General features: G+C 43.1%; 1 protein-coding gene and 1 long non-coding RNA gene across 3 annotated transcripts; one reads left to right on the top strand and one right to left on the bottom strand.

Annotated features, from left to right (window-relative positions):
* Nucleotides 1-24,798: 24,798 nt before the first annotated feature.
* On the bottom strand, nt 24,799-29,773 carry Ppp1r3c (protein phosphatase 1 regulatory subunit 3C). The gene is made up of 2 exons (XM_006976650.4): nt 29,615-29,773; nt 24,799-27,426 (listed from the first exon to the last, which is right to left on the bottom strand). The coding sequence occupies exons 1-2, from the start codon at nt 29,626-29,628 to the stop codon at nt 26,487-26,489; spliced, it is 954 nt and encodes a 317-aa protein (XP_006976712.1). The 5' UTR covers nt 29,629-29,773; the 3' UTR covers nt 24,799-26,486.
* A 112-nt stretch (nt 29,774-29,885) lies between these two features.
* Nucleotides 29,886-53,219, top strand: LOC143271023 (uncharacterized). 2 transcript variants are annotated; one of them, XR_013048284.1, is made up of 5 exons: nt 29,886-30,484; nt 31,025-31,110; nt 32,156-32,280; nt 44,802-44,907; nt 52,901-53,219. It is a non-coding gene; the product is annotated as an uncharacterized LOC143271023 (long non-coding RNA). The 2 variants fall into 2 exon arrangements; XR_013048287.1 differs by lacking the exons at nt 44,802-44,907; nt 52,901-53,219 and adding an exon at nt 33,821-34,036.
* Nucleotides 53,220-72,089: the final 18,870 nt, after the last annotated feature.

Genomic DNA, 72,089 nt, shown 5'->3' on the forward strand with positions numbered 1-72,089 from the left:
TTTTAACTAGAGGCTGTCCCTTCACCCAAATTCATAATAGCTCCCCTAAGTACTTCAATTCAGACAAACATTTCTATTACAACAGCACTTTTGGTTTGCTCTACCAAAAAACTTCACTTCACACTGAGGGTGAAATTATCATATTTAGCTGCTGTAAAGCTCTTTACCAAAAACTGCACAGCTATTAGGTGGTATTTTAAGGATTTTAAAGTGGCTTGTTTGCTCTTAAAGGTAGCTTTTTGTCATTCAACTGCCGTAGAACTTGTACAGCTATTAGGGTAAATAAGGCATTCTACCAATGGAGCCCCAAACTGCAAAGCACCTAGTTCTGTATCCTTTCAATTTTTCTTCGGAACTGACACTTAAACTCTTAGACGATTTTCCTCCTTATTCTTTTAAAAGCTGTATTTTAAGTTTACCATGAACGTATTTTTGAGCTGACAAAAGTGTTTCAGGGCAATGTCGCCATCTTTAGCAGAAAAACTACCTTTCCCAGAATGCATTTCCCTTATATCAGTCCATAATAATATCAGTCCCATATCAGTCCCTTATATCATTTCCCATATTTCTTATCGGGTTTGAGAGTCAACTGGTTCTTTTACCAGACTTGCTTACAAATTCTTGCCCGGGAGGTTTGAACAAAGTTTTTTGCTTTTGCAACGGGAGATTTGAACAAGCATTTTACATTTTCAGCTATGGCACATTGGGAGGTTTCTATTCTCCTCACCTGGCTTTAACAGGTGTTTCAACTTCATCAGACACTGGCCCCGGATCAGAACCACACCTGCCTCGTTAGCCGGCATTGAGGCTGGCATTTCTGATAGCAACTTTCCTCGGGGCTTGTGCTTGCCTTAGCCAGTCAGTGAAAATCAAGATCGTAACATTTACAACAGCTTTTCCATAGCTCCTTCAGAGAGATTTTCTCCCACTGATCTTATTCTCATTTTGCTTGTTCCTCCCCCCCCCCCCCCAGATGCAGAGCTTCAGCTATCTGTCTGCGGCTCTGTACCTCTGCTAGCTGCCTTTGGAGGTAGGGGCTTCTTTTTCTCCCCCCAAATCTGCCTCAAATTCTAGCAGCTTTTTCAGGTCACATATTTTCTGGGGAGGATTATGTCCCTTCTCTGTTTCTTCAGAGTCTTTCTCCAAGACAGTTCCCAGTTTGGTCTCAGTTTATCCCCTCTACCCCAGAAACAGTTTCCGACACTACAGTGGCGGCTTTCCCTGCTACTGAAGGTAGGGGCTTTAGTTTGTTTGTTTTCGGGGTCTGTGTTGTTTGCGTACAGACTGAAAATCTAACAAGGGAGGTTTTGCCATTTCGAAACTCCCATTGGACAGGTGTTTTGCCTCTTCAGGCCTTCACCTGTCCCAGTCCCCCAATGGGTTGTGTTTGCTTGTCTGGGTGCTCAGGACAGAGCTTATGTCAGAGGCAATCACCCCTCAGGGCTACACTCCCTCATCTCACAGGGAGTCAGTTGAAACAAAGCTTTTCTCAAAGAGGTGCTTTCTCTGACAGAAAAGAAAGCTTTACTCCTGGATAGTTCTGTTCTGCCCTGGCTGGGCTCTTTCCCCAGACAGCGTTCTGACTCGGCAGCACGACTGCTTCAGACACAGTTCAACTCCACCGTTTTCCCAGAAAGGTCCTTTCTCTGACAGGAAAGCTTTTTCCTCAGATTTCTTTTTGCAGCTGTGGACCTATCAACCCGGGACTTGTAGGAAAGTGGACAACTGTGCCGTTCCCACTGGCTTTAGCTTTGTTTGTTCATTAGCAATCTTCCCCTGGGTCCTGCACCTTCCTGCCTCAGCTCTGTGCTCCAGGAAGTTTACAACTGCAGGAACCCTAGTATCCCCGAAATGCACTCCAACTCAGAGACGCTGGCCAGTCGCCTCTGGGTTTTTGGTCAGAAGCGAGGATACAGTTTGCATTGCTTCAGGGGATCTTTGCATTAGGAGGATTAGGAGCACCTTTTCATTCTGAAATGCTCACTCAAAACCTTTGCTGCCTCAGCTCAGCTGTAACGGTGAAGCTTGACTATTTTGCTTTTCTCAGGTCAAGTTTCCTGCCCTTTTTGGGCTCTCTGTAGCTCGTCACCCACACTCTCCCCAAGCGTTTCCCTCAGGGTACTCTGACCCACTGTCTTTTACTAGCTTGAAGAGACAGAGCTTAGAAGGGGTTTTTAGAAACTTGTTCCAGCCTCCTGCATTGCAGGGAGGATTGTGAAAGCTTGAAAGAACTTAGGTTTTGCTGTCTTAAAGTTGTTGTTTTCACTTAGAGCTAATCACAGGTGGTCCCCATACTAATATCTTCAGGTGATTCTAATTTTTGTCCTCTCTCAGAAAGAAATTTAGTTTTTAAGTTTTAGAGAGCTTTTGAGAAAGATTAAGGCTTTTTAGAGAGATTTTCCCCCCAAATTTTCCAAGAAAAGCTTTATAGTTTAAGAGAAAGATTTTTCCCCCCAGGAGAAAGACCAACTTTTCCCAAAACTTCCCAACTTTAAACTTTGACTTCTTACACCCCCATTTTTGCCTCAGGGAGAAATTACTTTCTCCTGCCGCTTGGATTTGGCATTTCAGCTGTCCCCAGGTCAAAAGCTTCCATAGGAAACTTTTTCTTCCCCATAAGCTCAAAGAAGAGCTTTTTTACTACCCGAAAAGCCCAAAGAAAGATTTTTTCCCCAGTTTGCTTTCAAAGCCCCCAAAGTGAGAAAATTGAAGAGTTTTTCTGTCTAGTTGCCTTACTTATTTTTTCCTACACAATCTTACACTTCTAAGTATTTCCTAAGCTATATTACTACCCTATACCTTATACTTATCACAGATAGAAATTGAGAAAGGGATAGAAGATAGAAAATTTTGACAGAAGAGAATTTCGCTGCAGCATCGGACATCCTTCCAGTCCGCTTTCCTTTTCTCTCGAGGATAAAACGCCTGCCTTCCCAAAAAATATATATAAAAATATATATTCCATGACACCGGCATGCCTTTCCACTGGCAGGGCTGACTCAGCACTTTCACCAAAAACTCTGTATTAAAACTATTATTTTCCTTTATCTTTAGTCCCTATTACTTTGTCTTAAGTCCCTGTTCATTTGTCTTTAGTCCCCCCTTTTTTTGTCCCTTTTTTCTTTAGTCCCTTTTTTCCCCTTTCTTTAGTCCCTTTTTTTCTTTAGTCCCTTTTTTTTCTTTAGTCCCTGTTCACGGCGCCATTCTGTGGGGCGTTTACCCACCACCCCCACAGCTTCCCAGAGTTTTCTTGAGTGCGAGCAGCAGGAAATATTAGATAGAAGGATTTATAGCGGAGACTCTTGCGTAGATAAACAGATAGAAAATAAAGGATAGCCTCGAGAGGGCCTGGAACCTATTCCAACGGGCCCCGACTGTCTCTGGTCCAGGGTTTTTATAGAGACGCCAAGGGGGTGGAGCAAAAGACCTCCTCCCCCAGCACAGCCAAGTGCAGGCCATCTCAGACACCTGCACTCAGGCCCGTGGTCCTGATCATCCTCTATTCGGACCTGCTGGGTAAAGCCACGAGGAACCCCAGAACGGGCTCCCACAACAAACAAACAAAAAAATGGAATGGTAAGAATGATTCCTACAGTTACTCTGCTATACTCATTATCAGTGCCTTGTTCAATCATCATCAGAGAAGCTTCCTCCTGCAACAGATGGGATCAAATACAGAGACCCACAGCCAGGCATTACACAGAGAGTGAGAAATCTTGGAACACTCGACTCTAAAGGAGACATCTCCATCAAATCCGTCCCCTCAAGGCTCAGGGAACCCCGTGGAAGAGAAAGTGGAAAGAGTGTAAAAGCCAGAGAGGATGAGGACACCAAGAAAACAAGCCTCTAAACCAACATGATCAAAGCTCATATGAGCTCACAGAGACTGAGGTAGCATGCACAAGGTCCACATGGGTCTGCACCTGGTCCTCTGCATATGTATCACAGCTTCCAGTTTAGTGTTTTTATGGAACTCCTGAATATGTGAACAAGTGGATCTCTGATTCTCGTGCCTTCTCTTGGGCTTTTTTCCTCCTGCTAATTTGTCCTGTCCAACTTCAACGTGATCGTTTTTGTCTCATCTTACTAGATTTTATTTTGTCATATTTTGTTATCTCTTAGAAGTCTGTTTTTTCCTAATGAGAGACAGAAAGGGAGTGGATCTGGATGTCAGGGGAGGAGGAGGAGGAACAAATGCACACACATTGACCCCTTCCTCTCTCCACTGCGTTGTGACCTAGGACACCAGATGGTGATTTGAGGAAAATCGTGGCTAAAGTTATCACTTAAGCAGTAAGTAGGACCTGAACTGGAAAGTCCATAAGGAAGAGGTCTGTCTGTAATAGAGGAACTAAATGCAACTCCTTCATTCATCATTTTGACTCTTCAGAAATTCTCATTATTCGGTTACAAAGCTTTAAAAGGGGCAAGTAAACACCTGAGTCCTGTCCAGTGAAAGAGTTAGCAACTGGAATTCTGGTAAAAGGGCTTCCTGTGAAGATTCAAAACCCACTCGGTGAGCTAAATCACAAGCATGCCCACTGACCTTCAATTCTTGGCCAGTACTGCCAGCTGCAAAGCAAACAGCTGAAAAGCAAACAGCCATAGACAGACGCCTTGCTCTAGCTGGCCAGGAGGCACCGGGAGCGTTTGCACCCAGCTCTGTCCTACCGGTCATTTACACATGCTGCAAGCCATTTTTCATTAACTTAGACAACTACAGCCAAGCCAATCCCATCGGAGGCCCCCCAATCAGCTCAGTCGGGGGCTGGGGCTGCCTTGTTCCCCACACAGCCAATCTAATCCTCTGCCCTCATTACAGGGCTTACAGGAAAATACAAACTTAGTCTCCCTGTTGTCTAGAGAACAAGAACTGTTTTCTCCAGCCTCTGCCTTCCTGTCCAGCCATAGCTCAGTCTGAGGCCCCCAGTCTTCATGGCCCAAAGCATCAGTCTCTACTACAATCTCCGCTTTCCCAGTCACAGCTACTTCCTGTGTTCCCACCCTCTTGCGAACATGGTCCGTATGTGTCCTCTCTTTTCTTTTCCATTGGTCCCACCTCCACCATCCTTTATGTCCCCACCCAAGGAGCCATCCCCAACCAGCCCACTTCTTAAAGGTTGCTCCTTTGCAGCAACCTCGACGCTTCCTTATCTGTTTTTATTTGCAGAACAGAGGTCTTGCTTGAGACTTCTTTAGCGGCCTCAGCCCATCCTTGTAAGCTACAAATGAGTTCATAAAGACCCTGAGAGTGGTTCGTACTCCTAGTGCCAGGTTGACGCATTGCCCTTCAAGGTTCATAGAGAAAGTCCATAGGGGCCAAATTCCAAAGCACGCAGCAGAAAGGGTAGGTCACCTTCTCTCCCCAACACCCAGCCACGCTTGCCAAAGGCATTTAAAACGCACTGCAGCATGCTCTTCTTTTCATTGGCAAGGAAGCAAGTCCCAACACTCTGTTTCCCGTTTTAAGGATGGAGGTCATCCAGGGAAGGTCCAAAGAGACCTTTTGATGGAGTGGAACTGGGCTGGGGCTGGGGGGCGTGGTGTGACACACCCCCACCCTTTCTCCTTAGCCTGCTTCGCCCTCTGAAGAGAACAAGCTTTCACTGTGGATTATTTCAGGGAGGCCTCTGCCAAGACTTGGCTCTGCTTGGATGAGACTATACCCAGAAGAACCAGAGTGATAACTCAAGGTCAGAGAAACTATCCAGACAGAACCGGCAGGAGGAAGTGGCGCGGACAGCTAGGAGATAAGGGGATGAGGAAAGAGACAAGGAAGATGGAAGGAAGTGTATGTTAAATGGAAGCCAGAAAAAAAAAAAAAAAAGCTGAACCTGTATCCTCCCCCTGGGCCACACACACCTTCACAGAAGCCTGTTCTTTGTGTTTCCTCCCCTTCTCTATTCCTCAAGGCATTTCTATAAATAAACAATGAGGCGGGGAGCCTGCCAGCAGCCCGCTATATTCACTCTTCAGTGTCGCAGCTGCGGGTCTATGAATACTCACACTCCTCTTTGCTTCATGGCTTTCACAGTCTTTTCCCATATGTGCTCTCCACCTGATCCCTGCCTCCCACACTGTCGCAGTCCTGTGAGCCCCACCCATGAGTCTCATACTCAGAGTGGGGCACCGGGAACTCTCTATCCACACTCCAAAAGTTCCTAGCTTTACAAATAGAAGATCCAAGTACTACTAAAAAAATAAAAATAAAAAACTATGACCCACCATGATAATAGCTCTGTGAGTTCCAGGCCAGCCAGGGCTATATAGTTTGAACAATAGCAACAACCAAAAAAATAACCTTTGTTTCAAGTCAGACATTCTTCTCTTTTAAATTTTAACGTGTAATCAACACACAATAAGAGTATATATTTACAGAATGCAGTTTACAGGGTAGATGGATATGCTGTGGGATGGTCATATAAGACTGTTTAATATACTCATCGATTCACCCTGCCCTGACTGTAACTGAAGTGAGGTCACACATGAGGAGAGGCTGACACTCTCAGTATAATCAGGGCATAGGCCAGGAAATGAAGATCTGATGCTACAGTATTTGCCAGAGATCTGAACTGCCAGGGCCACAGCCAAGGGACTACACTGTATTTCAGACCTTCCCAGAGGTTTTGATAAGAGCCTCTTGGCATCCAGCATCCCAAAGCATCTCCTGGGGTGTGGGAGAGTTCTAGTCAGACACCTGGAATGCCAGAACCCATAACCAGCCAAACCTCCACTTGCCTAAAGTCTTTTACTTTGCTTTTTAAGAAATATTCTTTTTCCATACCTTGTGCTGAGTCTTGAAGACAGAGCAGTCAATAGAGAGGCAGGTCCTTCCCTCACAGTTTATGGTTTAGTGGGAACATGTAGCTGGACTTTTCTGTCCCACCAGCCAATTCCCAAATAACCACACAGAGCCTTAATATTAATTATAAATGCTCAGCAGATAACTTATGCTTGTTACTAACTGGCTCTTAAAACTTAAATTTACCCATATTTCTTATCTACCATCTGCCATGTGGCAGTACCTTTTTTCAGCATGGCATGTATATCTTCTGCTTTCTCAGCATCTCTCATGAGACTCCTCAGACTCCACCCGTCTTCTTCCCAGCATCCTCCTAGTCTGGCTCTCCTGCCCAATTTCTTCCTGCCCATCTATAGGCTAGTCAGCTCTTTCTTAACCAATGAGAGTCCTACATATTTATAGTGTACAAAGATGGTTCCATAGCATTTCCCCCTTTTTTCTCTAATTAAAAAGGAAGATTTTTAACTTTAACATAGTAAAATTATATACAACAAAAACAGTTATCAAGTAAGAATTACAGTTAAAATATCCAGTCAATTTATATTTGGTAAAATTAGAGAAAATACTCTATTATTTATCTTATCTTTGTGAGTCTAAAGTTTTATACCTAGTTTACCTTTTATCATAACTAAGGAAAACTTTTAGTCTAATTATTTAGTCTTTATCTCCATCAAAGACCCCAGAAGGATGTAATATTACCTAAAGACAGTGACATCTGGACAGTCACCCAAAGTTCTTCTATAAAGTTGAGGAGTAGTATAAATCTTAAAAGGATCTTATTAATAAAATCAAACCTGGAACCAGGTATTGGGGTGAATGCTGAAAGATCAGAGAAGCAGAATAAGCCACAGCCACCTCACCTTGCTAATTCCTCAGCTGATCCTGTTTCCTCAGACTGGAAGCTTCTGAGTCCTCATGCAAATGGATCTCAGTTGAACTGTGCTGTTCAAAGCCTAAAAGCTTAACCAGCTAAAAGCTTCTAGTTCCTGGTCTTCACGCCTTATATCTTTCTGCTTTCTACCATCACTCCCTGGGATTAAAGGTTCACTTTCTGGGATTAAAGGCGTGAGTCACCATGCTTGGCTGTATCCTTGAACACACAGAGATCTAGGTAGATCTCTGCCTCTGGAATGCTAGGATTAAAGGTGTGAGTGCCACCATTTTCTAGCCTCTGTATCTAGTGACTGTTCTGTTCTCTGACCCCAGATAAGTTTATTAGGGTGCACAATATTTTGGGGAATATAATACCACCACATTGGGGCATCCAACTTTGGCCTACAGGCCTAATATATCTGATAGGGATTTTTGAGAAGCAGGGAATTTTGAAGGACTGTCCTACTTTGTCTTGGCAAAGTTTGACAGTCTCTTTCTTTTGTGTCCTGCTTGCTGGTCCAGTTTGGACAGTACACTGTCAGCAGTAGAGATAAAGGCAGTTTCTTGCCAAGTGGCTAACTTTTGCCACAAAGAAAGCAAACTCCAAATGGAGGTTCTTTGATGCCCATCATCTTCTTTTGAAGTAAACTGATGCTGTCAGGAGCAAACATGTCTCACTGTCATGAAAAGCCTTAGGTTATTAAACATATTAAATGTACATTCTGTAAGTCTTTGAAGTGTTTGAAGATCTTCTATATAAATATATCTGTGTATGACCTTGAAAACATCCTAATTTGACTATAAGTTTGATTATTATAGATGACTATTAGCCTGTATTTCTTATATACTACATTTTTTAATGAGCTGCATAAACACAATACTCTAAACAAGAGTAGAAACATACATAAAGCATAACAAAATTAAATTTAAATTTGTATCAATAAACCAAAATCCATACCAATGTAAAATATTATGAGATTAACAGTACCTTTTTTGATGAAGTAGATTCACTGATATATTCTTTTTGCCTATCATTCCTATATCACATCCTCCTTTTTTCCTTTAGAAAGAGATCTTTGATTTTAATTCTTTTGTTTAGCTTTTTTCTGGCTATGACCAATAGCAACTTGAAACCAACCCCTTAAACAATGACAAACATTTATTATCCATTGAATAACCCAAACCCACCCATACCCCATCTCTTGAGAATGTGGGAATCATTATCTAGACTATTTCTTGTTGCCTGTGGAATCTGGTATCTCTGGGGGAACCTTGAGAAAGTCAGGATAATTGTTAGGTCTTGGCTGGAATAGTTTGTGAGGCAAGACCATCTTAGCCAGCAGCTTCAAAGTTGTTCTGGATGCAGAACTCTGAGGAAACTGCAACAGAGGTGTTCTGAGATCTTGGATCACCTGGGCCATCTGCTTTGATTGGTATCTGGTCCCCTTGCTCTGAAAATACATAAACTTTCAAAGATAACATACATAACTGCATTAATACAAGTATCGACTTTGTGTTGTACATAAGTTTGCCAAAGAGGATTTTTGTTGTTGTTGTTTTATATTTGAACAGATAAAATATATGTTACATGATTTATAGTTTTTCTAGGCTTATTTATTTATGTCTGTAGTAAAGATTTTCAGGGAATCTTCTCCGATCACACCTGATCCATATCAATCTGGAATGAATCCACAGCCTCTCATTTCCTGTGAAAATAAAAGCATAACCTCTCCCCCAAAGCAAAACACTTTTTGACTTCCATTTTGAAGTCAAGATATTTTTAAACTATATAGGTTGGTTTAATCCAGCAGCTTTCATAGTCCAATGTGTCTTAGCAGCTGTCACTCCATCAGCAATCAGAAAATTTAAAGACAACACAGTAACATGCAGGATCCAGACTCCCCATGTATTTTCCATTTTTATGTGACTTTTTAAACTTTATTCCCTTTTTAAAAACTTTACTATTTTTAAACTATTTTTTTCTATGACTGTCTATATCCCTTCTCTTTTCTCTCTCAAGCCTATGCATATTTTTAAACACACTGCAACATGTTAAGAGGTTTTTGTTTTTCCATCTGGGTCTATCTTTACTACTCATCTGTAATCTTTTCTTTCTGCATGAGCAAAACTTAAACCCTCCATGCAACTAGTTCATGGCATGCTGACGGGGCTTGCTCTGACAGCTCAAGCCCATAGGCAACAACTGGGAGATACTTCTCTGCATCACTGCCCTCTTGAGAGACTGCTGGACTAGGAAACTGTGTCTGGCTATGTTTTTGTGTGTTTGAAAACTTGTCTTAATCTTTTTTAGGTTTTATGTGGATATACGCTGCCTTGCCCCACATTGGAATACCATTTGTAGGTGAACTTTTCTGTCCTGCCAGCCAGTTCCCAAATAACCACACAGAAACTTATTATTAATTATAAATGCTTAGGTGATAGCTCAGACTTGTCTCCAGCCAGCTCTTACAACTTAAATTAACCCATTTCTATTCATCTATGTCTTTCCCTGAGGCTCATTTAGCTCATCTATAAGCTTTCCATGTTGCTTCTTCCAAATCTAGCTCACAATTCCTCAGACACCGCCCTTCTTCTTCCCAGCATCCTCCTAGTCTGGCTCTCCCATCCAATCTCTTCCTGCCCAGCGATAGGCCAGTCAGCTCTTTATTAACCAATGAGAGTAATACATACTTACAGTGTACAAAGACTGTTCCACAGCAGGAGAGGGACTCCATAAGTCAGCACATGTGAAAATACATGGACCAGTTCACAGAGAAGTTCAAACACAGATGTAATGTAGTTTCCCTTTTTTACACTGTCCTCAACTATGCTATGTCAAATCATTTCCCTCCTCTCTCCATGCCTTTAAAGTATTTCACACAAAGTCTACTTTCAGTTACTCAAGTTTAATTCAGACCAGTTTAGACTCTACCTCGGACATCTTATTTTATCTAAAGCCATCAGACTGCCACAGTAAATGAGTCTTGCTGTGAGAGGGGATGAATTGGATGGGTTGGAGCAGCATCTACTCTCTCCTCTCCTCTCTGTGGCTTTTCTGGTCAGTAAGAAGGGGCAAAGAGGATGTGGGGATTAAGCAGCTCCCCCTCAACCCCAGCTCTTGCCTCCTGTTGTTGTTCACCTCACAGGTCCTGTTGTGGGATAGCCTTGGCCAGAGTGATACCTTGAATGGCAGCCTGCAAGTCAACCCAGTCCTGGTACTTTCCTCCATGTCCTTTGGCCAATGGAATATTCAGCCACCCTGCCTGCAAAGCCATAGAAGGTACTTCATCTATCACCAGCCTTCCCTCTTCACAGCTGCTTTTCTCCTAGAACAGGGCCAACGGCAGGGCCCAGCAGGTGTTCCAGGCAGATGTTCCACCAGGAAATATGACAATAGTATTTCCTGTAAGGTACTACTCATTCTGCCTTGGCCTAAAGGATGGAAAAGGAGCCCTTACCTTTCCCCTCAAACCTTGAGTATACCCTTCCTCAGCTCAGACTTCTGTTTATAGACCTAAAATACAAGCTGGTCAATTGTATTCATGCAAGCTCAGTTCATGCCATATCAATCGCTGAAGACCATCTGGGAGTTCTCAGAAACACAGCATGCTTAGTGCCTTTCATGGTACCTGTGGGTCTATGAAATACCCACACTGAGGAATCACAATTCTTGGGTCAAATCTGGCCCTTACAAACTGTCTGCATAACCTTGGCCAGGTGATTTAACTGCTCTGTGCCTGAGCATTCTTACTTGTAAAATGGTGAGGGTACTGGTACATACTTGACAGAGTTAAAAATAAGAAAAGGTAAGTAAAACATAACATAGACTGGTATATTAACAAATAGTCATTGCTAATTCCATGAGGACATTGTGCAAGATATAAATGCAGTACTCATATATCTCAGAGCAGTTTTAATTTGCAATTCCCTGATGGTTAGGAATGTTGAAACCTTTTCAAGTATCTGTTGGCCATTTGTATAACTTCCTCTGAGAATCATCTATTCAATTCACTAGTATATTTATTGATTGGATTAAATTTGGGGGGAATATATTCTGGATATTGATCTCCTGTCAGATGTATAGTTGGCAAGAATTTTTTCCCATTATGTAGGCTTTATTTTCAATCTAATTGTTTCCTTTGCTATCTAGGCAAATTATTTTCATCCCACACAATTCCATTTGTTATTCTTGGGATTATTTCCAGTGCTACTGGAATTCCTTCCAGGAAGTCCATGCCTATTCCTCTATCTTGCAGTATTTTGCCCATGCTTTGCTCTGGCAATTCCAGTTGCAGGTCTGTTCTGGTTAGGTCACCTTGACAAGTACTTTTGTCATTTTGTAAGAGAACCTCAATTGAGAAAACATCCCTACCACATTGCCCTGTGGAGCATTTTCTTGATTAACAAATGACGTGGGAAGGTCCAGCCCTTTGTGGAATGTGCCTCCCCTGGGCAGGTGGTCCTGGGTTATGTAAGAAAGCAGTTGTATTAGAAAGCTAATAGGAGCAAACCAGTAAGCAGTGTTCCTCTATCAGTCCAGCCCCAGTTCCTGCTTCTTGGAGCCTGCCTTGAGCTCCTGCCCTGGCTTCTCCCAGCAATGGAGTATGACCTAAGAGTTGTAAATATAAATAAACCCTTTCCTCCCCAAATTGCCTTTGGTCATTTTTTTTAATCACAGCAATAGAAACCCTAAGACAAGGTCTTACATCCTAAAATGATTGTTTTATGCATGATGACAGATATGTATCTAGTTTCATAGCTCTAGCTTTATTTCAGTATGATGTGTTGAGATACAAAAAAATTAATTTTATTCTTTTGTATTTGTTAAACCTTGCTCGGACAGACTGGAGACAGCCACTCATTACTCTAGTTCCAAGGGATCCAATGCCCTCTTTGGATCCATGGGCACTAGGCATGCATGTGGCACACATATATACATGTAAGCAAAACATTCAACACGTAAAAAATAAAATAAATCAATTTTTAAAGACTTGCTTAGTCATCTAAAATGTGATCTATCTTAGAAAGGGTTCTACAGTCTTCTAAGAAGAACACAAGAACAACAGATGTTCTGTATGTGTTGGATGGAATATTATATATACGTCTGTTGAGTACATCTGGTCTGTGATATAGTTTAATTCTGCCATTTCTTTGTTGATTTTTAGTTTGGGTGAACCTACCTAAAGATGAGAATGGAGTACTGAAGCTCCCCAATACTACTGCATCAGGACCTATCTGGATATAAACACAGTGTTTGTCTTATGAAGTTGGGAGAAAATAGATAGCTTCTTGGTGAATTGTTCCCTTTATTGCTATGTGGCAGCTTTCTTTATCTCTTCTAATTTTTGGTTCCAGATGTTGGAATAGCTGCAGCAGCTTCTTGGGGCTTCTGTTTGCTTGATAAATTGGCTCCTATCCTTTGCCTCTCAGTCTGTGGGTGTCTTGACTGGCGGGGTTGTTTCTTGGAGACGATAGATAGCTGGATCTTGTATTTAAATCCTCACATTGTACATTCACTGTACGTGGTACTGTCACATCAGGATGTTTTCATACACTGAGTGGACTCCCCTCATGCATGCTGCCCCCCTGCCTCTCACTCCTTCCCCTCCTGTCACTCTCCTCTGTCCCCCTAGACAGCTCTGCTTTTGCTTCTATGTAATATATGCAGACATTATTCCACATATCCCTATGAAATCCAGGAACCACATATCAGAGGAAGCACGGCATGTGTCATTCTGAGACTGGCTTAACTCAATTAGTGCAATTAGCCCCACTTGCATCCATTTTCCTGTAAGTAATATAACGTGTTCTTCTCTGTGGCTGGAAAGAATTCCATTGTGTATATTACCGCATTTCCTTTATCCATGACTCTGTTTTTGACACCCAGGCTGGTTCCACAGCTCGCCTGTCATGAACAGTGCTGTGGTGAACATGAATCATCTGTGTGATATGTTGACCTGACATCCTTTGGGTAACTACCCAGAGGTGATGCACCTGTGTTGTATGGAGGATCAATTTTTAGTGGTTTTCTGGGGGGGGGGGCAAACCACCACACTGGTTTTCACAGTGGCTACACAGGTGCATTAGTGGGTAAGAGTTCCCTTTGTGTACACCCTCACCAGCCTTTGTTGCTCTTTTGCATTCTCGAAAACTACCATTCTGACTAGGGGGAGATGGACACTCAGTGTGGTTTAATTTGCATTTCTCTGATGGCTAGTGAGGTGGAACACACTTTCATGCTTCTTAGTCATCTGTGTCCCATCTCTTGAGAACTGTTTATTCACTTCATTATCCCATTTTTTGATTGGGTTGTTTGGTTTGCTCAGTTTTTTGAGTGCTTTGTGTATTGTTGTTGCACGAATTCCTAAAGGTCTGATAATAAAAAACCCAGGGCCAGATATTGGAGTAAATACTGAAAGATCAGAGGGACAAAGGAACAAGCCACTAGAGAAACTTTTCACCACTACTGAATCCTCAGGCCGAATGGAAGGTGAGATCCTATCCACAAATCCTCTAAGTGAAAGCCTCTGAGTCCTCAGCCTTCTTGTCTCCTCACGTCTTATATACCTTTCTTAGCCCAGCCATTTCACTTCCTTCCTAGTGCTGGGATTAATGGCGTGTGTGCTTCCCAAATACTGATAGCAAAGGCATGAGATCTCAAGTGCTGGGATTAAAGGCGTGTGACTCTCAAATGCTAGGATTAAATTTGTGTGCCACCACTGCCTGGCCTCTATGTTTAATCTAGTGGCTGGCTCTCTCCTCTGATCCTCAGGCAAGCTTTATTTGATAAACACTATATCACCACATGTTGTAGATTAATCCTCTATCAGATGTACAGATAGATTCCCTCCCGTTCTGTAGTCTGTCTCTTCACTCCATTGTTTCCTTTGCTATGTGGAAGGTTTTCTATTTCGTGTTTGCTGATGGCTGGCATCACTTCCTGAATAACTGGAGTTCTCTTCAGAAAGTCTGCCTAAACCTGTTTCTCTACTTTTCCCTCTAATGGTTCTAGAACCTCAGCTCTTACATTATTTATCCTGTCCTTTAGTTCAATCAGCTGTTCTGAACATTTACATTTATGTACTTATTTGATGTGTGTGTGTCCACGTGTGTGTGCGCACATGTATTGTTCCTTTCAGCTGACCAGACTTTTTAAAAACAGCGAACTTTATGGCAGCTAGATGGCTCCACAAGTTGCGCTATCGCCTGACCTCAGGCTCAGAGCTATCACACTCCACATTGAGGCCTGTTCCCAGGAGTCCAGGGCAAGCTGTCTTTCCCTATACACTTCAACACCTGCGTCAATCCTTGTCAGTGTCTGGCCCTTGCACTGTCTACAGCTGTCTCCCATCATCCCATCTAGAGACTCCCTCTCATCCTGGGGCTTGGGCAGTTGAATCCAAGCTCCCTGACACGTGGTTATCCCCTGCTATCATATCCCAGGGGTAGTTAGTTCAGTGTTAGACAACAGGTTTCCTTTCAAGATGGCCCCCCGCCATAGCCCTCTGAACTGGGAATTCTTTGCTGTTGAGCCCAGTCCCCAGAGAAGTCACTTTCTCAACAAGACCCACAAACAGATTTGTGGTTTAATTTGAGCTATGGGCTCAATAATAAGAGCTATGGGCTTGTAAGGTAGGACTGTGAGTATATTTTCACCAGGACCACTGGCTTACCTTTTGGATGAGGCTTCTGTTCCCCTTCCTGACTCCAGGAAGCCAAGTGATAGGTGATGAGGGAATGTCTTTCTGTATGCTGCGAATTGTGTCGCTCTAATTGGTTGATAAATAAAGCCGTTTGGCCTATGGCAAGGCAGCTAAGAGGCAAGTGAGACAGGAAGAAGGCAGGGGGAGATGCCAGTGAGCTGCCTAAGGAACAACATGTTTCCAATAGAAACTTTGTTTCTTCCTGAGATGATTTTGATGCAGCACACTTTCTTAGAAATTTGTCTTCTTCAAGTTTTCATGTACATTATAATAATTTTTTTCATAATCTACTTTTCTCTGTATTAACTATAATTATTAAATGTTCATTGCATTTATATTTTTGTTCTCTCATTTGAATCTTTATGCATCCTGACAAAGGATTTGCCCTCTGGTTGCTTTGTGTGTGAACTCATATTTAATGGAAATTTCTTGAGGCACAGGTTAAATGTTCATGTACAGTAAGAGCTTGTGTGTGAGCCTGTATGGAGCACCTGTAGTCAGTACAACCAGGAAGTATTTCTTAATAAGCTCTTGGCTTGATGTGGATGAAAATACCATCATGAAACCCATTACTTTGCATCCTAATTTAGAAAGTAAGGGAGGGAAGGAAACAGAGGAGGAGGAAAGAGGAAGAGAGGAAAAGAGAGAGGAGGGAGGGGAGACAGAGAGAAAGGGAAGGAGAGAGTGACAGGGGCTGCAAGGCAGCCTGGAGTGTGGATGGAGTTTTTCTGTGTCTCGGCAGCTGCTCCCAAATAACCACACAGAGGCTTAGTATTAATTATAAATGCTCAGCCAATAGCTCAGGCTTGTCATGAGCTAACTCTTACATTTTAAATTAACCCATATTTCTTATCTACCCTCTGCCATGTGGCTGTACCTTCTTTCAACACAGCACATTCATCTTGTTTCTCTCTGCATCTCTTGTGACTCCCAAGACGCTGCGCTTCTTCTTTCCAGCATTCTCTGTGTCTGGCTGTCCCACCTATATGCCCTGCCTAGCTACCAGCTAGTCAGCTCTTATATATAACAATCAGAAGGTGCCTTGGCAAAGACACATCTTCACAGTGTACAAAAAAGATTATTTCATAACACTGGAGTTCTAGGTTTTGAATATCACATCCATCAAGTTCTAACTTCAAATCCTTAACCATCCAAGTTGTAGAAATGATTCTAGTTCTTGTCAGGAGGAACATTAAATTAGCATTTATCATAGAGAAATTTGAAGAATTTATTATTTTTTATTTCCTGTAATCTAGCATATTATATTCATGTGTGTCCTGGACTAAATTAATCACACTACCCAGAATTTCAGGAAATGAAGTGTTCTGTATCAAAAACATTTTCCAGGCCTCTACATACAAATAGAAATTTTTCCATTTCCCCTAGTTTGCTGTGAAGAATGCATTCATTGTAACTTCAGCTTTATATATGACTATCTTTGCCATTCTTTGCTGTGATTTATTATTTCCTCTAATACAGCAAAACTTAAAAGCATTACTGATAGGTATACTGGGATGGCTCAATTATCCTGAATAAAGTGATCAAATTGATTTTTCTTTTCATTCTTGGCTTGAGGGTTTCAGAAGGTAAAGAATATGTATCCAGGCATCATGGTGCACACCCTAGCACTTGATAGGTGGAGAGAAAACAATCCAGAGTGAAGAGTAACCATTGGTTACATAGCAAGTCAGAGCCAGCAGTGGCCACAGAAGCCCCTGTCTCAAACAAATTAAGACAAATGTGAATGGAGATCACAAATTCATGGGACAGCCCAGTTATGGTAATTTTTTGTGGGGGTTTTGTGTTTTACTTTTTTCCATATTTGTAGAGCTAATGTTGAGACAGGCATCTTTCCTAGTTTGGATTTCATGTTAAAGGGGTGATGTTCTTTTTCTTAGCACAATAACGGCCTCCAATCCTTTGTCTTCTGACTCTAGGGTAAACACAGCTGTCTGAAAGTATGTCGGTGGCCAGTGAGATGGCTCGGTGGGTAAGGTCACTTGCCTTCAAGCCGAAGAACCCGAGCTCCATCCATTACTTAGGGATGGGCACGCGAGTTCAAGACAAGCGGCAGCTCCAGTGCACAGCTGCCTCCCTAGAAACCTGTGTCGTCTTTGCTCAGCAGGGCAGAGAAGGCCTACCTTCAAGCCATTCTTTCAGCTCAGCTCAGCATTTCCTTTAAAATGCAGATATATAATTTAAAAGTATTTTATCAATCATTTCGAGTGTTTTCTCCTGGGCAGATTTTGCAGAGGATAACAGAATTTCTACTTGATTTTGTGTTTTCAAACCCTAAGCCATCACGTGGTCATCACCATGACATTACTTTGGCCATGCCATCAGACACACTCTAGATACTAGAATAATCTGCAAAGTGTTTCCTGAGGGAAAAAAAGGTGAGATAACTGTCCTGGCTAGGATCCTAGTCATCCTTCAACTTTTACCACAGTCAGTCATGCTTATGACCCTTTCCTTAGGTTTCTAGAAGAAACTCCCATGGGAGGAGCATCTTGGTTTTCTGTTGCTATGATTAAACACCACCACCAAAAGTAACTTGAGGAGGAAAGGGTTTGGCTTGCATATCCCAGGTCATAGTCCATTGAGGAAAGCCGAGAAGTGAGCTGAAGCAGAGACCAGGCTTACTGGCTTGCTCAGTCTGCTGTCATTGTACACCCCAGGACCACTTACCCAGGCATGGCTCCCACTGTGAGCTGAGCCCTCCCACACCAATCATTCATCAAGAAAACGCCCCACAGGCTTGCCTGCAGGCCAGTCTGATAGAGGCGTTTCTCAGCTGAGGTTCCTTCTTCCAAGACGACTTGTGTCATGTTGACCAAAAAGACTAAGCAGTGCAAATGAGACATGAACTAAATAAACAAGTTATTTCAGTGAAGCTGTGATGAGTAAGACTGTTACAGTTAGTCATCGTGAACTAATGTCCCCAGTGAGACTACCTAGAACAGCCTAGAAAATGCTGTCCTAGTTAGCTCTTTTGTTACTTTGACAAATACTAGGGGGGGAAAAAAACTTGAGGAACAGTTTATTTTGGTTCCATTTCAACTGTCTCAACCTGAAGTCTGCAGATTCTTCTGGTGTGTGCCTGAGGGAAGTCAGAAGCGTCATGAGGACGGGAGCATGCGCAGAGGCTCATGCACTGAGACTCCTCATGACTCAATCAGACCACCCTGAGGAAGGAGCTGGAGATAAGCGCCCAGTGACCACCTTCCTCCAGCTAGGCCTCATCTAAAGTTTCTACTACCTCCCAGACAATACACCCGCCAGAGACCAAGCCTCCAACACAGGGGCCTTTGCAGGGATGTTTCCCATTTAAGCCACGACAAACACCCATGCAACTCATTTCAAAACATTGCGGTTTCTGAAGCTATTCAGTGTTGGGGAATCTCCTCTGGAGCTTCCCTCTCTAAACTCCATCCTCAGAAAGCCTGCCAAAGGCCAGCTCCTCCCCTAGGGGCTGCTCAAGACCATGCTTACAGGGTATTTAAGACTTGGTCGCTAGACCTGTCATGTGATTTTTCTCTCCTGCCTTTCCAAGAGTCACCTGGGAGTTGCTTTGCTCTGTTTATTAAACCTGGTCTTATTAATTTGGCTTCATGGGCTTATTACATCAGTGGCAGCAGAGGATACCCTGTTGCTGGAGGGCTTCTCTCCAGATTCCACCAAGCCCCGAAGTCCCACAATCCACGTATAAAATAATCACTCAGACATTTATATTACTTATAAACTGTATGGCCGTGGCAGGCTAAAAAACTGTTCTTTTATCTTAAATTAACCCATTTCTATTAATCTATAAGTTGCGACATGGCTTGTGGCTTACCAGTATCTTTACATGTTGCTTGTCATGGCGGCGCTGGCTGGCAGCGTCTCTCTGCCTCTGCCTTCTAGTTCCCAGAATTCTCCTCTCTCTTTGTCCCACCTATACTTCCTGCCTGGCTACTGGCCAATCAGTGTTTTATTTATTAACCAATCAGAGCAACACATTTAACATACAGAACATCCCACAGCAGATGGGACTTTTTAACAGGAAGACAAGACTGTAAACCATGTCAGATGAAGCAGCCCACCTTGGGCAGGTAGAATTTTAGCACGGGGCGGAAGGACACAGAGCGAACACAGACAGAGTGAACAGAAGAACGAGACATTTAAGCAGTTCAGGTTGGGAGAGCAGTCAGGAACAGAGAGAATGGATCTGATGCAGGCCTAAGAGGCAGGCAGCGGTGAGCGGGGACCTGGGGAGGGGGGTGCGGAGACACAGAGTCAGAGAGAAAGGGGGCAAGAGTGGAAGGCTGGCTTGTAAATCTGGATGGGGCGTATGGTGCGAAACAACCCCAGTTTGGATAAATTTCATGGAAGGCACCCCAAGGGTGTCTAAGGATCGAGCTTGAACCTGGAAGTATCAATTCACAAGCTGTTAACCAGAGACAGGAGATGATGGCGGAGCATCCCCAAGATAGTCTGGGGCCAAAACGGTAAGGGGTGGGAGGGCGTTAATATTCTGATCTGCACCTTGAAATCCTACCCCTTGGTGCCACCCTGCGTCCTGACGTAAAAGCCTCATTCTAAGGAAAAGCTTCTCCCCTTCCTCTCTCTCTCTTCCACTTTTCCTCCTATGAGGTATGCACCCTCAACCTCTCTCTTTCTCTCCCTCTTTCTCAATGGCTCAGTGGAGACAGCCTGTGCCCACTCAATTCCATGGCTCATAGCCTTTGTTATGACGGCCCACTGACTATCCTGTGCCATTCATTAGTCCTCGCTGTCTCTCTGGGACACTGGAGGTCAGATTCATCTCATTTCGCTTGCTGGTACCAAGTGTCTTTCAGGCTCATAGCCCTTTGCCCCCCTGCCCCAGACCCGCCATGTAACAGCATATGGAGGCAGCCTGTGTCCTCTCAGTTCCACGGCCCATAGTCTTTTTACAGTCCATTGGCTATTTTGTGCTGTAATTGTTGGCCCTTGATGACCCTCTGGGATGCCAGAGGTCAGTCCACTGGGCCTTATACCTCATTGTGGAAAAATGCACCTATGTCCCCCCACCCCCACCACTGCTGCTGACCCATGGCTTGGGTTTGTTCCCCTGCGGCTGCTTGCACCAACAGTCTGCTGTAAGGAGTCTGTATATTCTCGTACGTCATCAGGGGGCGACTGCGTCCCAGCCTAAAGGCCGGACATGCACCCCCACTCTCTCTCTCTCTCTCTCTCTCTCTCTCTCTCTCTCTCTCTCTCTCTCTTTCCTATCCCCTCTTCTCTCGAAGAAAGCCCATTCTAACTCTGGTAACCATGGCTCCTGACTCTTCCACTGCCAACCAAACCAGTGCCGCCATGGTATCCAGCGCCAGCCACCAGCGCCCTATACCCTTTCATCTGCCCCTTTGTTGGAGGCTCCCTTGTAGCATGAATCTTAAAAGGTCTTATTAATTAAATCAAACCTGGAGCCAGGTATTGGGGTCAATGCTGGAAGATCAGAGAAGCAGAACAAGCCACAGCTACCTCACCTCACCAGTTCCTCAGCTGCTCCTGTTTCCTCAGACTGGAAGCCTCTGAGTCCTCATCCAGAATGAATCTCAGCTGAACTGCTGCTAGAAGCCTGAAAGCTTAACCAGCTAGATGCTTCTAGTTTCTGGTCTTCACTCCTTATTTATCTTTCTGCCTTCAACCATCACTCCCTGGGATTAAGGACTCACTTCCTGGGATTAAAGGCATGTGTCACCATGCCTGGCTGTTTCCAATGTGTCCTTGAACTCACAGAGATCCAGAGGGATTTCTGCCTCTGGAATGCTAGGATTAAAGGTGTGGGCTACCACTGTCTATTCTCTATGTTTAATATTGTGGCTGTCCTGTTCTCTGACCCCAGATAAGTTTATTAGGGTGCACAATATTTTGGGGAACACAATACCACCACACCCCTTCTTGCTCTTCCTCCCCTTCTCAGCTCAGTCTGGCCGTGTTCCATCTGGATTCTCCCAGATGTCTCCATCTCTGACTACGCTCTCCCTCATATCTACAATTAAATTTTCTCCACCATACCTAAAGCAGACATGTTCTTTTTATTTCTTTTTTTTTTATTCAACTCCCACTTCTACATCTGAGAGGGCAGCTTAAGACAGATCAATACTAGTACAAAGCACAGTAACATAAATGTATCTGAAGGCATTGAAGTTCGACCTACCATGATTTCGTGGTTAGGCTATACTGACTCACAGCTGTTTTCACCTGGGTGTGTTTGCTGCTATGGGGTAAGGGCAAGAAACTGAAACCCTGGGTTCTGCCTGGGAGAAGGCAATGGTACAGACAGGATTTGCTATGGTTTGCTTCACAGAGCTGAAAAGAGAAGAATTTAAAGATGTCAATATCTTGATGAAGGGCACGCAAATGACTAAACCTAACACTTGCCCTGTTTTCCACTGGAGGTACTTAACAAACCAAAGGCTTCTGTTTTGTCTTTTATTGATTTTTTTTCCTAAAAAGAGAGAGAAGGCAGGCTTGGAGTCGGATGGGTGGGGAAGTAGGGAGGAACTGGGAGGAGATGAGGAAGGGGAAATTGTGATCAGAATATACTGAACGAAAATAACTATTTTCAATGTAAAAGAAGACTCATAAATTTAGAAAGCAATGGAATCCTTCCTTTAGCAAATTAAACTTTTTTTTAGAACAAAATGGTGTGAAGATTTTTTATTTCAAGCAAGTTTTAATTTCTGGGCCTTCATTTTATCACCTATGTGGAAAAAAAAAAGAAAAGAAAAGAAAAAGAAAACAACCATGAAGGAGCCAGGCGTGGTAGCCCATACCTGCAATCCCAGCTTTTGGAGGGAGGAAGATCGGGTGTTCAATGTTATTTCTGGCTACATAGTGAGTCTGAAGACAGCCTGGGCTACATGAGATCCTGTCTCAAAAATAAAAGCAAACAAAAATGCTAGAGTTTCTCTTCACCAACCTTAAAAGAAGCCATTCCTCCATGTTAAATCTCGTGTGTGTGTGTGTGTGTGTGTGTGTGTGTGTGTGTGTGTGTGTGTGTGTGTGTGTGAATGCATGTCACAGGGTCCAGAAGAGAGTGTCAGAGCCCCTGGAACAAAAGCTACAGGCAGTTGTGAGTCAACCAACATGGGTGCTTGGGAATTGAACTCGGGTCTTCCGCAAGAATAGCTCTTAACTACGGAGTCATCTAACCACCCCCTTGTGTTAATCCTGAAGACAGCATTGTTTCTCCTAACAGAATGTGAAATGGGAACAACTGTATTCCTCAGGAGCACCCTCCTCTTTGACTGGATCCTTCCTCAGGCAGCCCTCCAAGGTGCCAACACCAAGTGGAGCTGACACAGCCAGCTCAGAAGAGCTGCCAGAATAACGCCTGCCTGGAAACAGCTCCTTTCGGCTCCCCAGCTCTAAAGAAGTAGGGTCTCATGGGAGGCTCCAAGAAATGTCAAGAGCAGGAAGGAACATGAGGTCAAAAGCCACTGACCAGCCTGGCACAGGTTGGGCTGGTCATTCCCCCTCTCTCCATCTTATTTTCTTCTTTTGTAAAGTTTACATTTGAGTCTCACGGTTTTCAAACCTCAATTTGAGTTTTGTCCATCTCTTGGAAGAGAGTGTTCCTCACACAATCGTTACCATGAATAGATCCAGAAGGGACAAAACACTGACCACAGCCTTCAGAGACCGGCCAACAGTATACCGGAATACAGCCATGGGGAGAGGCTTTTGGCAAACTCTCCATGCTGGCCCTATTAAGGACAGCTTGCCCTATCTAAAGGGGGTGGCTGCTATTCAGCTCCACACAGTTGTTGCCAGGAGGACAGAGCTGGTGTTTTTAAAGAAAAAAAAATGGCATTTGTGTGTTCTATGTATGTCTGTTCTTTATTGTGCCTTGACAATAAATTTTTATTAAAATATTCTGTGTCACATGTGCTGGCAAGCACTTGTAATCCCAGCACTCAGGAGACAGAAGCAAGCAGAGTGCTTCAAGTTTGTGTCTATCTTGGTCTACATGGAGAATTTCAGACCACCCAAGACTATAAAGTCAGTCCCTGTCAAAAATAACAAAACAAACAAAAAAAAAACCTGTGTACCAAATAAAACACGTCTGTGGTCAGACTTATGATTTATAGCCCCCGATACAGACAGAGGGTACTACGTTATAAAAGTTTATTCCTTATAATGCAGCATCTCAAGTAGGCTAGTCATTGATGGCCCCTTCCACTGAAGATACTGTCTAAACGGAGACCCACAACTTGACAATGTGCAGAGAGTGGGAGACTTTGGAGCACTCCATCCTAAATAAGAGGTCTTCATCAAAGCCCTTCCCTCAGGGCTCAGCGAGCTCTGCAGAAGTAGAGGCAGAAAGACTGTAAGAGCCGGACGGGATGGGGGACACCACGGAAGCAGGTCTTCCAGACACCACAGGGCTGGTGCACACGTGAACTCACCATGGTGGCACACACAAGGCCAGCACCGGTTCAAGCCAGATGGGTCCCAGCACTGAGAGAGAGGAGTAGACATGGGCTCCCGCTCCCCCTGGCAAAGGAAAACTCAGATTTCTCTGCTGAAGTGTCAGTGGGTACATAAACTTCAGGGTCGGCTCCACTCCTAGGTCAACACAAAACAAACTCAACGGGATTTTTGTAGATTTTTTGTCTCATTTTGCTTTGCTTGGCCATTTTTTTTTTTTTGTCTCATTGGTCTTTTGCTTGTTTATTTTGATTTCTATTTTGTGTGGGAGGGGTGTTTCTCTTATTTGTTTTAAAGAGAGAGAGAAAAAACAAAGTTGAATAGGTAGGAAAGTGGGGAGGATCTGGGAGGAATTCAGGGAGAGGAAAAATCATGATCAAAATATATGAAATTTTTTTTCAATAAGAAAGGTTTTTTTAAAAAAAAAATACTGTTGAAGACTTCCATAAAAATTTTCGGCAAACCTGGAAAAGCAGCTTAGGTTCATGGACCTGTTGGCTCACCCTGGAGAGCTGTGCTTCCCCTTCTGCCCAAGACTATAACACCCATGGCCCTTCCTGGGGTTCCCTCTGCAGTTCCAAGTTCTACCCCTCAGAAAGGTACTGAGCTCAAAAAGTCAGAGCTATTCCAACACTTCCAGCATCATCCCCTCCCCACCGTAAAAGTGACAGGCAGCATCCAAGGCGAGCCTGACCCAGCAGAGAGCATGTGAGAGAAGTAACCACAGGTAGGATCAGTTATAGCTGCTCAGCTACTGCCTCTGGACCCAAGCCCAGCTGTCAGGCGGCAGGACCTGGAGTCACTAATGAGACTGAAGCATGTGACCTTCTGCAGGTGGATCCATTTCCCAGTCCAAGCCAGCTAGCTCTGCTTGGTCATTGCTAGGCAAAACATGAGGACGTCAGTTGCTAAGCTTCTGGTTTGACTGGTTATGGTTTGGGGAAAGAAAACAGTCTCGGGTCTTCTACCAAGCACATTTATTCTTAAAGTGAGAGGCTCATGAGGGACCATATAGATATTTACAGCAGAGAACTTATGGATGCTAGCCAAACCTCAAATACGGTCAGAGTGGAGTTATTCCAATAGTGTTTTTCCAGCATGGCAAATCACATATGTTAAAATTCACTGCACTCTCTTAACACCCCTCAAAGGACATGCACAATAATAACAGCAAACATCCCAGGACACCCGCCCTCGGGATCTCACAAAGTGGATTTATGTACACACAAAACAGTTCACATTCAAAATAATTCATATCTACTTCTTAAAAAGCATTTTGACTTGAAATTAAAACAGCAAGACAAAAATAGGCATGAGACAGACCGCTGCTTTGATGTGCGAGGTACTGGATTCTTGCATTGAGACTCTAGTATCAGGTCCCCACTTCAAAGTTCACATCAAAAAAGTGTGGCAGAAAGATGAGTCACCTTCAATATGAAGGATGTGAGTTGTGTCCTCTGACTGACAGCACTCCCGGAAATACACCAGTATTTTAGGAGAACACCAGCGAAATTCACGAGTTCTTAGATGGCCATTCGGGTAACCGGTTTAAACAGCTACAGTGTTCTGGTTTAATCAAGGCACTGAAAGAGCTGTCTTTGACATGATGTGGAGTCTCTACATACTGCTAGCCATTGGTGACAGCATGACTGATGTCAGGCAGCATTCTGTACCAAGAGCCCAAGAATGATGCCTTGATCACAAAGTCACTTATCAGGTTAAGACTGCAAAGCTGGATTTGCTTCACCACTCCCCCAAACATGGCTTCTGATAGACTATGTTTAAACGGAAAGGATTTACGTAAAAATCTTGGTGTCTTCATCATTTCCTTTGAGACAGAGTCTTGTATAGCCCAGGCTGACCTCCAACTTTCTAGGTGCCAAGGATGAACTTGAATTTCTGATCCTCCTGCCTCACACCCTATCATACGGGATTAGAGGCATGTGTTGTCATCCCCAGTTTTATGGTGCTGGGCCTGGAACCCAAGGGTTTCATGCATGCTAGGCAAGCACCCTACCAACTAAGCTACATCTCTAGCCCTCAAGGTCTTGATTCTTCAGAACTACAGTTCATCTTCCCCCAGGACCATCCAACACCCTTTATTTTTCTATGCAAGAATACATAGAAAGGAATTCTTTCCCCTCTTTGAGCTATTTCCTCAAGAGAAACCTGTAAAACCCACTTTGAAACACAAGATAACTTCATGTTTCCCACCAACGGTTAAATATCAGGCCCCCTGCTCCCCCTCTGACGTGAGCCTCAGAGCCCTCAGCGTGTGTACTTCACATTCCTCACACCCTTACCACAGCATTCCATCACCATCAACTGCGCTTAAACCTTTCCTTGTCCAAAGTGAAAGCTAGTGAACTGAAAGGGAAGTGGGAAATGCACCCCCCAAAAGATGTTACTTTTATAAAACTAGTTCCCAGGCTGTTACTTGAGCCTCCAAAACAAGACTGGGTGGCACCACCCTCATAGACCCCCAACACTAAATTCTCAAGTGGCTATGTTATCTATAGCCAGGCCCCGAGAGCTCATACCTAAACCTACTGAAGGAAAGTAACTAAGACTTCCTAATTTTGAGCAATACAGACCTAGAATCGCATGAGGATTGTGATCAGACAAAGCCAGTCCGCAGGCTGTCTAACTCATCGATAGGAGGCCAAGTTATCCATTCTCCCCCAGCTCTGCCACTCTGGGAAGAGGCCGCTAGCAAGCCTAGGACTGCCAAAGACTGTGGGTTCTAACTCAGTCTTAGGCGGCGCCTGTTGGAATGCACAGTCTTGGGGTGCCATCTGTGTCTGCACCCCATCGGGTTTCCACTGTACATGGACAATTCTATAATTCTGCCCCTCGTTGTTGTCCCAGAAGACCCTCCCATTAGTGTGGTAAGAAATGCAAAACTCAATTTTCTCCTCAGTGGGAATGACGCGGGGCAAGTCGATGGCAAAGGAGAAGGTGTCGCTGTCTGAGCTGCTGTAGACATTCTTCATGTACACACAGTCCACATCTGTATAGGTCTTCCAGGTGTCAAAGGTGATCCGGACCTGAACCTTCTTCTCAAAGCTGACATTTTTCACTTTGACCGTCCCAGTCACGGTCCGCTCTTGCAGAGAGCAGTTCTCTAGGCAGACCAGGTTCTTCTGAAAGCGGTCCCGGAAACTTAAGTAATCAGATGAAGGCTGGGGAAAGTCAAAAACCAGATTTTTCTCCTCGTGAAGTTTTAAGCTGGAGGAGATATCGTTAAGGTCCAAGAGATCAAACTGCAGGTCCCACGCAGGGTCTTCTGGGAGGTCAGAGAAGACGTGGATAGCAGTGAGCGACAGCCCCTTGGAGTCCGCAAACACGACCCGCTTCTTGGCTTGGTCGTGCGGGGCCTTCCATTCATTCTGTGATCTGGCTTCCTGCTTGACATGGAGGCATGGTTTCAAAGGCTTCAATTTATTCACAAAATGTCTTCGTTGAAAGTCGTTGTAAGGACCCAGGAAACTCTTCAGGGGTGGAGAATGAGCCAAGCAAATCCTCATGGCCACATCCATTGGCATGACTGAACTTGTCAAAGGACGGGGGTCCAGCACATGGATCATTCTGGAATGGAAAAGCGAGAGGGGTGGTCACCCAGAGCTGGAGCAGGCTGGCCCTGGCCCCACATGCAAATGCCCTAGTTACAGCGAGGGCAGGCATGGGGAGGTGTCAACACATGAGGATGAGGAGAACACTCAGGTGATTAGATCTGAAGTCTAGCTCTGTGCTTGGCAGGCTCCCGGACCATGTGTGAACTGCCTGAAACACTCAGTGGTTCACTTTCCCTATCTGAGAAATAAGTGTTGGATCCAATGATGTCTGAACAGCTCTGGGAATATCTGCTCTGTTCTGGGTCAGTGGTTCTTAAACTTATCAGGTCAACATGACCTAAGGGGTTTCTTACCTTTAGGGCAAATAAAAATCAGATTCCTGGGACTTAGAACTACTACAGTGGAGCCTCATGGCGTGGTGCCAACAAGGTAAAAATGTACTGAGAGCTCCCTCAGAGAGTCTACTGACCAGACAGGTTCTTCCATAATCATAGTCCCAGACAGACCCCCTTGCTCCTTCTGGATGCTATGTCTTATTTTGGCTCTTAAATCGGTTTTACTTCTCTAGAGAAGCAATCCACTTGAAAAAGCGATAAGTGAAGCAATTTTTTAAATGTCTTGTAGTTCTTAGGTGAAGTCAGAATGGCTTTTGCATTTCACCAAGTTCATACGAATTTTTCACAAACCACCAACTGCAACATCTCGTGTACTAAAGGGAAAAACTTTAATAGCCTACGTCTCATACAGAAAGATACCCATGACAAGTCTACATGTAAATGGAAAAGCTGGCTGCCAAGATAACAGATATACTCATTCTGTCCAATAATAACCATTTCATTATATCTCTGTCTTGTAACCTGCTGTATACATTATATATACAAAATAACATGTTTTTTTAAAAACTGATAACCAGAGAATTGAACCATTTTAAAATACATAGTAGGTATATGAATTTATAAATCCTGAAAAACTTTACAAGGAAAAAGACTAAAATGTTAATTATCTTTGCATGACAGAATTACACAATCTACTGGCTTTGTGCTTCTTTGGTGTTCTCTATTGTTTGGGCAAGTGGTATTTACAAGTAGAAAGACAAAAACAATATTTAATATAAAACCAAGAATCGTCCATCAAGATTTTTTTCTGGCCTTTCCTCTTCTCTCACACTATGCTGACACCTTTATGAAATTAGGATTTTCCAATTTCAACCCTATAGATGAGAGACACATGAAACATAGTAGGTGCCATTTTTCAGTCTGGTTTTAATTTTTAATTATTTATTCTTTAACAGTTTATACATGTATGTAACTATTTTGATCATATATATAGAGAGAGAAAGAGTCTGGCTTGAAGAATATTTTTCACGGCGGCGCTAAGCACAGCACACTGGCAAATGGGCATCATCACAAAGTGGACGATAAAGAATGTATACGGAACTCACTTTAACAGCTTTAGGAGTTTTTCTGACAGGATTACTTTCAGCAGACAAAAGCTCAAACTGTATTTGTCTAACAACCGTTAACAGGCAGGATTTGATGAGGGAGAATTCTTGGACTAAGTCACAGCTGGAGACGCAACCAAATTTCATGGGATGTTCTTGGTTGCCTGGTCGGTTGAGCTGTTATTCGTTTTTTTATTTTTATTTTTTTATTTTTTTTATTCTTTGGTGGGCTGTTATTTGTTTTTTCACTTCTGCATTTATAGAAAATTTTAGTATCGGCCTGTTGGAATTCTAAGTCCCGGCCAAAAGTTAAAAATGGTAGTTTGCTCAAACTCTGAGACTGAGTTTTCTATGACAAACCGGGATAAGGCAAGTGGAAGGGACGAATGAATGCAAAACTGTCCTGTAACTTTTGCCACAGCCTAAATACCTCACCAGCAATGTCAGGGTGCAAACTAAGCTGCCCTCAAGCACTAGGGTCTTTGAGCTCAAAGGCAACAGAGTCACTTCAGCAAGGGAATCCCAGCTCTAGCTGACTCAACGCTAAGGCAGTTTCTGCTTTGGGAGGCTGACTCCCAAAAAAGCGCTAAGAAATACAACTCAATTCCAGCGCTTCCACGCCTCCGGGGCGATTCAACTCAGCCATCAACCTGGCGGTCTCCATCTGCAGAGAAGACAAAACCAAAGACGCCCCCAACGTCCCAGCAGCTGCAGGTTCCCCTCCGTTAGGAAGCAGAGTTGCACACGCAGTTGAACCTACCTGGTGCAGCTCATTGGACCGAGAGGCAGCGGCGACCGCGACAGCCGCACCCAGCTCAGCTTCGCACCCAGCCCCTAGAGGATGCAGCGCCGCGGTCCAGCCCGCCGACTGACCGACTGACCGCCCGGGGCCGGGACGCAGTTTATCAGAGCCCGACCACGTGAGCTGGTCCCTCGGCCCAATCAGCGGCCCGGTGGCAGGGCCAACCAGCGCGCAGCCAGGGCGCGAGCCCTTGTCCCCGGAACGTGATCACCGCGGGGCTGGATGTGCCCGGAGCGTGCTGGAAGGCGGGCGCGGTGTCGGGGAGCCCTGGGCCAGCGGGACCCAACCGTGTTCCCGGAACCCCGCGCGCGTCACGTAGCGCACGGCCGCAGACTCTCAGCTGGCCTCTCCCTGCCTGTGCGAGCCTGGAGGGGTCTTCTCTGTGATGCATGGGTCTGTGCAGAGTTGAGTCAGAGCTCAGAAAGTTGTGTCTCCACCCGGTGTCTATGTGCTTCTTGCTTTGTGTGTCCAGGCACCTTGGCCCACACACACACACAAAAAAAAAGTTGGCTGGCTTTTCTTCTCCACGAATAACGCCATACAGCCACTCAAAATAGGCAGGGGATGTCAGGAGTTATCATTTTCTCTTAACAAATGTAAAGAAAACTCTCTGTGATCTCTTCCCTCTGAAGACAGGCAGGAAGGCAGCCTGGACAGCCTAGCGAGACTGCCTCTGATAGAAGCAAGCAGATACTTTGTATGCTGATCTCTTCAGTTTTCTCCGTGGAAGAGAAAACTAGAGGCCAGCATGAAGTTACTGTCCTTGCTCATTGCCATCAGATGCAGCAGACAGCACAAACCCCTGGCTGGGGTTCCATAGGGAATGAGGTAAAAATCACAGTACATGTCATGACCCTCCCAAGCCAGCTGCTTTCACTGAGGTTTCCTTATTTTATTTTGGAGCTTGAGGGACCAAATCAGCTGTAGAATTAAAAATTATAAAAGTAGATTTGTTAGTCAAGTATAAATTGTTTTTCTTCTTTTGTTTTTCTGAGATTTTAATATAATTTCATCATTTCCCCCTTCCTTCTCCCCCTCCAAATACTCCTGTATATCCCTCCTTGTCCTCTTTCAAATTCATGGCCTCTGTTTTGCTAATTGTTCTTATATGCATATATGTACAAGTTAGCCCCATGACCTAGCTCTGGTTGGTTATCCAGCAGCCAATTAGAATGTGCAAAATTTTTCTGTGTCATTTATCTGTCAAATACTAGAATTATTACAATGGAGTTAAACAATGAAGAACAAAACTCCGTGCTTCTGGGCTGGCGACTGCTCAGTGGTTAGAATGCTTTGCTGCTCTTTCAGAGGACCAGAGGTCAGTTTCCAGCACCCCATGATGTGGCTCACACCCCCCTGTCATTCCAGCTCTAGGAGAATCTATGCTGTCTTCTGGCTTCTGCTGGACCTGCACACATGCACACATGCACATACAAACACAGAGACACACAAAAGTAAGTAAAAACAAATCTTTTCTTTTTTAAGAAATTTATACTGAACATCACAGAGGAAAATGCTTAATGACTAGGTTTTTAAAAATATTCCTTTTATTGTAGACACGAGTGTTTTTGCCTGTATGTATGTATATATGCATACCACATGCACACAGTGCCTTCAGAGTCAGAAGTGGGCATTAGATTCCCTGGCACTGGAGTTACTGATGGTTGTAAGCCACGATGCAGGTGCTGGGAACCAAACTCTGGTCTTCCACAAGAGCAGCAAGTGCTCTTAATCACTGGACCATCTCTCTTGGGCTTTATTTCTGAAATAAACTATCTAATGGCACATCAAGTAGACCCAAACCATCTGAAAGACAATGTTTGGGGTTTGGTCCTCACTTGAATCCAGGCAAGATCTAGCCCCCATTTCCTGGTGTGCAGTATAGAGATGATAAATTTGTTCTGAGGAATAAATGAAATTGTACCATACCTAGTTCATGTGTTCAACCCATATTAGATCTCAAGAGAGTGCTTGATTCTTCTGTGCTTGTTTCTACTCTCCCCTTCAACGAAGTCAGTACCTGAGGGAAACAGTGATCATGGCTGATGCTCATTGCTATGGAATAATCCTCTTGTACAATGTAAAGATTTGTCACTCGAATTGGTTTAATAAAACACTGATTGGCCAGTAGCCAGGCAGGAAGTATAGGCAGGGCTTCCAAACTAAGAATGCTGGGAAGAGGAAGGGTGGGGTCAGAAAGTCACCAGCCAGATGCAGAGGAAACAAGATGAGAATGCCGTACTGAGAAAAGGTACCAAGCCATGTGGCTAAACATAGATAAGAACTGTGGATTAATTTAAGAGCTAGTTAGTAATAAGCCTGAGCTACCAGCTGAGCATTTATAATTTATATTAAGCCTCCACGTCAATTATTTGGGAAGCAGCTGCTGGGTATTTGGGAGTTGCTGGCAGGACAGAAACTTCCATTTTCAGCTCATTGAGCCTTATCATGTGTCAAACACAATTCTATTGCATTGTGTTTTCTGTTTAATACTTACAGGATCCTGGGTGGCGTTGCCTGTCACAAAAACCATCTTTGAAAAAGGAAACCCATGAGGAGATTCATAAACCTGCCCAGGACCTTCCAAGTAAAGCTGGGATCAGAACTTGTGTGATGCAAGATTGGTAAGTACCACCTGCCCCATTCTGTCTTCTTTTAGTCACTGGTCAGTTAGGATAGAGATAGGAGGGGCCTTGTGTATTGTTGGCATCAAACTCTTTATATTTTCACAGTTGAGAAATCTAAATCCCAAGAAGCTGAGCTGCTTGCCAAGGGCTGGTTAGGTCAGAGCCCAAACTAGAATCTTGGGCAGGCTTTTTCTCTACACAAAACATATGTAGAGGTAAAGCGTGAATATTACCAGCTAAAGTTGTGGAACAGCACACAATAAGACGAATATGTTATGACTCTCCTAAAGAGGGAACGGTGTGCATGACTAGGAACTAGAATATTCGCTCTACTGAAACAGTAGTGCTTATTTGGGGATGATGACAGTACAAGTCATAAAATGTTTTTGTTTTGCTTCTCTGTAGCTTTTGGATTTTTTTTCTTTTTACAATAAACACAGAAGACTTCTGTAATTAAGAAGTAAATCTGAGAAGATTTTCAAACTCTCAGACCCAAGTAATGTGGAGAGTCTCCCTGCTGGGTGCCAAGAGCCATGTTGGAAGGTTTTTAGTGTCTTTGCTGGTTTCCTCCCACTGTCCCTCTGAAGTTCTATTAACTCTGCTTTCTCTCCTGCCCCCTGGTGTTGATTAGTGCTGTCAAAGCAACTTTCTGTTTCAACTTCCAGAGAAATAAAAGGGAAAACAGTACTCTTTCCTAAGAGAAGTCAGTGTGACCTGTAAGCTTGATGATTCGGGCTCCTGGCTGATTTTTGCTGCCTTTCATTATAGGACTAGGGAGACTGGAAGGGAGTCAGTGTTTTTTAGTTGAGTATTGCGTCAATGAAGATGGCTCAAACCAGGAGTTATGAAGAATTTTATTATTTGTGGGCTTTCTCCAAGTGTGGTTTGGCAACATTTAAATACTGCTTTGTGTTGCTCATCTTCACATAATAAATCCATCGACTGGGCTCTGTGATTGGTGTGGCGTGTCCAGCTCCATGCTAGGAGTTACCAGGAGTCATAAGCCATAGCCCACTGACCTTGAGAATATTCCAGGCTTTATTAGATTTTAAACTCAAAATGCAGCCCAGGAATGAGGGGCCACTGACTGTGAGTTACACAGTGGGGCTGTCCAAGCATTTGCTCAATATATCGTCAGAAAGCTGAACTGCCTTTGTGGGAAACTCACCCTGGGGTCCCCCGTTACCAACCAACTCATTTTCTTTTTCTTCTTTGTGTGTGTGTGTATGTGTGTGTGTGTGTGTGTTGTGTTGTGTTATGTGATGTGTATGTGTGTGTACATATTCATGTTTGTGTGTATGTATGTAAAATGAACGTGTGTATGTAAATGTTGAATGTCTTCCTCAGTCTCCACCACCGCCTTATTTTTTGAAACAGGGTCTCTTCCTAAACCTGGAGCTCCCTGACAGCCAACAAGCCCCAAAGACATAGCACACTATAATCCCAAACTCCTGTACTCAATCATCTGCCTCAGTTTCCCAAGTAGCTAAGACTATAGGCACATACCACCAACAAAATAACATGATTTTTTTTTTAGTCTCCTGGATTATCTTGAACAAAAATGAGACATCTGAGTGCTACAAAATGAGATGAGAAATGGGTAAAATACAGTCTGACTCTGGGGAGGGGCATTCACTCATCTTGATGTTGCAATCTCCAAATTGCTGTGGTGTCTCTGTCTTCACTGAAGGATGAAGGTGAATAAAAGTGTTGAGCTATAAAGAATCTAAGGGATAACAATTGCATCATGCTGAAGGACATTTTAAGAGACTTTTAAATGCCATTACTTATTTATGAGTGTGTGTATGTGTGTGTGTGTGTGTGTGTGTGTGTGTGTGTGTGTGTGTACACGCACATGCCGTGGCACATGAGTGGCATCAGAGGATACCCTGCAGGAGTAGGTTCTCTCCTGCTATGTGGGTTCCAGGGATCAAACTCAGGGCATCAGGCCTGGAGGCAAGTGCTTTTACCCACTGAGCCATCTTGCCAGCCATTTAAAGGCTTGGACATGACTACCTCGGAAGGAGAAAAAGAAGAAAGGCCATGCAAGAAAAGAAACAGAAATTAGCCAAAATGTAACCAAATTCACAGGAAACATCAAAAGAAAAAGCAAAATGAGAACAAATAATATTCTGAAAAAGAATAAGAAGAAGGCATTTTAGCTCTGTCTGCTTGTACTATAGTTTTACAAAATGAATGTGGGTACATGAAAACAGAGTTATCAGTGAAAGGAAAGAATCCAGAAATAGACATGCTTACATATCAGAATTTACTATATGCTACATGAGGGCATTTCTAATAAGGAGAGAGGGGAATGGATTGTTCGATAAATGGGCAGCTGACCAGCCTCGGAGCGGGGATGAGAAAGATGTGAGCAATAAATCACTTTCATCCTCTGTGGAGAGGATTCTAAAGTGGGTTGATGACATAACAACATGTGCAAATAAGACATGTCAGTAGGAGCCGGCGGTGGCACACGCCTTTAATCCCAGCACTTGGAAGGGAGAGGCAGACAGATCTCTGTGAGTTTGAGGCCAGCCTGGTCTACAGAGCGAGATCCAGGACAGGCTCGAAAGCTACACAGAAAAACCCTGTCTCAAAAAAAAAAAAAAAAAAGACATGTCAGTAGGAAATTCCTAGTCTGTTCTGTGTTGCTTTAACACATTGCCAGATGAAGGGTAATATGTAACGTGAAAAGATTTAGCTGGGCAGTGGTGGCACATGCCTCTAGTCCCAGCACTTGGGAGGCAGAGCCAGGCGGATCTTTGTGAGTTCAAGGCCAGCCTGGTCTACAGAGCGAGATCCAGGAAAGGCACAAAGCTACACAGAGAAACCCTGTCTCAAAAAACAAACAACAACAACAAAAAAGATTTACTTAGCTCTTAATTCCAGTGGCCAGCAAGCTCAGGCAGCATGGCCAGGGACTCTGGCAAAGGACCACTGACTGCACCACAACACAGCAGAGCGTGTCCATGGAGCATCCACAGGCAACAGGTCACACATCAAGAGAGGACAAGAGACAGCCAGCTCTGGCAAGAACTAATCCACTCTTGAGAATCTACTCTACTTCTAGAGGTCAGCTTAGCATCAGTCCTTTCAGAGAGCAGGCGAGACCCAGTCACCTCCCATCAGGTTTAACCTCTTAAAGGTCCTGACACATTTCAATACCATTATATGGGGAACAAGCTTCAATGTGAGTGTGACACTATTGGCCCAGCTCCACCTACCCTGGGCACTGCAATTCTGGTGATTTGGAGAATTTCTACTTTAATTCATAACTTTGAGAGAAGGGGGAAAATACTGAATGGTGCTGTGGATATTGCTCTGTATGCTGTAAATATGTTGCTATGATTTGGTTAATAAATAAAATGCTGATTGGCCAGTAGCCAGGCAGGAAGTATAGTATAGGTGGGATAAGCAGAGAGGAGAATTCTGGGAACAGGAAGGTGGAGTCAGGAGTCGCCAGCCAGACACAGAGGAAGCAAGATATAAAAGTACCAGTAAGTCACAAGCCACGTGGCAACTTATAGATTAATAGAAATGGGTTAATTTAAGATATAAGAACTAGATAGCAGAAAATTTCTTAATAAAGAAAAATGAAAAAAAAGAAGAACTGGATAGCAAGAAGCCTGCCATGGCCATACGGTTTATAAGTAGTATAAGTCTCTGTGTTTACTTGGGTCCGAGAAGCTGCAAGAGCCAGGTGTACACAGGAAAACTCCAGCTACAGAATGGGAGTGAAGTTCGTTTTCTTCAGTGATATAGCTGCTTAAGTGATTAAGTTGTTTGTGGTCTAGTAAATAATCCTCCAACTCTACTCATTCAAGCAATCCTAATTTAATTCAGGTTGTCACACACATACACACCACACACCACACACACACACACACACACACACACACACACACACACACACACACGCACACGTCTGGTCTGGGGATTGTAATTATTTTTATTTAAATGTGTAGTCAAAAATTTTAATTTCCCTTTTTTAAAAAAAAGTTCCAGCTGGATGTGGTGGCACACACCTTTAATCCCAGCATTCTGGAGGCAGAGGCAGGAGATCTCTGTGTGTTTGAGGCCAGCTTGGTCTACCTAGCCAATGCTACATAGTGAGACCCTGTCTCAAAAAAACTAAAAAAAAGAAGAGAAAAAGCTCCTAGGTGAGGGGATCACTCAGTCCCCATCAAGAAGCAGATGGGAATCAACATAGAGAACCACAGCTGGACAATGTGCAGAGAAGGAGAGATGTTGGAACACTCAGTCCTAAATGGTACGTCTTCATCAACCCTCTCCCCTCAGGGCTCAGGGATCTATGTGGAAAAGGAGACAGAAAGATAGTAATAACCAAAGGGGATGGACAGCACCAAGGAAATCATGTCCTCCAGACACAACAGGACTGGTCCACATGTGAATTCACAGAGACTGTGGCAGCATGCACAGGGCCTGCAGAGGTTCAAGCCAGATGGGGTCCTGGCACTGAGGGGGTGGGGAGTGGACACGGGGCCCCACCCTGTCTTAGTTACTGTTCAATTTCTGTGAGGAGACATCAAGAAAGGCAACTTGTAAAAGAAAACATTTAATGGGGGGGGGACTTGCTTACAGTTTCAGAGGGTGAGTCCATGATCATCATGGCAGGAAGCATGGCAGCAGACAGGCATGATTCTGGAGCAGTGGCTGAGAACTCAGATCTGATCCACAAGTTGCAGATAGAGAATGCAAGAATGAGCCTGACATGGGCTTTTGAAACCTCCAAGCCCATCCCCAGTGACACACTTCCTCCAATGAGGCCACACCTCTTAATCCTTCCTAAACAGTCCACCAACTAGGAACCAGACTTTCAAATAGATGAGCCTACTCTCATTCACATTCAAACCACCACATACACCCTAACCAAGAAGCTATTTGCAACTGATACCCACTGGCCAAAGGAAAATTAGTTTTCTCCAATACAGTGTCATTGGGTATAACAACCACACTCCAGGGCAGACCACATGCCCAGGAGTAGTTGGCCAACACAAAAAGAGATCCATATTTTTTCGTAGGCTTTTTGTTGCTTTTAAGCATTTTTTTCTTGTCTTATTGGGGGTTTTTGTTTTTATTTTCATTTTTGTGTGAATTTTTAGTTTTTTGGTTTTGAGAAAGAAGGAAAAGGAGCATAAAGTTGGATAGGTAGGGAGGTGGAAAACATGGTCAAAATACATTGAATGAAAAAAAGTTAAAAATAAGTTGTCTCTGAGGGGATAGGTATAAAGGAGAGAGTGGGGGGTTAATATGGTCAAAGTACATGATATGCTTGAAAGAAACTTATTTACAAAACCTATAACCATATTGTTGAAGGTTCAAAATTAGTATTAAAGCAAAGACTGAATCTGCTTGGTACAAGAGGAGCAGCAGTGTATGGCCAATCCTTCCCCTGAGTCAGACAAGCCTCTTCATGGTTGCCTGGCTTCCTCGGTGCTGTGTGGGATGATGCCTTCTACATTGTCCTACATTGCTATGACTAGGCAGGTATTCGCACCTCTGGCTTGGTCACACATTTCATTAAGTCTTTATGCCCTGTGACATCAAATTCTGTTACTTTGCTTTAAATATGAATATCATACGAGTGCAGCAGCTGTCTGTAAAGCAGGCCACTTTATTTACCAGGCTCATATCATCCACTACACAGGCTTTCTGTTTTATAACCTGATGTCTGGACTCAGCTCTGAACTTTGGCTATAGGAAAGGTTTCAGAGCACCTTCAACAGAAGCAAGCCCACTCACTTGTGAGGTACTGCAACACTTCCTTTAATTATGACAAAACCAACCTCCTCCCCTAAGGAACTGCCCCCTCAGGCTCACAAATGACTCACATCACCCTACTCCCAAAGCCAAACAGAACTGCTCATAGTTACTGGCTCCAAGTGGTGTTCAGAGCTCCGTATTCCTCTCTTTGTAACTAGAACTGGGCATTGTCTCCATAAACCTTGGGGGAAAATGTAGATCTAGTCTAGGCCAGAGTCTGATGTCTGTCAGAGCACTATTTCTGCTTGGTTGCTGCATGCCTAGGATGTGATGGAAAGTTCCACCTTGGGAGCCTGGAGAAGGCAATTTTCCAGATACCACAGAGTCAACTAATTAATTGTACTAGGGTTTTAATATTTTGTTTAAAGTGTAGTAAATCTTCTAGAATATCACCCAAAACTTTAAAAACACTATTCACAGCCACCTTTCTCCAAGAGTTGTTTATACTCGTTAGCTAAGTACTGGCTTTTTTTAAACGAGCAATTGTTAAACATTGTGTTTTGTTTTGTTTTTGTTTGTCTTTCTGAGATAAGGTCTCTCTATATAGCTTTGGCTGTCCTGGAACACTCTGTTTAGACCAGGCTAGCCCCGAATTTACAGAAACCCACCAGCCTCTCTCTCTCTCCCATGTTTTGGGATTAGAGGTGTGCCCCACCACACCCTGCTGCAACTGTTAAACTTTTAAATCACTTAGTAAAGTTAGGAGTGATTTGACAGCCACCAAGAGAAAGACAAGTGCTTCCAAATGCCCTCTCTTCCCCAATCCAAACAGGTTACCTACCTCCTGTAGTCAAAAGTGACACTGCTGAGCAAAATGGCATTTGGTCTGGCTTTCCTATGTGTATTATTGAGTTTTTAGAGCTCAAACAATTGGTAGTTGAAAAAGATCTTCATTCTGAAAAAGAACAGTAGGAAGACAATTCACAATACTAAGAACAAATTATGTATCCAGCATGCTAGGTTCTTTTACACATCTAATGACATCACCACTCTGTAGGTGGACTTTTCTCTGTGTTCTGGCAGCCACTCCCAAATAACCACACAGAGACTTACTATCAATGATAAATGCTTGGCCAATAGCTTAGGCTTGTCTCTAACAACAACTTGAATTAACCCATTTCTATTAATCTGTGTGGTCTTTTATCTCATCTATGAACTTCCCATGTTGCTTCTTCTGAGTCTGACTCCCTAGACTCTGCCCTCCTTCTTCCCAGCATCCTCTCAGTTTGGCTCTTCTGCTTAACCTCCACCTGTCCAGCTATTGGCCAATCAGCTTTTTTAATAACCAGTGACAGCAATATATATTTACACTGTTCAAAGTTTATTCCACAGCACTGCTAGCTACAATATAATATGATTATAATATAATGTTCATGTTTACTTTATTGTGCCTTATTTATTTATTTAGCTTTTTTAAACAGGTTGAGTGCAGGTTGGCCTAGAATTTGTCATACAGCTGAGGATGACCTCCTGCTGTGAGATGTCTTTCTGTATGCTGTGAATATGGGCTGCTCTGATTGGTTGATAAAGCTGCATTGGCCAATGGCAGGGCAGGATGGAGTCAGGCAAGAAAATCCAAGAGAGACAGTGAGAGAAGAAAGGAAAGTGGGACAGACGCTGTGAGCTGCCAGCAGGAGAAGCAAGATGTGAAAATACCGGTAAGCTACGACCACATGGCAACTTATAGATTAATAGAAATGGGTTAAATTAAGATATAAGAGCGAGCTAGCAAGAAGCTTGAGCCATAGGCCATGGCCATCCAGTTCATAATTAATATAAGCCTCTGTATGTTTATTTGGGTCTGAACGGCTGCAAGACTGGACGGGACACAGAAAAACTTCCAACTATAACCTCCTGTCCTCTGCTTTCAAGTGCTGGGATTACAGGCATGCACCACCCTGCCAAGCTATAATGCTCATTTCAAATTAAATTGTATTATTCTTGAGTATTTACCCAAAAACCTCTAAGCCAACATATCACAGAGACATTTGCACATTCATGTTTGTTGTTGCCCTATTCACAAATAGTGCAGGAAATGGATGGAACTGGAAATCCTATGTTAAGTGAAATAAGCCAGGCTCAGAAAGACAGAAAGTACCTATTTCTCTTCAGATGTGGAACCTGAATTTTAAATTATATACATGTATCCATATGCACATATTTATGTATATGTATTTATGGGTCATGACACTAGAAAGGGGATCCTGAGAATTGGGGAGCAGACCTAAAGGGAGATGGGAATTAGAGAGGGCAATGGGATCCATAACAGGAGAGCAGAAGGGGATACTCAATAGAAGTAAGGAAAACAGCTGGAAGTGAGTGATGTGGGAAAAGACGAGGGAGGGGAAGAGAGTGAAAATGAAATGTAATGACACTTATGTATAAAGATGTCATGATTGTGAGAACAATGACCCTCACTTCATAATAAGAGTCCCATTGAAGCAGTTAATTTCATGACCTTGCAGAGTAAGGGGGTCAGCCCAGCATGGCAGGCACAGCTAACTGTGCACAGGGAATAGATTTTAAACCCTAAGCATACAAATCCCTTCCTCTTTTCTCATTTCAGGAAAGTACAAGCTTACACCTCATCTTCATCATATCCTTCCCCCCTTACATGCATTGTTTTTTTCAACAAAAATGTGTGTGGGTTCATCTCTGTCAGACACCTGACCTTTTAGGCAAGCTTGGCCATTAGTAACATTAGTAATTTTCTACTCTCAACTTCATGCTTGTGAGTAGGATTTTGAGTGGGGTGACAGCCACACCGGCAGGCTTTAGCAAGGGTCTAGTATTTCCTATTCATTTGTAGCCCAGCCTAAGCTGTCTCAAGGTACCTTTGAAAATGGACTAACAGATTTTATTTCCGACAATAATGAAATGCATTATTTTGATGGTAACTAAAAGCTAATTTAAAAAAGAAATAAGTCAGACTGAGCAAAAGAAAGTAATAAAATAAATAGCATTAAGTTAAAAAGAGCAGGAGATGGCGCTTAACTCAGAACAAAAAAATGATTAGCTATCACTTTTTCTTGTCTTGCTTCCACCCCACCCCACCTCCAAATTCAAAGTTTGGGACTATTTACTGAACAAGTCTTCTCCATGGTTTGTATTGGAAGAGTTTATTATTTTGCAAAATCCAAACAGAAATGCAAGGTTCAATTAGTAGTAACCAGAGTCAGCACTTGAGCAATAGCATTTTATGTGTGGTTAGACCTTTCAGTGTCCTTATAACCTTTATCCATTTACTCTTCATTAAAATCCTTCCTATCACTGTGAAGAAACACCATGGCCATGGCAACTCTTACAAAGGAAAGCATTTCATTGTGGTGGAGGCTTACATGGTGCTAGAGAAGGAGCTGAAAGTTCTTACATCTTGATTCACAGGCAACAGGAAGTGGTCTGAGACACTGGGCAGTATCTTGAGTACGTTTGAGATCTCAAAGACCACCTCCACAGTGACACACTTCCTCCAACAAGACCACACTTACTACAATAAGGCCACACCTCCACACCCCCTTTAGGGGCCATTTTCTTTCAAACCACCACATCACTCATTATTCCATTCTGTCAATGGGGAAAATGAGACTTGGTAAAAACTGAATTACTGTGAAAAAAGTCACAGGACATAAGTGGACTTTTGAAGTCAAGACCCAACCTCATGTGTACATTATCTGGGTCATTCACAGATATTGTACTAAGATGGAGCATGAGCAGTCTGTTGGGCACTTGTCTCTCCATACTCATTGGATTTCTAAGTCTGCCTACTTTACTGCCTTGCTCTTCCTCATCTCTTATTTGGATTGAATAGCCTTCTTGTTGGCTTGTCTCAAAATTCATTCAAATGTGTCACAACCAATACACAGCTCTGACCACAAAATCCAGCAGTAGCTACCCCAATCTAAATCTACCAAAATTCAACAAGCAATCAGTACCTGTGCTCAAATGCTGCCCCTCACCTAGAGAGTCCTCTCTCCACTCATTTTTCTGAGGTTCATCTCAGAAGTCGTTTCTGCAGGGAGCCCTCCATGCCCTCCCCTACCTCAACAACCTTCTCTGTGTTTTCCATAAGATCCTAGAGGATTTCTTATCGTTTCATGCAGCATTAACTTTGATTAAAAAGAATCTGCTTTGTGTTTGTCTCCCCTGCTAGACTGTATGTTCCTTGAGAGCAAGGGCAATGCCTTATTCATCTGCGTATCTCCAACATCTGACATCGTGTCTATCTAGCACACATGCCCACCAGGTGAATGGGATGCATTAATTATAAATATAGGTACTGGCTTCCCACTGCCTCACAGATAATTGAGAAGATGATATTGAACTGAGATGAATGCTGTGAATCGGCAGGTGGAAAGAACATGAACTGTCAAAAGATGCTTTGAGAAACAGTCCACAGAGGAATGTTGACCCCCCTCCCCAAATAAAAGAAATCCTAAATAAAGATAGTGAACCACAAGGTTGGCAGGCAAGAAGAAAGGTCATTTCAAAAGTACCACAAAGCGGTGCCAATCGAACCACCCAATGAACCAGACTTGGGAGCCCCAGCAAAAGTACAAGCTGTCCTAGGACATGGCAGATTTGTTTTCAGGCCAGTTCCACAAGCCAGTTCCCAGGACCGGGACCAGTTGGAGACTTGGGTTTCTTTAAAGCAATAACTCATCAGGAATTCTCTTAGTGTATCTAAAAGCCTTTCTCATCCTCTGATGGTCCTTCTATTGACCAACCTCTCCTTTTCTTCATAGGTTTCCAAGTCTCTCTTTCTTCCTCTATCTTCCAATGTTTTTCTCCCTCATTTTGCTGCTTGTGTAAGATCACCATTGACTTTCAAGCCTGCTGGACATTTCTGCTGCATAATGCACACCTCTAATTGTAGAAAGTACACAGGTCAAATGAGTGCTCGCCTTGGTGTGCTATGGTCTCTGTTTGTCTCTACTCTTTCCTCTCCTGGGAAGTCCTTCACCTTATCCATCCTTCAAGGTCCAGCTCAAATGTCTTCTGCTAAATGTCCCCAATCCATGGTAACAGAGACAGAATGCCCTGTTCTCTCCCCTGAACTTTAGAGATGAATTTGCTTAGAAAACTAAAATAGCCCTTGCAGCACTCAATGAGTTTGTTTTGATTACTTCACTGCCTCCTTTAATAAACTATGAACTCTCGAGGACAGATACCAAATATCATCCATTTCCATATCCCTTATACTTCTCAATGCCTCAACATCATAGACACTCGGGTGAAATTTGCTCATGTAGCCTGTATTGTAAGCCGAGCACAGTGGCTCATGCTTGTAATCCAAGCACTTGGAAGATTGAAGCAGGAGAATTGCTGTGGGTCTGAGACCACAGTGAGTTCTATGCTAATCTGGAATACAGAATGAGACCCTGTCTCAGAAGAGAAGAAGGAGGTAGGAAGAGAGAAGAACTAAGAAATATCTCAGCTGGTAAAGTACTTGCCTTGTAAGTATGAAGACCTGAATTCAGTCACCAAGAAAGACCAGCCCTGGTATCATGCACAGAGAATGTCAGAACTTTGGGGACAAAGTCAGGTACGTCCTTGGAGCTCATTGGCCAACCAGCCTAACGTCCTTGGCAAGTTCACCTGGAGAATGATATCCAAAGTTTCCCTCTGACTTCCACATGAGCATACACAAGTGGGTATATGCACACATGTATCCTCTATTCTTATTATTTACTGTGGTCTGTAAAAGAAACTATTAAACAAATAGTTATAGTTAATTAAATGAAATTCCATACATAAGTCAAAAGACAACTACAAGGAGTCCTGAGGAACATGACCTAAATGGAGAAATGTAGGCAGTCTTTCTCTGTCCTGCCAGCCAGCTCCCAAATAACCACACAGAGACTTATTATTAATTGTGAAAGCTCAGCTGATAGCTCAGGCTTGTTTCTAACTAGCTCTTTTAACTTAAATTAACCCATTTCTGTTAATTTATTTTCTGCCTTGTGGCTTTATTACCTCATCTCTGTATTGTCCATCCTACTTGTTCAGTATCTGGCTGGAGACTCTACTTTCTTCTTCCCCACATTCTCTCTGCCCTGAAAATCCTGCCTAGCTGTTGGCCATTTAGCTTTTTATTAAACCAACCAGAGTGACACATCGTCACAGTGTACAAAAAGATTACTCCACAACAGAGAAAGATCATGGAAAGCTCCTTGCATGAGTACTTGATACTCAGGCTGAAATTAGATGACTGGGGGGTATCAGCTAGGTAAACTGGCAAGTATGAAAGACCCAAGGAAATACTGCATGTAAAGTACAAGGCGACTTGGAAAAACCGCGCAAGGGCCTGTTGTAGACTTCCAAGTGGTCCTCCAAATGCATTTGCCCCATTTGTACAGTATGCTTCATGCCTAGGGAGCCTCACTTACACAGATTTTATCAATGGGTGTTTCTAACCTTTGGGTTCTGGTTGGATTTGGTCAATGGCAGGAGAGAAGAGGGTGGGAAGGAGAATAAAATTGAAGAATTTATTCCCCAGCTTCAATCTTGACAGGTGGCTGAGATTGGCTTCTCACTCCTACTGCAGGCCATGATTTCCATCAAGGGGTCTTCTCTATAGAGCATCCCCACAGCCTCATAATGGCTCCTCCACATGTCCCTCAGTACTAGAGCAGACAACAGCTTCTATTAGCCCACAGAGGGCTGCATTTGTCTCCAGTCCTAGCCACAATCTTGTCCTCACCCATGCTTTGATGGTACTCTTTTTCTGCCAGAATTCTGACTGGGTCCCAGTGTAAAGGAGAAGCTAGATCAAGCAGAAGATTTTAAATTGTGAGGATGCCATTTTTGCCCTAAGAGCCACTGGAAGCCATTAAAGAGGTTAGTAGGTGAGATAGGTATTTGAGTTTTGTTTGGAGCAATTTTTTAACATCTGCTCTGTAGAACAGTAAGAAAAGAGGTGCAAGATGGGAGTGGAGGGCAAGGAGTCCAGGGAGGAAGCACTGAAGACATAAAGGTGGCACAGAACAAGGAGGACCAATGATTTCAAACACATCCCAACATAGCTGCACTGACCAGGGAAACTAGACCCCAGACTCTTCACCCTGGCATCCAAGATTACCCAGTCCTTATCACTGAATTCCTCACACAGTTTAGATGACCCAATGAAGTGACCTCTTTACTGATCACAGTGTTCTTCATGCCTGGATCTTCTATCTAGCATGTTCTGCTTCTTATCCAAACCCTACTCATCCTTCAAGGCCCAGCTCAAAAGATAAATAATTCTATCAGACAAACAAAAATATATGATATAAACTGTTTCCCAGATATACGACTGTGTGGCACATACATCAGCTCATAGAATCTACCTACTTGAGTAATGTTGCCATCCACTCCATTCTAGTTGGTTATCAAGGCTCAGAGAAATTAGATAATCATAAGTACACCAGATTGGATTTGAACCCAGGCCTGGATGACTTCAGAATGCTATAGCTGACCCTGACCTAATGCTGCTTCTCCAACAATAAATAGTTAACTTCAGTGATGCCTCACTGAGTAACAGGTACTGTATTAAACTCCCTTGAATTGCTTTATTTGATTTTTATAAAACTCTTATATGGGAAAGGCCAATTGAAGTACCGTCTTTAGAGAATGAAATGAAAGCATGGGATTTGTTCAAATGCAACCTCCTCCATAGGCTTTACTAGATTCCCACGTGTTTGGAAAGAATTCCTCCCTCCTCTCAGCGGGCACTGCAGGGCATTTCCAGTCACATCGCTGTCCTCTGCTTTGCCCCAGTGCTGCTTAGCCTGTATCGCCTTTACAAACAGACAAGGAAGCCAACCTCTTCTAACTTACCATCCAGTCGAGGAAGTCACCTGCCTGTTCTTTCCTCCCAGCCCTTCCGTAACAGTCATTTGCTGCAAGCAATCACTTGCGATGGCTTCGTGAATGAGCACTGAAAGCCTGCACCGTGCCCTCGAGGGAGTCACTGAGCAATGTGGAGTGACAGAGGGTCACTGGGCATTTGTTCAGACCATACAGCTGGGCCCACCAGCCAGGGCAGAGCGATCTCTCAGTCACCGGACTTTCTGCATTACATTCGATTCAAACCTAGGGACTGTATTAAAGAATTAGATTTATTGTAATTAAGTTGTTGTACAGTAAGTACAATCGTGTATAGAGAGCTGTCAGCTTGAGAAAAATCACCATACACAGTTTTATTCTTACTGCTGTAAAACCTCGAGTCCAGCAATGTCTTAATAAGCTACGGATTTCTCATCTGTAAATGAAAGTAGTAAGCACTACCTGCGTCGGGCTGTCTAGAGCATGAAGTGAGATGATGGTTGCAAAGCATCTATAGAAATGTGCCTGGAAGTAAACATAGTCTGTAACTAGAGGTGAGCATGGTACATTCTGCTCTACCTTTTAGGAAGATCATTAACAAACCAGAAATCCAAAAAGAGGCCAGAGGGATTGTCACACACGCTGTCAAAGGAGCTGGAGGAGCCTAGCCTACAAATCCCCAAGGAATACATTTATGAATATGGAGAGTTCAGGTATGGATTAGAGAACGAACTTCTCCTTGGCTCCAAAGCTAAAATAAGACCAATGAAAAAAAATAAAAAAAGATAATTTTTACGTTTATTTATGTGTTTGTTCGTTTTGTGTGTGTGTGTGTGTGTGTGTGAGCGTGTGCGCGCGTGCCCGTGCACACACATGTACCATATCTTGTGTGTAGAGGTGAGAAGACAACTGTGGGAATCAGTTCTCTCCTTCCACCATGTGGGTTCCAGGTATCGAACTCAGATCGTGAGACTTGATGGCATGCGCCTCTTCTCACCAGCTAAAGACACAGATAAATTTTGATTCAATACAAGAGAAACCTTCCTAACAACTGGGCTGTCCAGCAATGCGCTAGAAAGCAGGAGAGGATTTGCTCATTAGACTTAGTTACAGCCTGGCTCTGAAACACCCTCGGAAACTTAAAGGCTTATTCCCCAGCCAGTGGCATTGTCTGTGGAGGCTTCGGGAGATGTGGCCTAGCTGGAAGAGTGGGTCATTAGGGGTAGGCCATTGAAGGTTACACTTGGCCCCAGTCCCAGTTCTGCTCTGCTTTCTGGACTGCCCCACTGTGAGCAGCCTTCACCCTCACGGTCCTGCTGTGATCGAGAGGGCCCTCCGCTGTGCCGTCCCCATTTGAATGGACTGAAACTCTCTGAAACGATGGAAGCAAAATGAAACTTCCCTCTTACCTAAGTCAGGTAATTTAATCAGAGTAATGAAGGAGTGACTGACACAGACTTGCTCAGGCAAAGCCTGTGAGCCGTGTCAGAGCTAAAAAGGCTTCATGAGGAGCCAGCCTCAAAGAGGAGAAGAGAAGGCCTCATTCAGTGCGAAGACTCTACACTCTATTGTCCAGAATCCCAAACATACACTGGAAAACTGGATAACAAAGCATCCAAGGATTCTGAACACCAGGTCATTAATTCTAGAGTGCAAATTAATCTATCAGCTTCCGTGACTCAATTCTCCCTACATCCAGGTTGACACCCAACCCTGAAACTCAACAGAGAGGATTCAGGGCGTCATCTTGACATCTCTCCAGATAATGAGCTCACAGTTTTCTAAAGCTAGGTGAGACCCATGAGGTGTTCTAATCGAATACTTGTAATTAGGAGAAAAATTTTACACTCTTTAGTCAATACTCCAAGGAAGGTAACTCTATACAGTGTAGATAAGTACAGGACAGTGACTCCCACCAGCCCCTAAACTTCACCAAATAGAAACTCTCAGGTTTAATCCATTTGTTTATAAAATATTCTGGGTAAAACAAAATGCCAGGGTGACTGAATGTGCAAGGGGAAATAGCCTCAGGCTTGTCCTTTGAAACACACAGAGATACAATATACATGTAAATTGGTGGAACAAAAGTAGAAAGTAGGGTTTCTATAAGGTCCACATAGAGCGAGGCGAACATGCCAAGAGGAACTGTTCTCCATGGCCCAGCCAATGGGAAAGCCCTCCCAGAGTGTGTGCACCAAGCCATGCAGGGGGCAGGACTGGGCAGAGGGGACGCTGGGATCTTCCGTCAGGGGCCAGAGCAAGTCAAGGCACAAAAGTGGAGCACTGCAGAGCACTCGCATTAACTCATTCGACGAAGTGAGGAGAGCGGGGTGAAGCCGGATCCCCCAAGGTCTTTGGAAGTCATACTATGAAATTTGCGGTTTCTGCTTTGGACAGCAGCAGCCTTTGAAGGCCATGAACTGGGAACACTAAACATGTGTACCTTAGCTCACCTCATCCTTCCCATAACCCTGCGGGCAGGCATTACCATATCCTGTTCGACACACAGCGCACGTGCTCCCAATCTCCGGGCCAAGAAACCCTTGTGATGATGTGGTGACATGGTGACAAGACACATCAAACCCCAAATTAAACATTAGAACTGTTTCATAGAGAATAAGTTCTTGACCACTTCCTTGAGATCTAGGAAGGTGAAAGGCGTACTACTTCACTCCATGAGCAATAAGGCTGGCATTTATGGAAAGGAGGCCACGGTCTCTGAGTGGCTAGCTTTGGGATGTCATTTCAACTCCACACCAACCAGTGTTTCCACATCCTCATTTAAGGCTGGCCATGGCAGAGCATCAGGGGCTCAGCTTTGTCCTCAAATGACCTCTGTCACCTTACCTCAGGCATCAAAAGGCAGCTTGGAATCATGACTGGTCATAACTAGTTCTCATAACCACACCTTTTTTTAAGACACTCAAGCTAATGGATGGCATTTTACACTCTGATTTTCCATTTTGAAGATTTCTAATTTTAAATGAAGCAATAAGAAACATGTTAACTAATTGTTCACATTTCTTATTTTGTGATTTATCTCCATAGATTCTAAATCTATGGGATCCCCTCTCCCAGGTTCTTGAAAACCTATATCATGCTCGGTTAGCTCAATGACTAAAACAGGAAGTCTATAAAGCTAAGTGAAGACAGGGTGTGGGGCATGCTTCTTCACACTCTCTTCTTCAATGGAAGTCAGCAGGGCCTTCAGAAAAATGGCATCCAGTCATAGGAACAAGGAGAATCCCAAGAACCCCGGGAAACACTGGTATAAACAGGGTGATACAGTGGTAAATAGCATGAGTGTGAGAGAGCCACAAGATCCAGTCAAAAGGGGAGCGAGGAATTCTGGGTAAAATCCACCACAAGAAAAGAAGGTCTATCCGCAACAGGAAGGAGGGGAGAAACAGTTTCAATGGCAGCATGGAAGCCGTTATATGACGCCATCCCTACTCAGCACTCACACCTAGACGAAGTGTGTGATACCAAAACGTCTGTGTCACCAAGCTGCCTTTCCAAGAGTCTCTTCAGTAGAGCCAGAGTCCAGAGAAGTTATTTCCCAGCCCAGTTACCTGTGAGTGAAATGGCGAGCACGTGCCCTGAGCCAGACAGCTGGGGAGGTAGAGTGAGCAGAGTAGGGTACCAAGAGGGTAGCTAGAAGGGTAGCAGGAAGCAGGAGAGACAACAGCCCTGGGAGAGCATGGATCACTCCAGGGGCAGGTAAAACCAAGTGCAAATGAAGGTAGAGTTTACGAACCTCATCATACTGTGAGCCAATGAGAGGTCCCTGTAGATGCCATGAGATAGCCTGTGATTCCCACTGTCTGTTTCTATAACACAATACCTAAGACTGGGTGGTCGTGTACTTCCCCATAGTTCTAGAAAAAGAGCAAGACCAACGGGCCAGGAAGATGATCTTCTTCCACAGAAGCATGTCCCTGTTGCATCTCCTTGAGAGGAGGAGTGGTATGTCTCCATGTCACAGAAAAAAACAACAAAATGCTACATGAAGCCTCTTTCACAAAGGACCCAACTCCATTCATGGAGTTCCCTTCATAGTCCAGTCATTTTTTCAAGGTCTCACTGCTAACCCATCACATTGACTACTAAGTGTAAACACAAGGAAACCATAGCAACAACCCACCCCCAAGCTTTTAGAAAGAGAAGGAAAGTCAAAAGCAGGGTCCTTATTTATATGTATGGAAACCAAAGCAGGCAGGTATAGTCATTCCCACACACCACTGGGTACATTTGCTGTGTTTTGTAGACACTCTGTCCTTATCAGAAGTCTGCTTTGTCTGATACTAATGTAGCACCAGAGAATTTTTACTTTATCTTATTTTATTTTTACCTGTTGTTTTTGGGTGCTGGGGATTGAAACTGGGTCTCCATGGTATCTAAGCACATACTCCACCACTAAGCCACCTCCAGCCCATTGAAGCTCTTTGGAGCTCAGTTTTCCCTCAATATATCTTCCTTGCCTTTTTAAATGTAGAGAGTGTGGACTTGGGGTGGTTTGTTTTCTTTTATTTGGTTTTGTATCACATCTGACAGCCCCTTCCTCTAATTGAAGTGCTTAGATCATTTTCATTAATGCAGTTACCAAATTGGTTGGATTTAAGTCCTTCTTGCTGTCTGCTTTCTATTTATCTGGGGTTTTTTGTTGTTGTTTTTGTTTGTCTTTTGTTGTTGTTGTTCCTTGTCTTTCTTTTGATCAACTAGCTGTTATGATGAGTTTCATCAAAGGCTTATTTTCTATATTTTAGATGTTGCCCTGGAGTTTGTATTGTCCATCTTTCCCTGACTGTAGTATATTTCTAAATAATATTAGCCATCTGACACATAAGAATGCTTCAGCAAGGTGTTTCGACCTCTCTTCCCCATTCTCCATGCTATAGTTGTCTATGCGCATTATTTTCACTTTGGCCTACATTATAAACTCCACACACCCTTAATCTCAGCACTAGGGAGGCAGAGGCAGGTGGATCTCTGAGTTCAAGGCCAGCCTAGTCTACAGAGTGAGATCCAGGACAGCCAGGGCTACACAGAGAACCCTTGTCTTGGGAAAGAAAAAAAAGAAAGGAAGGAAGAAAGGTAGAGAGGGAGGGAGAAAGGAGAAAGGAAGTCAGTCAGTCAGTCAGTCAGTCAGTCAATCCACAATGCTTTGTCATCTTTCCTTCGTCAGTGTTTAACTGATGAACTCCAGGTAGCAACTTTCTTCACTTCAGGTACACTTTTTCATCTCTAGAAGCAGCATTTGGTATGGAGGTTGTTGGGTATTTTTTCTCTGCTACCATTTTGTTTTTCTTGAAATACTTAAAAAAGAAGAAGTAACAATGAAAGTTTAGCTTTGCTTGATGGGTACTTTCCAAGTAGTAAATTACCAATGAGTTACTCTTGCTGGTATCAAAGAACTTGTGAATACTTTTCTTGGTAGTAAAAAGATATTAGTTGAACCTCAATTTTTGCCTCAGATCTATTGGCCAATAAGCATTAAACATATGGTTAGGTTTGGAAAACTGGTCCTGTCTCCTGTTTATGAAGTATGCTTTAACAACTTTGAGTTTTGAGCTAGCCATGGTTGCCTGGCAGCTAACAGTTGAGGCTGTCTCCCAGGTAGAGAGGAGTTGTCTAAATCACACCCTCTTCCATCTTCAATGGTTGTGTCCAGTGCCACCCCACACACCCAGAGTCATGGAATTCTTGGCTTGAATGATAATTAAGATACAGTTTTTCAGGATCCATTTATTCAGCAAATATCTGTAATGTAAAGCTTGGCTGCATTTCTAGGTACTAAAGGCAGGACAGGGACTCAAGGGGACAGAGTCTTTGTCCTCAAGGTGGACAGTGGGGCAGTGGGAAGATAAATGTGATTCCTCTGTTGTAACTTTTGGGGTGAAGGTCAGGACTGATCAAGCACAAAGGAGGTGAGGGAGCTGTAAGGACTTTGGAAGACAGTTTCTCTTCGCCAGTTTTATGAGGAGCAGGTGAAGATTTCGCTAAGGATATGATGTCTAGAAAGTACTAACATAAGTGAATGCAAATATATGGGCTTATGCAATCTAAATGTGATAAAAAAAAAAAACCGGTTGTTTCACTGCCTTCCTTAGGGAGTAGTAAGAAGGGGAAAGTCTGGGTATATTTGGTATAGATGAAAATTAAGTATTTTTATGAGGTTGGTTACATCTATGCACAAAAGGCTAATGGTATTAGTAAAATACATTGTGCCCTTATCAGTGCTTCCAAATGTTCACATGTGTACGTGTTACCTGAGATTCTCATCAAACACAGACTCTGCTTCAGGCTGCCTGAGGCCTGTGTTTCTAACAAGCTCCCAGGTGCAGCTGACACTGATTCAAAGTCCTCCAGTGCCCTGACAACTGCAGCTCTGGACAAAGACTATTTGAGAAGTGACTTAATAACTGATATCCATTTTCGGAAGAGCTGTGATGTGGAAATGTGGAATTTGCAGGAGGGAAGAAATGGCTAGCCCTTAGAGAATGAAATTTGAATCTAAGCTTGCCCTATCTAGGTCAGCATTTCACTCAGTGAAGTTTAATCAATGTTGTTATACAGAAAGCCAAACCTCCCATAGAAAATTGTACATAAAAAATGAAGAGCCAGAAGTATAGCTACATGGTAAAGTATTTGCCTAGAATATTCAAGGACCTGGGCTTAATACACACACACACACACACACACACACACACACACACACACACACACCAAAATAAATTAACTAGTTAATTAAATAAACCTAGTTCTTGGCGTGGCCTCCTATTCAAAAGCTCACCCAAAACACCCATTAAAAAGAAATGAACCCTGAATAACAATATTGCACTATATTTTTTAAAAACTAAAAGAAAGAATTTTCCCCTGGTGCAGCAGTCACCATCCAGAATCCTTGCTCCCATCCCTGGAGTCTGGCAGAGTCACAGACCAGCATGAGAGAAGCCCATGTGTCTGTAGCTCTCAGTGGCAAAGGCTTGGAAACCCCACCTAACCTGGTTCATATCTTCTCTTACAGTGGACGGGAGCTGTGCATAGGAAGTAGAGGTTCCATCAGACGACCCAGTGGTAGTCAACTATGACACCCATGTAACCTTGACCGAGTTCCTCACTCTATCCAAACTGTGTTTTCTCATTTAGAAAACAAGAATAATAAGCTTCTACAAAAGTAATGGAACTTCTATTTGTAAAGTCAATACAAATGTGATTTCCGTAAATGCATTAAGTCAAATCTCCACTGAACAAAGTCATTGAGCTGTCGTTTGGGCTGTACTGGTATAAGATTATATCCACTTAGCAAAGGGGACTTGGTAAAGTAAAGGTCAAGTTAACATGAACCCAGACAAGCCCCGTTTTGCCTTTCATTATTCCAGCCTGTGGGAAGATGGCCATCTTCCAGATCTGTTATTTTACCAGTAAAACAGCGGTAATGAGAACTCCCTGCTCCCCTCTGGGACTGGATGAGGTGCTTTGTAATGATGAAATCCAAAGGTATTTTACAAACTATATATGATGCCATACATGTCGATGCCAGACCATGGACATCGATGCCAGGCCACACAGGAGCCGGATGGGGCAGGAGTCGGTTTTCAAATCCACTAATATATCACCCCCACTCCACCCACGACACCTAATCCCTGCCCCCAAAAGATAAAAGGCCTGCTGACAGGCAAGGAGGATAGGAGCCATGACTTTCCATCTGCAGTTAAGAAACTTGAGGGTAATGGTGCAACACTGGATCAAGGGATAAAGCAAACTCAGGAAGGAGTGCTCTCAGCAAATTTAAGTACGTGAAGCCACACATCCTTGAACAAGGTCAATTTAGCCATCGCATAGTATATAAATATTTCAAAACATCGTGTTGTACAGGATAATTATGTAACTATGCAATTTTTATTTCTCAATTAAAAACAAACAGTTAAAACAAATAATGATAAGGAAAAGATGCCAGAATGCCAATTCCCCCCACAAATGTGCACAGAGAAGGGACCTGGCAAGAAGACAGCAATCTATCAGTAAGACTGGAAGAAAGACCTCTCCAGAAACAAACACCCAGTGGAAAGTGAACACTGGAACTTCCAGAATCCAGAACTGCAAGAAAATATACTCTTACTGTTTTATCCAGAAAGAAAAACAAAAAACAAAACAAAACAAACAAACAAACAAAAACCCTCAATGGTACTCAGAGTTCTGAGTCCCCGAAGTGGAGCCAAGAAATGCTGGCTAACAAGCGAGGAAGCTGGCCCACTGTTGGTGTGCCTGGTTATCTTGCAAAGGTTCCAAGCCGACATCTAGTGATGGACAGAATTAAACATTTCTCTGCTGCTGCTGATTGACTGTGTTATCGTGCATGCATTTCAGGATGGGGACTGTGGAGTTTGTGCCGGGCAAGAAGAATTGGGTTTGGATATCTGTAATGTGGAGTGCACATTTAAGGGACTGGGGTGTGGAAAGGCCTTACAGCATGGAAATGCTCACATAGACTCAAACTAGGGAAGTGAGAACAGCTGTCTGGGTCAGTAAAGCATACCACTCGGATGTCAAGGCAGAGGACAGGGAGTGGAAGGTGCCAACGGTGAGCGGGAAAGCCAGGCAATCGGCAGAGTCAGCAAGTGCAGACTGGCTGAGCACAGGAAAGCTGCTTCCAAGAGGATTTCAGGAAACCAAGAGATGGAGCTCAGCAGCCAGTGAGCCAGGAAAACTAGGTCAAGTGGTAGAGTGCTCAGCAAGCATGCATGAAGCCCTGGGTTTGATCCCCAGCACTATATAAACCGCATACATGACTGTGATCCTGGTATTGTGGAGATGGAGGCAGGACGATCTGAAGTTCAAGGTCAGAACATAGTGAGTTCTCGGCCTGTTGTGGAATATTTTACTACGTAAAGATGTGTTACATTAGTTTATGCTGTGGAATAGTACTTTAACTGTGCAAAGGTGTGTTACATTTGTTTCTGCTGCCTTTGTTTAGTTATAAAAAGATGTGTTGCTGTTTCACCTTGCCTGCCTAAGGCACCTGATTGGTCTAATAAAAAGCTGAATGGTCAATAGCTAGGCAGAGAAAGGATAGGCAGGACCAGTGGGCAGAGAGAATAGGAGAAATCTAGACTTGAGAGAACGAGAGAAAGAGGAGAGAATGAGGGAGAAACAGAGGGACACACCCAGGGCCAGAAGCCAGGCAGCTGCCAGACAGACAGACATACACGAGAAGCAGTGAAAGTCAGACACACAGAAGGAAAGAAAGGTAAAAAACCCTGAGGCAAAATGCACATAAAGAGAAACAGGCTAATTTAAAAGAGCTAGTCAGAAACATGCCTAAGCTAGGCCGAACATTCATAACTAATAATGTCTCCGTGTCATGACTTGGGAGCTGATTGGTGGCCCAAAAGAAAAGGCCTGGTATACAGACCAGTCTCAGATACATGAAATCCTGTCAATAATACTAAAAATAATAATAATATGCCAAGAACAAACTCCAACCTCTTATATTTTAATATTTTTTTCAAGACTCTCCTTTCCTTACTAAATGTTACTTAAAAGCCATCAAGAGACTGGAGAAATGGTACAGAGGAAAGGACACTTGCTGCTCTTGTAGAGGACCTCAGTTCAGCATCCACATTGGGTGACTCACAACCTCCTGTAATTCCAGTTCAAGGGGATCTGACACGGACTTCTGGCCTCCATGGGCACCTGTACTCACGTGGCACATGTACATACACTCAGGCACATACACATACATCTTTTTTTTTAACTAGTAAGAAATGTGACATTACACTCAACCTACAGATAACTGGAACATGAATCTTAAATAGTCTTATAAAAAAAAAATCTCGAGCCATATATTGGAGTAAACACTGAAAGATCAGAGAGGCAAAGGGAAAAGCCGCAGCCACCACCTCTTACCTCACCAACTCCTCAGACTGAAAAAGTCTCAGCCAACAGGCCTCTAGCCGAATGAGCTTCCTCAGCCGAAAAGGCTCCAGCCAAAACAGCCTCTAGCTGAAAGAGACGCTTCTACCAAAAAACCTTTAGTTCCTGTCTCCTCACACCTTATATACCTTTCTCTGCCCAGCCATCACTTCCTAGGATGAAAGGCATGTGTGCTTCCCAGTGCTAGGATTAAAGGTGTGTGCCACCACAGCCTGGCCTCTATGTTTGATCTAGTGGCTTGTTCTGTTCTCTGATTTTCAAGAAATTTTTTTTTTTTGATTTTTTTTTTTTTTTTGAGACAGGGTTTCTCTGTGTAGCTTTGCGCCTTTCCTAGGACTCACTTGGTAGCCCAGGCTGGCCTCGAACTCACAGAGATCCGCCTGGCTCTGCCTCCCGAGTGCTGGGATTAAAGGCGTGCGCCACCACCGCCCGGCTCAAGAAATTTTTATTAGGGTACACAATATCACCACATTTCCCCCTTTATTGCCTAAAATAATAAAAGAAGGTTATAACTAATATGAGAAAAACTATATACAATAAGTATATATAATATATACAATCAAGAATTATATTAACAATGTCCAGTCCATAAACATTTGACAAATTCAGAGAAAATACTCCATTATCTAACCTATTTTGGTGAGTCCAAAATATTGTACCTAATTCACTTTCTATCCAAACTTGTATTACCAACCAAATATTATCTTTTGATGTCTTTCAAACTTGTACATTTTATACCTCTTCAGTGAGTTTCTTTTCTGAATTTGTTAGCAAGGAAATCTGTAACTATAACTATCTAGTCTTCAACTCCCTCAGTGACCCATGAAGGAAATAATATTACCTAAGTAGCAGGAAGTGCAAGCAAGCAACTTCCAAAAAATGTGAGAAATGACAGAAACAGCTGGCTGCCTGGACAGTTTCCCAAGGTTCCTCTGCAACATTGGGGCATCATCTTCAGCCTATAGGCCTAGCATATCAGACAGACTCATCTGTGAAGCAGGATTTCCTGAAGGGCCTTCCTACATTGTCTTGACAAGGAACAGCAGTCCTTTCTTCTGTGTCCTGCTTGTCCACTTTGGACAGCATACTGTCAGCAGTGGAGGCAAGGGCACTTTCTTGCCCAGTGGCTAACTTTTGCCACATTGAAAGTAAACTCCATATGGAGTTTATTTGATGCCCATTATCTTCTCTGAAGTAGATTGGAGATGCCAGGAGCAGACATGTCTCATGGTCATAAAAAAAATAAAAATAAAAAGAAACTATGTTATTAAAACATCTTAAATGCCATATTCTGTAGATCTCTGAACTGTTTGAAGATGACCTATTTATCTAAAACATATATCTATTTGACCTTGAAAACATACCTAACCTGACTATAAGTTAGATTGCAATAACTAACTGCTGTTTTGCATTTCTTTATATCCTATTTAGTTGGTAATAATAACTTTCAAAGACTAGAAATTTTGCATTACATTGTTAAAAGAACTGTATAGTTATAATACCTTGAACAAGATTAAAAATGTATGTACAGTATGTTCTAACAAAATTAATCTCAAATTTGTATCAATGTACACAATTTGTATACAATATACAAAAATCTAATCCAATGTAAAATATTTAGAACAAGTGGCTGTTTTTCAAAAGTAGATTCAGTAATGTACCTTTTAATCCTATCATATCCATATTCTCCCTCTTTTCTTTTCAGAGTAGATTCAGTATCTACCCTTTTATCCTATCATTTCTAAATCTCTTTTTTGTTCAGAATAGATTCAATAATCTACCTTTTATCCTATCATTTCTATATAATACATTTTTTATATCAGGTAACAGTTTTTGCAGTTTCCCTTTTATTGTATATAGCATTAAACAAGATGATCCTTTTTTAATTAAAAAGAAAAACAAGTACTAACACCTCATGGGAGTGAAGATCTATTTGGTCAGGAAATCATAGAACTCACAGTTCTCAAATTTTCACTTACAGCAGAATGGTCCAGAGACTATTAAAAACAGCTAGTGTGCTCCCATGTGCCTAGATCTGAAGAGTCTGACTTGTGCAAGCTCCGGCTGATGCTAGGTCTTCAGGCCATATTCTGGGGTCCACTGCTCTGGATGGAGATCCTGGGTTAAAGACTAAGAATGCACAGACTCCTAGTAACAAATGGATTTCCTTGTCATGGATTTGGCAGCGTTTTAAATGGATATTCATGCTTGGCTTCCTAGTCTACGTCTCACTGTTTGGAAACACTCACAGAAACACGGGGGACAGTCTTAAAACGGAGCAGTAGGATCGGCAGTTCACTAAGCAAAAGCCATGTCATGAAGTGAGGTGATGTCGTTCCAGATTTGCTAACCGATGTCTAGCATAAGATTTCCAGCCGGGCGTGGTGGCGCACGCCTTTAATCCCAGCACTTGGGAGGCAGAGGCAGGCGGATCTCTGTGAGTTCGAGGCCAGCCTGGGCTACCAAGTGAGCTCCAGGAAAGGCGCAAAGCTACACAGAGAAACCCTGTCTCGAAAAAACCAAAAAAAAAAAAAAAGATTTCCTATGGGGGCAGGGGGGGGGGGGCAGGTGTTGTTTAAAAATTATTGTTTGGAAATCATGTTTTCAGATTTTTTTATAATTATGTACGGATTGGAAGTACTAGATAAAAGATAATTTAGGTGACTGGAGAGATGACTCAGTGGTTAAGAGCACTGGCTGCTCTTATAGAGGACCCAGGTTCAATTCCTTGCCCCCACACGGTAGCTGATAACCACCTAGAATTCCAGTTCCAAAGGATCTGACACCCTCTTCTGGCCTCCATTGGCATCAAGTGTGTGAGTAGTGCACAGATTCACAAACTGATAAAACACCCATACACAAAAGATTTTAAAGATAGCAAGAAAGCTCAGCCGGTAAATAAAAGCACCTGCCATTAACCTGAGTTAGATCCCCAGAACCCACCAGGCAGAAGGAAAGAGCTGACTCCTACAAGTTATCCTCTGGCTTCCAATAGTTCCATGTGTGCTCACTCATGCATGCAAGCACACACACACACACACACACACACACACACACACACACATTAATAAATATGATAATAGCCGGGCGGTGGTGGCGCACGCCTTTAATCCCAGCACTCGGGAGGCAGAGCCAGGCGGATCTCTGTGAGTTCGAGGCCAGCCTGGGCTACCAAGTGAGTCCCAGGAAAGGCGCAAAGCTACACAGAGAAACCCTGTCTCGAAAAACCAAAAAAAAAAAAAAAAAAAATATGATAATAATTTAATCAGGTCTTTCCTAATACTCACAATAAAAATGTTAAATATTGTCTCTTGAGAATATCAAAGCCAATGGCCTATGTCCACCAGCCTGGAGGCCCAAAGTTAAGTATATTCATCCCTCTGTCTGTACTTTCTTTCCCAGTGGAAAGTTGGGTTCGTTGTCTCATCTAGCTAAAACACGAGAAAGCCAGGTATGGTGAGACACACCAGTAATCCTAGTACACTGAAGTCACCACAAGTTTGAGGCTAACCTGGTCTACACAGGAGTTCAAGGCCAAAAGGGCCCCATTGTGCAACCTTGTTTTAAAAAGTCAAAAACTAAAACAAAACAAGACGCTGATTCGGGAGGTAATACAGCACAGTACTTGCCATGCAAGCAGAGGACCTTATTTTGATCCCCAGAAACCAAGTGAAAGACTTGGGCATAGTGGCATACCCCTGTAATCTCAGAACTTAGGAGGCAGAGGCCCAGGGTTCACTGACCAGCCAGCCTAGTATACTTGACAAGCTCCATGCTTGGGAGAGACCCTGTCTCAAACAACTAAATGGAGATGATCATGGTGGCATATGTCTCTAATCCCAGCACTTAGGAGACAGAGGCAGGCAGATCTCTATGAGTTCGAGGCCAGCCTGGTCTACATAAGGAGTTCCAAGCTAGTCAAAACCACAAAGTGAGATGCTGTTTCAAAAAAAAAAAAAAAAGGAAAACAAAGCAACAACAAGGTAAATGGCTTCTGAGGAACAACATCCAAGGGTGTCTTTTGGCTTTCACATCCACACATCCACATGCACTTCCCATCCCCGGACCCCCCACATACTCATATGCACAAACACACACACAAAAAAAAATTAGATGCACAGAGTGCTCAAATAAGCCACTGGCATGGGTAATGTCTTCCTGCAGGTAGAGAAACTGGAAAATAATTGCCCTAGAAGTAACCAATGGACATCCTGCGCCTGACCCCACCAAGTATAAAAAGTGTGCTTCCTAGCACTCAGTGATGCACACTGGTGGCTCAGAGAGCCTTGTTAAAGGTCTCTTCATCGTCATCATAATGATTTGAAATATTTTGCTCAAAATAAGCCTCTTCCTCTCGTTTGCACACATCATGCCTCTAAGCCACAAAAGGTGTTACTTCTGCTGCTGCTAACTGAAGAGAGGCAGAGATTTTGCAATCATGCTACACAGCACAGGATCAAGCCCAAAGCACAGAATGACCGCAAGCAACCCCCCCCCCCCCCCGCCGGCATGTGTGTCTACCACCACACCACCGCTAGGCAAGAGACAATTGGTGGCCCTAGAATGTGGCCGAGATTGGGCAGGATACAGAATGGGTCTCTAATAGCAAGGCATTGGCACCATAATCTGAATTCTGACCAAGGGTAGCAGCCAAGGTCACCACAAAGCTCACTGTGACCTTAGAACAGAACATCCTATCTGCCTGCACCCTGGCTACCATCTACCCAGCTCCCGTGGCATTTTTATGCCACTCTTCCTATATATCAAGCTCTTGCTGGGGCAGCAGCAATAAGATATTAGATGACACGTGAAGTTGGTAAGGTATGCAGGTGGCAAGTGCATACCACCCACAGGTTGGGTGGTGACAGTCACAACTATATTTAGGGACCGAGATTAGCACAATCCTCCATGGGTACAGCAAGTACTGGCACATGGGCTCATTGCATTGTGCCAGGGAGAGGGAGACTATTAGCAATGTGGAACGTGTGCCATGCCAACTGGAAACACAGCCACACAGGAAAACAAAACCTGAGATTTAAAGGGAAAGAAAGAGCTAACGCTTGCGGTCCGCCGAAGGGCTCGTTGACTATAGCATGCTGTGTGTCTGCAGCTCTTGCGCTCAGTCACTGAATCATCAACACGGAAGCTCAGGCACAGACCTAGTCCTGAAGCTGAGTGTTGGACACTGGGTCCTAGGAAGGACCTCTCCAGTAGACAGAAGGTTTTCCGAGGAGGCAGTCTGTCTCACAAAGACTGCCAAGGCACTGTCTGGCCTGGACATGAGTCGACGGGTCCTTTAATTTAGAGTTTTTTAATTATCTGCAGAAGAGACCTTGTGTATAGCTCCCCAGATACCATGACACAAGTAAGACAAATGACGCTTGAGATAAAGACTTAAATTACCTCCACATTTTTAATGGGGGGCAGCACTTGGAGTCCATTAAAAGAGTAAAGTGGTGAGGGTGCTGTGGCTCTTACAGGGTGCATGATGCTCTAATAAAAGTACTTCCCTGTGAGATATGGAATCTTCATAAAGCCTGATGAGGAAGTGCCATGGCGCCCGTCTTATCGATTAGAAGTTGAAGAACAGAAGAATATGTAGCCCCTCCAAGACCACACATCTGACTAAGCCTGGACCAGGGCTTGAACTCAGACTGGGCCCAGACTCAGCTACATGGTTTGAAGTAATTGTTTTTGTAAAGTAAATTAATAATAACCCAATTATATTGCTATTTTACAAGCTAAAGCAGGATTAATACTTTTCATTGACATTCTCAGAGTCTCTAAAAGGCCTTGGTAGAAACTAGCACCTGCCTTTCATCTTCACCAGGGCTGCTCTTCCAGGGGAGACGACATCTCTGGATGAGAATTTTAGAACAATGTGAATGAATCCACTCTGGGCTGTGGAAATGCTCCTCGTTGACCATGTCCGATCCTCATCTCAGATTTCTCAAGTCCAAGAGCCAGTGGGCTTCCTAATGACTGGTGAGATCAAGGCCTGCCAATGCAGACGTGGCACAGGGCAGTACCAGGCACCCGCCAAGACACTGAGAGATGTTACCCAATGTCAGCATTAATCAACTTACAAAATGAAAAGACGGCTCTTAAGAGCTGGAAATCAAAGTGGAAAATCTATTAGAAATAAGATACCAAGTACACCAGAAGGGAACACTGTGTACCACTAGTGTTAGATCCACGGACAGAATTTTTTACTCAAAACATACCTGCCATGGGAATGTAAATTAGTCTAGCCACTATGGAAACCAGTGTGGAAGTTCTTCAAAAGACTAAACCTGCAATTACTATACGATCCAGCTATATCACTCCTGGAGATATATCCAAGAGCATTAAAGGCAGCATCCAACAGAAGTAACTAATATGCACATGTGCTGTAGCTATGTTCTCATTAGTCAGCCATGGAGTCACCTTAAGTGTCCATCAACAGACAGACAGATAAAGAACATAGTATGTCCACACTGTGGAGAATTACTCGGCTATAAAGAAAAATGAACTCGTATGATCCACAGGAAAATGGATGGAACTGGAGATCACCACGCTAAGCAAAAGAAGCAGACTCAGAAAGACAAAATAGCATGTACTCTTTCACATGGAGCATACAGTTTAATTTTGTTTTGGTTTTTTGGGGGGGTTTGTTTTGTTTTGTTTTGTTTTGTTTTGTTTTTAAGTCATGAAAGTAGAAGGCAAACTTTTTGGGGAAGAGGAAGAGACTAAAAGGAAAGGGAATGGTAGGGGAGACAAGAGAGAGTAATTGAGGGGTGAATATGATCAAAGTAGAGAATGCACATTGTAGAAATGTCAAAGTGAAACTACTGTGAACAATTAATACTAATAAAAATATAAGGGCCAGGCCATCATGGTGCATGCCTTTAGTCCCAGCACTCAGAAGGCAAAGGCAGGTGGATCTCTATGATTCGCGGCCAGCCTGGTCTACAGAGTGAGTTCCAGGACAACCAGAGCTGTCACACCAAGAAACCCTGTTTCAAACAAACAGGCATATGTATGTGTATGTGTATATATACATATGTGTGTGTGTGTGTATGTATGTATGTATGTATGTATATACTTTCTAACCCTCCTAGGAAAGTCAGTAATAGTAGGAATCGTGCAAATGGAGATAGATGAGACACATCAGAGCCCAGAATGGGAGCAACCAAAACCCACAAACCACTGTACAGTGTGGTTGGTAAAATGAACCATACCATGGGCAGATGCCTTGGGAACCTCAGGAGGGGGGTTTTTGCTCTGCAGAGGGACATAGGAGCAATAGCAGGCCCCAGATGTCACCCAGCCTATCATCTTTCCCCTTTTCAACAAAGGTGCCTTGTTAATTTAACAATCAGTATTAAAATTTTTAATTTTTAATTATTTTTATATTTAATTATTTTTTATTTTATTTTTAATTATTTATTTACTTGTTTTCTATTTATGTGTACATGCCTTCATGAGTTAATGTGAAGCACATGTATGCAGAAGCCCTTAGAGACCAGAGGAGGGTGTTGGATCCCCTAAAACTGGAGTTATAGGCTGTTGTAAGTCACATATGGGTAGTGGGAATGGAACTCGGGTCCTATGAGAGAGCATTAAGCATTGTTGTATTTGGGGGGGGGGTGTCAAGACAGGGTTTCTCTGTGTCCTGGAACTCCCTCTGTGGACCAGGTTGGCCTCAAACTCATAGAGATCTGCCTGCCTCTGCCTCCCAAGTGCTAGGATTAAAGACATGAACCACCATCACCCCATATCTTGATGCTTAATATTCTGTGATGACAAAGCCCTAGATATTTCTCAACTGACTTTACTAATCCATGCTTATCTTCATAAACTAACATCCACAGGAGCCACGGGACAAATGAACACACACGTGCACGTGTACACACACACACACACACACACACACACACACACACACACACACCACCCCTCATAGGAACTTTTCAGAGTGTTTTTGTCTTCAACTTTGACTCCCTCATGATCTGACTCTTTGAATTACATCTGTTGGGTTAGCATCCTTTTATGGACTGTTAACAAAAACCATCCCACCTCCTGGGGGGGTTAGGGACCATGCCTGCTCCCATTAGAGTGGCCATGCTCCCACACCATGAATCCCTCCCCATCCCATGATAGGGTATTGACAGGCTCATTCAACAATGAAGATCTTAAAACTGCTCAAATATTTGTGGATTATTCTTTTTAAAAAGGGGTGGGAGTTGAAGAGATGACTCAACAGTTCAGAACACTTGTTGCTCTTGCAGGGACCCAGGTTCAGTTCCCAGCACCCACATAGTGGCTCACAGCCATCTGTAATTCCAGGTCTAAGGGATCTGATTCCCTCTTCTAGTCCCTGCAAGCACCACACACACACACACACACACACACACACACACACACACACACACACAAACCCATTCTTGGTGTTCAAACATGCACACAGGCAAAACACTCAATAAATATTTTTTTTAATCCAAGGAGAATGAGTCTAGAAAGTATTTGGAATCTTATTCTAGTGAAAACAAGCTAGATGTGAGTCTCTTCTCAGCTAAACATCATCTTTTCCAGATTTCTTCTCTTTCAATGTCTGTTCATATCATTTCCAATGCAGGATAGAGCAAAGGAACAAAGGAGTATAGAATGAATGAGTGAATGAATGAATGAATGAATGAATGAATGAATGTCTAATCCGCCAACACTCTGGCCAGTAAACAATCAAAATCCCTCCCCTTTTACTGTCACCGAGGGAAAACCTCCTTTCCTCAGAAACTTTCTCCAGTATGAGTCCCCCTCCGTTCACGCTCTGAGAGCCTAAAGGGACTGTCCTAGGTAGTGACTCTCATGGCTTAGCAGGTATCAGCATCACCTGGAGCACTTCTTAAAGCACAGATCACTGTGCCCACCTGAGAGTTTAGGGCTGAGTAGGGCTGGGCCAAGAATTTACATTTCTAACCGTTTCCAAATCCTGGAAGCATACTTAATAACATTTCTAAAGCATGGCTTTGACTACATGACTCACTGTTTAAAAATCTGAGTTCCACTTAAAAAGTTCACAAACTAAAATTACAGATAAAGTCCATACTCCTTAGTCTGGACTCCTTAAGGACTTCCACACTTCCCTCCCAAAGAAGCCACGGTCGACCTTTTTGGTCCTATGTCCTGCTACTCCCCGCATTCTCTAGTCTCACTGATCTGCTCCCATGTCATTAAAACTCCACGATCCTGACCTGCACTGTTCCTTTTCCCAAGAACACCCTTCTCGCCTTCTTTCCTGATGAAATCCTATATATCCTTGAAGACCTGATGCAAATGCATCTATTTGTGTCACTTTCTATGAATCCCTCTGAGCATGTTGTGTGGCCCTTGTACATTCTCTGTAGATATCTATTATGTTAGTAGACTATCTTTGCCCGTCCAGCTATGATCTTAGATTCTTTTTGATGCTCAAAGGAACATGGTGAGTACATGAATTCAAGTGTTTTTACTAGACTCTCCCTCTGGCCTCCCCTCTGCTCCTGGTCATCTCCATCAAATGAATTCTGACTAGACACACAGTGTACCAGACAGGTAAGTTTCATTTCAGAGAAACAGAAAACACTCTCAGGCATGAGGATGGCCAACAGCCAGAAAGACCATTGTGCTGGCCTCCGTGTTTATATAGGCTTTAAATTATTCTCTCATGTCTCTGGAAGAGCCCTGAGGGTCCCTTTCCCATCTGGGTGATTCACAGGCCCATTTGTGAATGGAAAGGGGACATGGTATGCCTTTGTCTTTACCAGAAATGCTCCCGCTACATCATGATGTGTAACTTTCTAGCAGTTTGTCATGTCTCACCATGAGCCAGAGATATAACCCAGATGCCATTCTTTTGACTAAAAACCTTGAAACAGCAGATTCAGAAGACTAAAGAATCCAGGCAGCGGTGGCACACATCTTTAATCCCAGCACTCGGGAGGCAGAGCCAGGTGGATCTCTGTGAGTGTGAGGCCAGCCTGGTCTACAGAGCGAGATCCAGGACAGGCTCCAAAACTATACAGAGAAACCCTTTCTCAAAAAAACAAAAACAAAAAAGAAGGAGGAGGAAGGGGAGGAGGAAGAGGAGGAGGAGGAAGAGGAGGAGGAAGAGGAGGAGGAGATGGAGAAGAAGAAGAGGAGGAGGAGGAGGAGGAGAGCAGGGCGGTGGTGGCACACACCTTTAATCCCAGTAGGCAGAGGCACAAGGATCTCTGTGAGTTCAAGGCAGGCCAGATGGGGTTACAGAATATGTTTACTTCTCTGGAGGAAATGGCTGTCCCTTAACAGGCCTCAACAAAGCCCTGTTACCTCTGATCTCCTCCATGTCATACAGTATTTGAATCTTAAGGAGGCACAATTGTGATACCTTCTCCCTCCTTTCACACGGTATTTCAAATCTAAGGAGGGCAACAGTGATATTTTCCCCTTCCTTAAAACAATGTGTTAACGAGAACACAAGAGGAAGAGGCTGAAGCCAATCGTGAGGGAGGCGCCCATCCGCAATGCCCTGCAGTTGCTAATTTCTAATTAGCTACCCCACCCTGTGAACTGAAACTTTCACAAAAAGCTACACCTACCACCATGTGTAATGTTTGTTGTCAACTTGATTGGGTTTGGAGTCACTTAGGAAACCTGCCTCTGAGTGTGCCCCGTGAGGGCATTTCTGGAGAGGCCCACCCCAAATGTGGCTGTCACTATTCCACGGGATATGGTCCCAGACTGAACAAAAAGGAGGAAGTGAATTAAACTTCTCTCTACTTCCTGACGAAGGACATGATGTCACATGGCATCCTGCCAGCATGCCTTCCCCTCCACCAGGGACTGTTTCCTTAAACTGTGAGGCAAAATCAGCCCTCTCATCCTTGAGTTGCTTTGGCCAAGCATCCTGTCAGAGTGACGAGCAAAGTAACTAATATATCTGTGTCAAAGAGTCCACAGACAGGACTAGAGATGACTCGGTGGCCAAAATCGGAGGACCCAGGTTCAGTTCCCAGAACTTACGCAGCATTTCACAACCATCTGTAACTCTGATTCTGTGGGATCCAACACCCTCTTCTGGCCTTGACAAGTGGTGCACAGACATGCATTCAGGCAAAACATCTATGCACATAAAATAAAAATAATAATAAAAAAATTTTAAGATTTTACGGGCACTCAGACTGTCGGACTAACTAGAACTTCCTGACTCTGGAGAGTTGGAATGCTGAGTTGGAATGCTGAGTTGGAATGGGTCCAGAGCCAATGCTACCTTGGTGTGTTTTCATTGCCTTTAAGCATCATTTATCATCTACCCCTTAATCTGGCTTAATATATCCTTTTGACTATTAGGTATAAATATTATAAGCAGATATTGCAGTAAGAAGGACACCACTGGGGTTTCTAGATTCTTATGTCCCTGAATAAAGGTGTGGACAGAGACAAGTAGATGGTAACAAGGGCATGAAATGACAAAGGGAGAATTTATTGGAATTCATTGCAAAAGGCAAGTGTCCAGAGAGGGATAACATGGCTGAGAGGGAGCAGGACCACTAAAGACAGAATACTTGGTCTTATCTCATGGTTCATTTGCTCAAGGGTCCATATCTGCAAAGGTAGGCAGGCCATCTCACTGTCTCTTTAAATAGTAGTTTGACACTGCAGGTTGTCTTTCTCGAGACTCGTCCCTTAGTCAGGGTACCATGGGTCATTAGGAGCTGTGCTCCAAACGTTTGTATACAGTAAGTCATAACCTGTTTGTTAAAGTATAGAAATTCTGTTTTCCTTTTTGATCTTCTGTCTCTGCAATACCAGCTCACACGCTACCAGCCAAGACAAGTCATGTGGCCCAAGCCAGCATCAGTGGGGCAGGAATACACTGTCTCTTACAGTGTTGGTAAAGTCACATGGCAGAGCATGTGAAGATATAACATAATAGGGAGCCAATCAGGAAGTCAGGAATAACCCAGCTGACCAAATGTAGTGCTTCACATCTTGGGTGCCCCACTCAAACTCTTTTATGATATAGAAATGTATGATATAGATAGGATAGGATAAAAAGTTAGATTATTGAATCGATTTTTAAAAAGCAACAACTTGTTTGAAATATTTTACATTGCTATAGATTTTAGTTTATTGATATAAATTTAAAGTTTGTTTTGTTATACTATATGTGTATTTCTACTCTTGTTTAAGGTATTATGTTTAATGTAATTAAATGTAATTCATTTAAAATTATAAAATACATTAAAAATACAGATTAATAATTAGTCATGTATGATAATCAAACTGATAGTCACGTTAGTTAAGTTTTCTAGCTATACATAGATATATTTCAGTTAGGTAGGTAATCTTCAAACACTTCAAAGACCTACAGAATATGGCATTTAAAATGTTTCAAGAACTTAGACTTTTATGGACATTGAGACATGTCTGCTCCTGGCAGCACCAATCTACCTCAGAGAAGATGATGGGCATCAAAGAAACTCCATATGGAGTCTGCTTTCTTTATGGCAAAAGTTAGCCATTTGGGCAAGAAACTGCTCTTACCTGGACTGCTTGACCATATGTTATATAAACTGGACATGCAGGACCCATAGGAAGATGACCACTGAACTTTGCAAGGTGAGATGGTCCTTCAGGTTCCTGCTTCACAGAAGAAACTGCCAGACATTCTGCAGGACACAGGGAGAAGCAACTGATGAACTTTGCCAAAATGGGTGGAACAGTCCTTAAAATTTCCTACTCCACTGAAAAGTCTGCCAGATACTCTAGACCTGTAGGCTGAAGATGGCTGACCAATGTTACAGAGGAACTTTGGGTGACTGTCCAGGCAGCCAGATGTCTCTGTCATTTCTAGATTTTTGGAAGCTGCTAGCAAGGCACTTGCTGTTTCCTCGGGTAATATTATATCCTTCTGGGGTCTTTGATGGAGTTGAAGACTAGATAGTTATAATTATAGTTTTCCTTAGTCATGATAAAAGGTAAATTAGATATGAAACTTTAGACTCACAAAAATAGGATAGATGATAGAGTATTTTCTTTAATTTTGCCAAATACAAAGACTAGATATTGTAACTGTAATTCTTGCTTGATAACTGTTTTGCTATCTATAATTTTACTATATTAAAGTTAAAACCTCCCTTTTTGATTAGACAAAAAAGGGGAAGTGCTGTGGGATGTCTTTCTGTATGCTGTGAATATGCACGGCTGTCATTGGATAATAAATAAAGCTGTTTTGGCCTATAGAAAGAAAGCTTACAGCCAGGTGGGAAATCCAAGCAGAGATACAGGGAGAAGGGTGGAGTTGGGAGAGACACCAGCCACCTCTGAAGTTGCAACAAGATGCCAGCAGACTGGTAACACCACAGCCATGTGGCAACATATGGATTAATAGGAATGGGTTAATTTGAGTTAGCTAGACGGGAGCTGAAGCCAAAGGCCATATGCTGTCAATATCGCTCTATATAAATAAAGCACTGATTGGCCAGTGACCAGGCAGGAAGTATAGGTGGGACAAGGGGAGAGGAGAATTGAGGAAGGAGGAAGGAAAGGGAGACCGCCTGGAGCCACTGCCAGGATAAGGAAGATGTAAAGTACCGGTAAGCCACGAGCCACGTGGCAAAGTAAAGATTAATAGAAATGGGCTAAATATAAGAGTAAGAGCTAGACAATGATAGGCCTGAGCTAATGGCCAAGCAGTTTAAATAATGTAAGTGTCTGTGTGTTTATTTTATAAGTGGGCTCCAGGACTGGCTGGACTTGGCGGCGGGAGCTGGAGAGAAATTCTCCAGCAACAGCCATACAGTTTGTAAATAATATAAGCCTCTGAGTGACAATTTTAGAAGTGGCTGTGGGACCACGGGGCCGGGTGGGACCAGAGAAACTTCCATCTACACTTTTATTCTGATCAGATGACATGCTGAAATCCCAGACACTGTGTAAATTTTTACTAATTCCAGACTCTGGCTCCACTTCCACAAAATGGGCAATTCATTTTTTTCTAGAAAAGGCCAGACATATCGAGAGACCAGAAGCCCTGTCTTGTCTGACCTTTGCTCAGTAGCAGATTTCTGTTGCCTTCCTTGGAAAAATAATTGCTACTGGTTATCATGAAAAATGTTTTAAAATTTGATACATGTTCATTTGCATTATGTTTAAGAAGCAACTAATGTTTGGAATCTCACTTGAACTTCAGCCATGTCTACAGTTTTTCAAGCACCTAAAAAGTCACCTAGATAATAGATTGCCTAACAAAAAGAGCTGTGTTTAGTTTAAAGGTAATTCTAGTTCATCTGGTGATTTATTAGTTGTAATCAGACCTGGCTGAAAGTGTCCACAAGAACAGAGAAAGGACAGAAAAGCAAAGATCTTACCTATAACTCCACAGCTGGTCAAGAACATTTCTGTTGTAGTATTTAATATAGTGCTTGTGTCTTTTAAAAATAAGAATATGTTCTTATGGAATGTTAGGGGTACAATCTAAAGCAAAGAGCACTGTGACCATTTCCTGATGGGTACATCAGCACAGACCTACAAACTTTGGACTTTCATCTATTGTGTGCTTGAGGCTGGAAACTAAGAAGAGCTCGATTCAGCCACTGTTTTTAAAACCGTCTTTTACAAAATTGCTGTGTGCATTAGTAGAAGCTCCCGTTGTTAGAGAACACTATTTCATTCTTCCTTTACAAAACTGTACAGGGCTGTGAAATTTCTCAATAGTCCAATCCTTCCAGTTACAATAATGCTTTTCTTGAACTTCATTTACCTTTGCCTAATACAAAGGATGACAAGAAGCCCAGTCTAAACCAAGAGATCAGAGGGGTTCTCACAGACCTTCTATGGAGGAAGCAGACAAAATCACCAGGCCCATCCCCCTTCTATACACTATACACATAGTCTATTTCTAAGGATGACATCACACTATAAAACTCATGGTCTATTGCTAAGGATGACATCATGCTATAGATCTTCTCCAGGGTGAGGTTACTGTATCCCTTCTCTGTTTTTCTGAGACCCTAGCACATGGCATACCTCCAGCCAGTAAACTTCTCCTCCTACCTGCTCTTGGAAATCATCCTATATCCTTACAGACTGCCAAAGAACAAAAGGCAGAGTCTATGCTAAGGCAGACAAAGCATGATAGAGCCATAGTTGCCAGTTCTACCACCATGGACTTCCTGAACCTCCATTCCGTTTCTGATCTCTCCTGGAAGGAATCTGCCTATGCCTCAGATGAAGCAACCCATTCTTCATGACATAACATGATTGGTGACTTATATATTGATTTATCTTCTCATTTACCTTTTCTGGTGGATATGCACACTCCAGCTCTTTTCAGCCACATGAACCTGCATTTCATACCTACCATCTGGATTATGTCAGTACACAATAACCATGGAGGCTTATTCTTAATTATAAATGCCTGGCCTTAGCTTGGCTTGTTGCTAGCCAGCTTTTCTTAACTTAAATTATTCCATCTATCTTTGACCTCAGGGCTTCTATCTTTCTCTATTCCTGTATACCTTTTCTTTCCTTCTTACTCCATGTATGGCTATGTAGCTGGGTTGCTGACCCCTGAAGTCCCCCTTCTTTCTTTCTCATTCCTTCTTCTCCCAGATTTCTCCTATTTCTTCTCTCTGCCTGCCAGCCCTGCCTATCCTTTCTCCTGCCTTGCCATTGGCTGGTCAGCTCTTTATTAGACCATTGGTTGTTTTAGACAGGCACAATAACACAGCTTCACAGAGTTAAACAAATGCAACATAAACAAAAGTAATATACCTTAAAATAATATTCCCCAATATTTCTTCCTGGCATTCTTCATGTTTCTAGCATTTCTCAGTTGACCTGATCAATCATTTTACTCAACAGTTAGATGAACAGCCTAACCTCTGAACCAAGGCCAACTTAGTTTCTCCACTTCCATTATGTACATCCTCAGAATTTTTTATTATTTTTGCTCACTCTTACTACCAATTCCAGAGAATTTAAGATTAAAATGAAAAAAGAAAGCTTAAAAATATGTCATGAAACTCTCCAGAATGGCATGATCACATAAACTATGTATACAAAGCCACCATAATGAACTGACGTTAACCACACTATTTTCAATATACTATTTAATTAGGAAGACCACAGTTTACGAATGGCTGTGGTCTCTATCCTCATCCATTCAAGTTGCACACAATTGGGCTATCCCAATCTAAAGGACAAATCACAGATCACTAAGCTTGTCGTTTCTCCATTGCCATTCTTTTCGTTCATTTTCTGAGTTTGGAGGAAGA

The sequence above is a fragment of the Peromyscus maniculatus genome, chromosome 1, assembly GCF_049852395.1.
Source record: "Peromyscus maniculatus bairdii isolate BWxNUB_F1_BW_parent chromosome 1, HU_Pman_BW_mat_3.1, whole genome shotgun sequence".
Taxonomy (NCBI): Eukaryota; Metazoa; Chordata; class Mammalia; order Rodentia; family Cricetidae; genus Peromyscus; species Peromyscus maniculatus.